We start from the raw sequence: 72,089 nt of genomic DNA on the forward strand, positions 1-72,089 counted from the left end.
AACAGAAAAGCACCACGTGCTTTTCTGTTTACAAACATCCAAACGGAGTGTCTTTGAGATGAGCGAACACGGCAAATAAATTTCCGGTACGCGACGTCAGGAGATAGTCACTGTCCAGGGTGCTGAAAGCGTTAAACTGGTTCAGCACCATGGACAGTGACTTCCGATCACAATATACATGAACGTGTAAAAAAAAAAGAAGTTCTGACTTACCGATAACTCCCGGCTTCTTCCTCCAGTCCGACCTCCCGGGATAACAATTCAGTCCAAGTGACAGCTCCAGCCAATCACAGGCCAAGCACAGGCTGCAGCCAATCACAGGCCAAGTACAGGCTGCAGCCAATCACAGGCCAACCACAGGCTGCAGCGGTCACATGGACTGCCGCGTCATCCAGGGAGGTGGGGCCGGATGTCAAGAGAGGGACGCATCACCAAGGCAACGGCCGGGAGGGAAGTTCTCGGTAAGTACGAACGTCTTTTTTTTTTTTTAACAGGTTTCTCGATATTGTGTTCGACATTCACTGTTGAGGGTGCTGAAAGAGTTACTGCTGATCAGTTAACTCTTTCAGCACCCTGGACAGTGACTATTTACTGACGTCGACTAGCCTCATCTCTATGATGGCGGTTGCGCGAAAATGACGCAGCCGCGCATCATACACGGATGACACACGGAGCTGTCAAATGGTTTTTGCGCGCGCAATACGCCGCGTTTTTGCGTCCGCAAAAACGCCACGCTCGTGTGAATCCAGCCTTAGACTAATGGTGTAATTATTGACATATTGCATTCTAGGTGAATAAAATAAATTGAGGCATAAGGGGGGGGTAACACTATCGTTCACGTGTCCACATAAAAGCTGGGGGAGGTTTGGGAATTATCAGAGATTTCTACACCTGGAGATCTCCACTCCATGCCAGGGATTCTCTTCATTCCGGAAATGTCTCAGCAATGCCGTCTCCTACTTCTGGGGAGCTCTGAATAATATCTCATAACTAAACGTTGAATTCCCCTTTAAAGAAATTTTTCACTAGTTTACTGTTCACACAAATAATACATAACTGGACATATTCTTTAATCCTCCGTCTCTGAAACACTGTGACGACTGATAAACTCACAGTAATAATCCTCTCCTGCGCCACAAACTACAAGATGCTAATTAGAGTTTGCGGATTATGACAATCCCTCCTGTTTAGCTCCCTGAGAAAACCCAAGGAGAAGCACATGAGGACTTCAATCTCATATTCACTTAGGGCACATTCACACGTGGCGGAATTGCTGTTGAATTGCGCTGTGGACAGTCCGCAGTAGAATTCTGCAGCGGACGTTTTTTACATTTCTTTCTATACATTTTTAGGAAAGTTAGCTCAGACGTTGCAGAAAATAACTGTGCGGAAATCAGGCTGCGGTGCGGAATTTTCCCTCCGCAGCAGCTCTTGACGTTGCGGAGAAGAAGCGCAATTTCACTGCGGATTTCAGCCTTTGCAATTCAAAAACTGAAATCTGTGGCAAGTCCGCTGTGATATCTGCAACGTCTGAATTACCTGTCAAATATGCAAATGTTGCTGCAGATTCGTTACGTAATTGCCCCAAATCTGCACCAACATTTGCAGCGGAAACATTCCGCCGCGTCTGAACGTGCCCTTATAGGGGAAAAAAAAAATCTTGAAGTTTTGAAAAATGTTAATTCGAAGTGAGTGCCCCGCTACTGGAAGTGATCATTATGCAGGTAAACAGTATGAAATTGTTACAGGTATAGGTGGGTTACCAATAAGGTCTCATTCACATGGCAATATTTTGGTCAGTATTTTACATTAGTATTTAAAAGCTAAAAACAGGAACGGAACCTACACAGAGAAAGGGTATGTTCACACGGCTTATTTACGGGCGTAATTTGGGCGTTTTACGCCTTGAACTACGTCCGAAAATGCGCCTCGATAGCGTTGGCAAATATCCGCCCATTGAAAGTAATGGGCTGACGTTTGTCTGTTCACACGAGGCGTCTATTTACGCGTCGCTGTCAAAAGACGGCGCGTAAATAGACGCCCGCGCCAAAGAAGTGTCATGTCACTTCTTCAGACGTAAATGGAGCCGTTTTCCATGGACTCCATGGAAAACCAGCTCCAGTTACGTCCGTAAGGGACGCGGCGTTCAAGCGCCTGCACATGCCGTTACGGCTGAAATGACGGGGCTGTTTTCTCCTGGAAACAGCCCCGTAATTTCGGCCGTTACGGACGCTGCCGTGTGAACATACCCAAAATGTCTAATGGAAAGATTTGCAACTTCCATGGTATGAACCTACTCCCGGTTCTGATACGAAATACTGACCTAAATGTGAAAGAGGACTAAGGCCACATGCACACGGCCGTAAAAAGGCCCGTAATTACGGGCCCATAGACTTCTATTGGCCACGGGTACCTTCCCATTTGCATACGGGTACGGGAAGGTGCCCGGGCCAATGAAAAATATAGAACATGTCCTATTTCAGGCTGTAATTACGGCACGGCCAGGCCCATAGAAGTATATGGGGCTCCCGTAATTACAGGTGGCTACATGTGTGCACCCGTAATTACGGGAGCGTTTCTAGGCGACGTCAGGAGATTAAAATTTTTGAATAAAGAGAAGCAGAGAAAATGGCGTCTGAGCGATTATGTGACCCTTTTAAAGGATTTGGACATGATTGTGACATCATTTCCAGCCCCCCTTTTTTTACAGGAGGGGAAAAAATCCGGTCGTGTGCATGGGGCCTAACCCTGTATATTTTGGAGAAAAAGGTCCAACCCTTTTGATGAAAGTGTGAAATTTTGTAATTACAATTTAAAAAATTTGCTTTGTGTACATGACAACAAACATGGTCTCCAAGGAATCGAATTCTCCAAGGAGCCAGTCATAAGTATTGCAGAAACATGCAAAGAAGCAGGAAACCTCTGACCTTCACTGTAGTGGAGTGATAAGGTTCTCAAGTCTTGAGTTGAATGTTGAGCTCCTACGACAATCATGATTGATCTCATGTCTGAAGTAGACAAGACTCATCTGTCATGTGCTCAAGAAAAGTCATTGCTTTGGGGGGGGGGGGGTTTCATCATATGTCCCGACCTTCCCTTCTTCTTTCATCTTATCCTGTTTCCTTTGCCCCTTCAAGATCTATTCTTCCATCATCACTTCCACAATATCAACCTTAGAACTTTGTGCCAAACTCTTAACATTTTTCCTGAAGAGACAGAACAAGCAGCATGGCTGCTTCTCAGTGGAGTTGTGCACTTAGCCCTGGTGGCCCAGTGGTTATATGCAATGAGTGATTATTGTTGGTGCCATGTATCATGTAGAAACATGTCGTGACCCTTCTTAAGTTGGCCACCACATTGGTGAAAGTCAGACGTATTGAATTGTAGGAGCAGCTTTTGTCAACTATCAGGTTCAAGTTTTACCCAAATGGGTCCAATGACCAACTTGTTGAGTATGGATGGGTCAGATTTATTTTCCAAAAGTACAAAATATTGATGTGTAGGAACTCCCCACTTATTGAAGCAATGCAGTGTAAGAACATAGAGGAGAGATCTACAGTCGTCCATGGTGTCGTACGGAGACATTAGACGATAAATAAAGATGTACTCCCATAAGGTCAGTGGTCAAAGGCTTGTCAAAATATACAGGTATCCTATGGAAGATGATCTAAATCAAGCTGCCAATGGGGTAGTGCCCTACTATTTGTCACCCATCGATCAAGAATGAGGGACATTAAGTGGCCACATAAGTCAATACTTTTGGGACTATTCCTATAGAGTCATCACTCAACTTGAGTTTAATGGCCAATAACCGTGTAGAATATCAGTAGGAGAAGGGCTTAGCTATAGGGGATGCCGAGGTAGCCCTGGTGGCCCCTCTACCATAGAAGAGGACACCGGTATTTTCAACGGCACATAGTAGGTGGGGGTTGTGTTCGAGTTTTTGTATTATGGCCCATGAGCTTCATGTTACACCCCTCAGTGGCGTAGCTATAGGGGTCGCAGCGGTCACAGTTGCGACCGGGCCTCTAAGCCTGGTGGTTTCACCCGGGTTTCATTGCAATAGGAAACACTTTTTCCCCTTGTGTCATCCTAGTTCTTACCTGATTGAAGATGAGCAGTTTTGCATAGATGACTGTATGTGGTGCTTAAAGGGCTTGAATAACTGTGAAAACTTTTTTTTGATTGTCCTATTAGAGACTTCTTAGTTAACAAAGGGGGGGATCTCACATTCAGGACCCTCATCTATCAGCAAGAGGAAAGAGTGGCTACAAAGGACATCTCTTGTTCTGGAGGACTCGGCACTTCCACACATTACATGAACAGCCTGTTGATTTCAATAAGAATTGTGTAATACTTAATTTCCCCTGCGGTGGTGCTGTAGAAATGTTAAAGCACATGCTGCTAGCTTCTCCCACAGATTATAGCTGCTCACTGGGGGCTACCCTATGATTCATTTTTGTCAGTCTCTTAAAAAAGGGATTGTCCAAAGGGGAGAATCCCTTTAATAAAGCTGTAAGATATAATTGAACGTTCCAAATATAAAGTTAGGTATTCAAACATAATCCATTCAGTGTGGGGTCTCATGAGGAAACTTCATTCTTAAACAGGAAAACGCAATACATGCTTAAATAGTTGGCGGAATATTTGACATCTCAGTCATTATACCCTTTCAGTCTGACCTGACATCCAACCGTGTGGATATTCATAGCTATAAAGTTATAAGAAGAAAAAAATTGTCGTATGGAATATAATTAGATGCGTGTCGTGGCGTACACGGAGCCTAAAAAAAATCCTGTAATTGTCCTTAGTGATGGTTTTATCACGCTTGTTAAGTGGGTCATTTAAAATAGTAAAGGGCCATTGAGTATAATGATAGACCATGCTAATAAAACCCCTTAATTACATACACAGGAACCTGGATATTAAAGAGTCTCGTTCAGTGCGGAGTATAGCCTGGAACAAAATTCAGCGGAACGCAACGTGGATCCAATTTACCCGGCACATGTAATGTGATTAAACCAATTAATTTTTTCACTGATTGGCATGAAAATTAATGTAGCAGGAATGACTCATGCTACAGAGATTTCCCCGTCATCTTTTCCTTAAACGTTCACATCAATCAGGGGTAAAGCAGAATTGAAAAGGAAGAATTAAGAATCGCGATTGTAAAATGAACATTTCTTCAGCTCCTACGGCCAGAGGAGGAATAAAATGTGGAGAAGGAGGGTAATGGACTTCACACATGGTCAAGGTGGCAAGTCAAGTCTATTCAAGAACACAAGAGGAGGGCAGCTGTCATATCATTATTATTCATTATTAAATATTGGGACTGAGTCCATAATTGTGTCTCCAGAAAGTTCTGTTTTCTCTTTGGCTCTTCAGGTTACTTGAAGGGGCTGTCCACTTAAAATAATCCTTACTTGTTAGAAGAGTATCGTGACATAAAGTTTTCCCATCCTAGGCTCACCAGCCATCAGTTGTGATCTCTGGGTAAACCTGGCAGTAAGTGTTCAATCTCCCTGCAGCGCCTCCACAGGGGAAATTAGGCATTGCACAGTCTACATTCAAATAAATGGATGTCTGTGTAATGCAGGACAGGACAGGTCCTCCACAAAGAGAGATACTTTTTATAATCAATCTTCACTCTGGCCAAGGGATAAAGAACCTAAGCAAAAGACCGTCCACTATTTTTTGTGATTCCTGTAGTGGTCTCCATCCATCTTCTTTCTAGTCGTCTTCATCTTCTTCTCCCTCCCATATCTCTTCCTATTATAAATATATTTTTCAGTGATCAGAGTCTTTTCATCTAACATTCAAATTCAGATAAAACTTTAGTCTGGTCCTCGATAATACACGTGAAATGTTCAGCTTGAATTGGTCAATAATACACTCTCATGTCTTCACCAAGTCCAATGTTCAAGGACATCAATGCTTTTCCTCTGCTTCTTCATTGCTGATTAGCTGAGCTATTCTAATTTTATTTTTCTAGGGTCCCTGGAGGTTCCAAAAATAATTGGTCTGTTTAAAACAATTTAACATACTCCTCTAGGGTATAATGACATAATAAAAGACATAGTTGATGGCCATCATCTCTAATCTATGTACACTGGCTAAAAATAGAAACTTCCTTAGGCAGAACTAGTAAAGTAGTTACATTTTTGTACATAGGGGCATTATTATAGTAGTTATATTCTTGTATATAGAGGGCAGTATTATATTTATATTCTTGTATATAGGGGGCAGTATTATAGTAGTTATATTCTTGTATATAGCAGCAGTATTATAGTAGTTATATTCTTGTATATAGGGAGCAGTATTATAGTAGTTATATTCTTGTATGTAGGAGCAGTATTATAGTAGTTATATTCTTGTATATAGGAGCAGTATTATAGTAGTTATATTCTTGTATATAGGGGCAGTATTATAGTAGTTATATTCTTGTATATAGCAGCAGTATTATAGTAGTTATATTCTTGTATATAGGGGCAGTATTATAGTAGTTATATTCTTGTATGTAGGAGCAGTATTATAGTAGTTATATTCTTGTATATAGGGGGCATTTTTATAGTAGTTATATTCTTGTATATAGGGGCAGTATTAGGCTGGGTTCACACGTGGCGGAATTTCACTTAAATTCCGCTGCGGACACTCCGCAGCGTTAATCCGCAGCGGAGCCGTTTCTGCATTGACTTCCACTTCTATTTAGAAGTGTTCGTTTAGACGATGCGTAACATTCCGCTGCGGAGCATAGGCTGCGGAGCGGAATTTGGTGTCCGCAGCATGCTCTGTCTGTTGCGGAGCAGTGGCGGACTCATGGCGGAATTTCTCCATTGACTTCAATGGAGATTCTAAGTTCCGCAATGAAGTCCGCAGCAGTCATGCACATGTCATGTGTGCTGCGGATGCGTCTTGCTTTTTTGCCATGACATTTCTTCATTCTGGCTGGACCTATGTATTTCTAGGTCTACAGCCAGACTGAGGAAGTCCATGGGGCTCCCGTAATGACGGGAGCGTTGCTAGGAGACGTCTGTAAATAGTCACTGTCCAGGGTGCTGAAAGAGTTAAGCGATCGGCAGTAACTGTTTCTGCACCCTGGACAGTGACTACCGATCACAATATACAGCAACCTGTAAAAAAATATAAGTTCATACTTACCGAGAACTCCCTGCTTCTGTCTCCAGTCCGGCCTCCCAGGATGACGTTTCAGTCTAAGTGACGGCTGCAGCCAATCACAGGCCAAGCACAGGCTGCAGCGGTCACATGGACTGGCGCGTCATCCAGGGAGGTCGGGCTGGATGCCGAAAGAGGGACGCGTCACCAAGACAACGGCCGGTAAGTATGAAATTCTTTTACTTTCACTAGGGAAAGTGCTGTCCCTTCTCTCTATCCTGCACTGATAGGGAGAAGGGAAGCACTTTTCCCGCAGTCCGCAGCAGCTAGTCCGCATCAATTTACTGCACATTTTGTGCAGATCCGCAGCAGAATCTGCAACGCAGATTCTGTGCGGCATTGATGCGGACAGTTGCGGAGGAAATCCGCCACGTGTGGTCATGCCCTTATAGTAGTTATATTCTTGTATATAGGGGGCAGTATTATAGTAGTTATATCCTTGTATGTAGGAGCAGTATTATAGTAGTTATATTCTTGTATATAGGTAGCAGTATTATAGTAGTTATATTCTTGTATACAGGGGGCAGTATTATAGTAGTTATATTCTTGTATATAGGGGGCAGTATTATAGTAGTTATATTCTTGTATATAGGAGCAGTATTATAGTAGTTATATTCTTGTATATAGGAGCAGTATTATAGTAGTTATATTCTTGTATATAGGAGCAGTATTATAGTAGTTATATTCTTGTATATAGGAGCAGTATTATAGTAGTTATATTCTTGTATATAGGGGCAGTATTATAGTAGTTATATTCTTGTATATAGGGGCAGTATTATAGTAGTTATATTCTTGTATATAGGAGCAGTATTATAGTAGATATATTCTTGTATATAGGGGCAGTGTTATAGTAGTTATATTCCTGTATATAGGGGCAGTATTATTGTAATGACAGGAAGGAGGTGAAGGGAACAAGTGAGCCCTAATCTACCCACCGTCCTGTCCCTGCCTACTTGCAACGACCCGCCCTAGGCGACGGGGTACAACTTGGCGGCGGTCCCTACGCTGTCTAAGTGCAAGGGAGTACAAACAGGGAAAACGCAAGGGAATACAGTAGCCCACGGAAAGCCGCGAGGAAACGGAGCGGTGAATGAGCCAGTCAGGATCAGGAAGTAGTGGAGTATACAAACGGGAGCACAGAGCAGAAGCAAGCCAGGGGCAGAGCAACGCAGGATAAATGGAACTGAAGCAAGGCAGAAGCACGGCAGAAGCAGGCTGGAGCAAGGCAGCAGTGGGGCCAGGAATCCAAGAAGAATAACAAGCAAGGAAGAAGAGAAAACGGCAGGTATAAATGGACAGGGGGCGGAGCTAACTCTGACTGACCAGGCCGCGATAGGCTCTCCCACTCCTGAGCCTGCCACCCTGATTGGTGGGAGCAGGTGTCAGTCTCAGAGGTCTGGCCTCAAGTGTCGACTGATTAATCCTGGGAGTATACCCAGACGTAGTGCCTGGCAGATCCTTTACAATTATAGTAGTTATATTCTTGTATATAGGGGCAGTATTATAGTAGTTATATTCTTGTATATAGGAGGCAGTATTATAGTAGTTATATTCTTGTATATAGGGGCAGTATTATAGTAGTTATATTCTTGTATATAGGTGGCAGTATTATAGTAGTTATATTCTTGTATATAGGGGCAGTATTATAGTAGTTATATTCTTGTATATAGGGGCAGTATTATAGTAGTTATATTCTTGTATATAGGGGCAGTATTATAGTAGTTATATTCTTGTATATAGGAGCAGTATTATAGTAGTTATATTCTTGTATATAGGAGCAGTACTATAGTAGTTATATTCTTGTATATAGGGGGCAGTTTTATAGTAGTTATATTCTTATATATAGGGGCAGTATTATAGTAGTTATATTCTTATATATAGGGGCAGTATTATAGTAGTTATATTCTTGTATATAGGAGGCAGTATTATAGTAGTTATATTCTTGTATATAGGGGCAGTATTATAGTAGTTATATTCTTGTATATGGGTGGCAGTATTATAGTAGTTATATTCTTGTATATAGGGGCAGTATTATAGTAGTTATATTCTTGTATATAGGGGCAGTATTATAGTAGTTATATTCTTGTATATAGGGGCAGTATTATAGTAGTTATATTCTTGTATATAGGAGCAGTATTATAGTAGTTATATTCTTGTATATAGGAGCAGTACTATAGTAGTTATATTCTTGTATATAGGGGGCAGTTTTATAGTAGTTATATTCTTGTATATAGGAGCAGTATTATAGCAGTTATATTCTTGTATATAGGGGCAGTATTATAGTAGTTATATTCTTGTATATAGGGGGCAGTATTATAGTAGTTATATTCTTGTATATAGGGGACAGTAGTATAGTAGTTATATTCTTGTATATAGGGGCAGTAGTATAGTAGTTATATTCCTGTATATAGGGGCAGTATTATAGTAGTTATATTCTTGTATAATGGGGCAGTATTATAGTAGTTATATTCTTGTATATAGGAGCAGTATTATAGTAGTTATATTCTTGTATATAGGAGGCACTATTATAGTAGTTATATTCTTGTATATAGGGAGCAGTATTATAGTAGTTACATTCTTGTATATAGGGAGCAGTATTATAGTAGTTATATTCTTGTATATAGGGGGCAGTATTATAGTAGTTATATTCTTGTATATAGGGTCAGTATTATAGTAGTTATATTCTTGTATATAGGAGGCAGTATTATAGTAGTTATATTCTTGTATATAGGGGCAGTATTATAGTAGTTATATTTCTGCTCTCCCTAATGAATCAGCAGGTTCAGTGGTCTGGACAGATCGCTGTTTTGTCCAGATATTTACATGTTCATTCCCACAAAGCAAATTCACTGTTCATTTATCTTATTCTTAAACCTATTCTAGGGTGAAGCCATCCGGCTGCCACAGAGGGGCGGTGCCCAGTGCCAACGAGGTGGTCACTGCTGCCGATGAACACCCTGCCACGCTCAGTTCTTTACCTCTATTTCATCATTTCGTTTCATTCCCTCTTGTTAGAGCATTAAAGGACTCACAGTGAGTTCTGTTCAGGGTCTTTTGGTTTTGATTTTACACCATGGGCTGCAGTAAAGAGGAGGCCACAGGAGAGAAATCAGGAAAGTAATAATATCAGGCAACGCGAAATTCACAGCACAATCATTTTACAGAAAAAGAACATTCACAATAAGAAGTTATATGAGGTACCGACAGCAAAAATAAGACCGACAGGGAAAACTATTCATCAATCACACACTGCAGAGACTCTCCGGTGAGAAAATAACACAATTATCAAAGAGTAGACAATATTCAAAATCCCCAGAAAAAACACAACACAGTTATCACACAACAAACACTATATAACATCACCAGATAAAACACAACACACTTATCACACAGTGAACACTATACAACATCACCAGATACCACACAACACAGTTATCACACAATAATCACTATACAACATCACCAGATACAATACAACACAGTTATTACACAATAATCACAAGACAACATCACCAGATACAATACTACACAGTTATAACACAACAATCACTATACAACATCACCAGATACAACACTACACAGGTATTACACAATAATCACTACACAACATCACCAGATACAATACAACACAGTTATCACACAGTGAACACTATACAACATCACCAGATACAACACAACACAGTTATCACACAACAATCACTATACAACATCACCAGAAAAAAAAAACACAGTTATTACACAATAATCACTATACAACATCACCAGATACAACACTACACAGTTATCACACAATAATCACTACACAACATCACCAGATACAACACAACACAGTTATCACACAATAATCACTATACAACATCACCAGATACAACACAACGCAGTTTTCACACAATAATCACTATACAACATCACCAGATACAACACAACACAGTTATTACACAATAATCACTATACAACATCACCAGATACAACACAGCACAGTTATCACACAATAATCACTACACAACATCACCAGATACAACACAACACAGTTATCACACAATAATCACTATACAACATCACCAGATACAACACTACACACTTATCAAACAGTAAACATTATACAACATCACCAGATACAACACAACACAGTTATCACACAACAAACACTATACAACATCACCAGATACAACACAACACAGTTATCACACAACAAACACTATACAACATCACCAGATACAACACAACACAGTTATCACACAATAATCACTACACATCACCAGATACAATACAACACAGTTATCACACAACAAACACTATATAACATCACCACATAAAACACAACACACTTATCACACAGTGAACACTATACAACATCACCAGATACCACACAACACAGTTATCACACAATAATCACTATACAACATCACCAGATACAATACAACACAGTTATTACACAATAATCACAAGACAACATCACCAGATACAATACTACACAGTTATAACACAACAATCACTATACAACATCACCAGATACAACACTACACAGGTATTACACAATAATCACTACACAACATCACCAGATACAATACAACACAGTTATCACACAGTGAACACTATACAACATCACCAGATACAACACAACACAGTTATCACACAACAATCACTATACAACATCACCAGAAAAAAACAACACATTTATTACACAAAAATCACTACACAACATCACCAGATACAACACTACACAGTTATCACACAATAATCACTATACAACATCACCAGAAAAAAAAACCACAGTTATTACACAATAATCACTATACAACATCACCAGATACAACACAACACAGTTATCACACAATAATCACTATACAACATCACCAAATACAACACTACACAGTTATCACACAACAAACACTATACAACATCACCAGATACAGCACAACACAGTTATCACACAATAATAACTATACATCACCAGATACAACACAGTTATCACATAATATTCACTATACAACATCACCAGATACAATACAACACACTTATCACACAATAATCACTATACAACATCACCAGATACAACACTACACAGTTATCACACAATAATTACTATACAACATCACCAGATACAACAATACACAGTAATCACACCACAATCACTATACAACATCACCAGATACAACACTACACAGTTATCACACAATAATCACTATACAACATCACCAGAAACAACACAACACACTTATCACAAAATAATCACTATACAACATCATCAGATACAACACAACACATCTATCCCACAATAATTACTACACAACATCACCAGATACAACAATACACAAGCGCACAATAATCACTATACAACATCACCAGATACAACACAACACAGTTATCACACCACAATCACTATACAACATCACCAGATACCACACAACACAGTTATCACACAATAATCACTATACAACATCACCAGATACACCACAACACAGTTATCTCACAATAATCACTATACAACATCCCCAGATACAACACAACACAGTTATCACACAATAATCACTATACAACATCACCAGATACAACACAACACAGTTATCACACCACAATCACTATACAACATCACCAGATACACCACAACACAGTTATCTCACAATAATCACTATACAACATCCCCAGATACAACACAACACAGTTATCACACAATAATCACTATACAACATCACCAGATACAACAAAACACACTTATCACACAATAGTTACTATAGAACATCACCAGATACAACACAACACACTCATCACACAACAATCACTATACAACATCACCAGATACAACACTACACAGGTATTACACAATAATCACTATACAACATCACCAGATACAACACACTTATCACACAATAATCACTACACAACATCACCAGATACAACACTACACAGTTATAACACAACAATCACTATACAACATCACCAGATACAACAAAACACACTTATCACACAATAATCACTACACATCACCCGATACAACACAACACACTTATCACAAATAATTATTATAGAACATCACCAGATACAACACAACACACTTATCACACAACAATCTCTATACAACATCACCAGATACAATACAACACACTTATCACACAATAATCACTATACAACATCACCAGATACAACACAACACAATTATCACACAATAATCACTATACAACATCACCAGATACAACACAACACAGTTATCACACAGTGAACACTATACAACATCACCAGATACAACACAACACAATTATCACACAATAATCACTATACAACATCATCAGATACAATACAACACAGTTATCACACAATAATCACTATACAACATCACCAGATACAACACAGCACAGTTATAACACAACAATCACTATACAACATCACCAGATACAACACTACACATGTATTACACAATAATCACTACACAACATCACCAGATACAATACAACACAGTTATCACACAGCGAACACTATACAACATCACCAGATACAACACAACACAGTTATCACACAATAATCACTATACAACATCACCAGATACAACACAACACACTTATCACACAATAATCACTATACAACATCACCCGATACAACACTACACAGGTATTACACAATAATCACTATACAACATCACCAGATACAACACACTTATCACACAATAATCACTATACAACATCACCAGATACACTACACAGTTATAACACAATAATCACTATACAACATCACCAGATACAACAAAACACACTTATCACACAATAATCACTACACATCACCCGATACAACACAACACACTTATCACACAATAATCACTATACAACATCACCAGATACAACACTACACAGGTATTACACAATAATCACTACACAACATCACCAGATACAATACAACACAGTTATCACACAGCGAACACTATACAACATCACCAGATACAACACAACACAGTTATCACACAATAATCACTATACAACATCACCAGATACAACAAAACACACTTATCACACAATAGTTACTATAGAACATCACCAGATACAACACAACACACTCATCACACAACAATCACTATACAACATCACCAGATACAACACTACACAGGTATTACACAATAATCACTATACAACATCACCAGATACAACACACTTATCACACAATAATCACTATACAACATCACCAGATACACTACACAGTTATAACACAATAATCACTATACAACATCACCAGATACAACAAAACACACTTATCACACAATAATCACTACACATCACCCGATACAACACAACACACTTATCACACAATAATTATTATAGAACATCACCAGATACAACACAACACACTTATCACACAACAATCACTATACAACATCACCAGATACACACTACACAGTTATCACACAATAATCACTATACAACATCACCAGATACAACACAACACAATTATCACACAATAATCACTATACAACATCACCAGATACAACACAACACAGTTATCACACAGTGAACACTATACAACATCACCAGATACAACACAACACAGTTATCACACAATAATCACTGTACACCATCACCAGATACAACACAACACAGTTATCACACAATAATCACTATACAACATCATCAGATACAATACAACACAGTTATCACACAATAATCACTATACAACATCACCAGATACAACACAGCACAGTTATAACACAAAAATCACTATACAACATCCTCAGATACAACACTACACAGGTATTACACAATAATCACTACACAACATCACCAGATACAATACAACACAGTTATCACACAGCGAACACTATACAACTTCACCAGATACAACACTACACAGTTATCACACAATAATCACTATACAACATCACCAGAAAAAAAAAACACAGTTATTACACAATAATCACTATACAACATCACCAGATACAACACAACACAGTTATCACACAATAATCACTATACAACATCACCAAATACAACATTACACAGTTATCACACAACAAACACTATACAACATCACCAGATACAACACAACACACTTATCACACAATAATCACTATACATCACCAGATACAACACAGTTATCACATAATATTCACTATACAACATCACCAGATACAATACAACACAGTTATCACACAATAATTACTATACAACATCACCAGATACAACAATACACAGTAATCACACCACAATCACTATACAGCATCACCAGATACAACACTACACAGTTATCACACAATAATCACTATACAACATCACCAGAAACAACACAACACATCTATCCCACAATAATTACTACACAACATCACTAGATACAACAATACACAAGCGCACAATAATCACTATACAACATCACCAGATACAACACAACACAGTTATCACACCACAATCACTATACAACATCACCAGATACAACACAACACAGTTATCACACAATAATCACTATACAACATCACCAGATACAACACAAAACAGTTATCACACAATAATCACTATACAACATCATCAGATACAATACAACACAGTTATCACACAATAATCACTATACAACATCACCAGATACAACACTACACAGTTATCACACAATAATCACTACACAACATCACCAGATACAACACAACACAGTTATCACACAATAATCACTATACAACATCACCAGATACGACACAACACAGTTATCACACAATAATCACTATACAACATCATCAGATACAATACAACACAGTTATCACACAACAATCACTATACAACATCACCAGAAAAAAACAACACATTTATTACACAAAAATCACTACACAACATCACCAGATACAACACAACACAGTTATCACACAATAATCACTATACAACATCACCAAATACAACATTACACAGTTATCACACAACAAACACTATACAACATCACCAGATACAACACAACACAGTTATCACATAATAATCACTATACAACATCACCAGATACAACAAAACACACTTATCACACAATAATCACTATACAACATCACCAGATACAACACAACACATCTGTCCCACAATAATTACTACACAACATCACCAGATACAACAATACACAAGCGCACAATAATCACTATACAACATCACCAGATACAACATTACACAGTTATCACACCACAATCACTATACAACATCACCAGATACACCACAACACAGTTATCTCACAATAATCACTATACAACATCCCCAGATACAACACAACACACTTATCACACAATAGTTACTATAGAACATCACCAGATACAACACAACACAACACACTCATCACACAACAATCACTATACAACATCACCAGATACAACACTACACAGGTATTACACAATAATCACTATACAACATCACCAGATACAACACACTTATCACAGAATAATCACTACACATCACCCGATACAACACAACACACTTATCACACAATAATTATTATAGAACATCACCAGATACAACACAACACGCTTATCACACAACAATCACTATACAACATCACCAGATACAACACAACACAGTTATCTCACAATAATCACTATACAACATCACCAGAAAAAAAAACCACAGTTATTACACAATAATCACTATACAACATCACCAGATACAACACAACACAGTTATCACACAATAATCACTATACAACATCACCAAATACAACATTACACAGTTATCACACAACAAACAGTATACAACATCACCAGATACACACTACACAGTTATCACACAATAATCACTATACAACATCACCAGATACACACTACACAGTTATCACACAATAATCACTATACAACATCACCAGATACAACACAACACAATTATCACACAATAATCACTATACAACATCACCAGATACAACACAACACACTTATCACACAATAATCACTATACAACATCACCAGATACAACACAACACAGTTATCACACAGTGAACACTATACAACATCACCAGATACAATACAACACAGTTATCACACAATAATCACTATACAACATCACAAGATACAACACAACGCAGTTATCACACAATAATCACTATACAACATCACCAGATACAATACAACACAGTTATCACACAATAATCACTATACAACATCACCAGATACACACTACACAGTTATCACACAATAATCACTATACAACATCACCAGATACAACACAACACAATTATCACACAATAATCACTATACAACATCACCAGATACAACACAACACACTTATCACACAATAATCACTATACAACATCACCAGATACAATACAACACAGTTATCACACAATAATCACTATACAACATCACAAGATACAACACAACGCAGTTATCACACAATAATCACTATACAACATCACCAGATACGACACAACACAGTTATCACACAATAATCACTACACATCACCAGATACAATACAACACAGTTATCACACAATAATCACTATACAACATCACCCGATACAACACAACACACTTATCACACAATAATCACTACACATCACCAGATACAATACAACACAGTTATCACACAATAATCACTATACAACATCACCAGATACAATACAACACAGTTATCACACAATAATCACTATACAACATCACCAGATACAACACAACACACTTATCACACAATAATCACTATACAACATCACCAGATACAATACAACACAGTTATCACACAATAATCACTATACAACATCACAAGATACAACACAACGCAGTTATCACACAATAATCACTATACAACATCACCAGATACGACACAACACAGTTATCACACAATAATCACTACACATCACCAGATACAATACAACACAGTTATCACACAATAATCACTATACAACATCACCCGATACAACACAACACACTTATCACACAATAATCACTACACATCACAAGATACAATACAACACAGTTATCACACAATAATCACTATACAACATCACCAGATACAATACAACACAGTTATCACACAATAATCACTATACAACATCACCAGATACAATCTCCTTTGTTTTTGCGCCTGGTAGACAATTTTATACTGTAATAAAAATAAGTTCCGGATTCATGAATGACCTTTAATGACTTTGTCCTCCAAAAGGAACGTTAAAAAGTCTTTTTGAAGAGAATTCTCATCTGTATCTTTTTCTCATGAAGATCATTTTCATCTACAGATGATGGAAATGTAATTACTGCCCAATGGGAGTCATTGTTTTGCATTTCATGTCTTTACAGCAGGTTCTGACATAGATTCGCTGAGCAGGTATCATGGAGGGCATGGGATGCCCGCGGTTATTATTATCACACAGATCTTATACATTAACTTCACCCACATGTCACTCACCGAGAGCGAATCTACAGAGCGTGAGTGACATCCAGAGACCGCTCATCACGACGTCCCGGCCGGCCCTACAAGTCTGACCTGCAGCGGGGGCAGGCATTAAAGGGGGAGACGTAGGTGGGATTGTCAGAGTGAATTTCAATCTTCATATGTTTCCTAGAATAAAAGAAGAACAAAATACTTATACATTTTAGACGTATCTCGTGGTCAATGTGGAAAAGCTAAATGCACCCTGAATGAGAAATCTGCCTGGTAGTTATACATCATCTGCCACTATATAGCTGTTTAATTAGACAGATTTGCCTTTCAGTGTCCTGGGAAAGTTGGGGTCTTCCCCTGAGGAAGAGAGTTGTACGCTCTGATTTATTAATAATATAATAACATGAATTCATATGGTTGACATAACAGGTTACTCTAAATTAGCACTATAGCTAGGCATTAAAGGGGTTGACCCATTAGAACACCCCCTGTCCATGTGCATATGGACATCATAGAGGGGGTCCCCTGATAAGACCCCCCTCCTGTATTAGCCAGAGCTGCTGTCAAGAGCATCTTCCATTCCGGAGGATTCATTTGAATGGGCGGCATGTAATACCTAATCTCTCCTGCAGTGGCCGCTGCAGGAAAAATTTGCAGCTGCCCACAGCTTGACCCAGCATTAACTGCAATCACCAGTGGTTTCAGCTGCCAGACGCATGGCGATCAGTTGATCGTCATTGGGTTCTGACTCAGAAAAGGGGTTGACCAAATTAGACTCCCTAAATGTCCCCTTTAAAAAATCCTTGCGTCATTGTTTTCATTCAACTTGTTGCAAATTCTATCATCCGTTCTGTAGTTGTATCTGTTTTAGCCTTCATGCACTCGACCATATCCGTAATTACGACCCATGATTAGGGGCACGGCCGGCCGCAGACAGCCAGACGTTTTTACGGGCCGTGCTACAAGAATAAAGTATAGGAGCACGGTCCATAAAATAAAAAAAATAGGACATGTCCTATTTTTTTCGGCAGGTTTCTACAGCATAGACAGCCTCCCGCAGACATATGGGAAGGTGTCCGTCAGCCATAGAAATGAATGGTCCGTAATTACAGGCGATTTTACGGTCGTGTGCATGGGGCCTTAATAAAGTTGAGTGACAGCCCATTGAAGTTGGCAAAATATGGAAAAGCTGGGTGACACCCGATCCGAACTCCTGAATATCTATATGTCTAGGTATAAAAAGATATCTCTAGCTGATACATTGTTTCATAAATAAACAAATCTGCCATTCAGGTCTCTGGGCGAGCTGAATGACCACTGTTTGAGGAGCTGCTTTACTACTTGCCACCCAACATTCCCGGGAAAGGATAGAACAAAGAAACTTTTCTCCAGCAGGAGCGGATGACTCAGAGACTCTTTTATTTTAAGTGTCTTTTTAGGTCAATATGTAACAGAAATAGTCGGTGCAGATTTTTCCCTGTGAATTTTTTACGGTACATCATGAAATCCTTGTATCCACTTTACTGACTCGCAGAAGATTGAAGCCGCACTTGCTGCCGGCCGGCATTTTATTGTGTGCGGTTAGTGAGGATCCAAGTGTTTATATAATTCTGCTCTTGAATATATCGGAGTGTCACAAAGCAAAATCTTGCAGCAAAGCAAAGCTCCCGGCGTCACTTGTTTTATCGATCCCTCAAGGTCGACTTGTAGTTGTGTTCGGTTCTTTCTCTGGATCATTTATTGTAGATTCAGCGCTGACAGAGGAGGAAAATTGTTACTGGACGACCCGAGTATTTGTCTGTCCACCCTAGAATTCTATCTGCTCGGTGATATATGGACCTTGTGCCGTCTCATCGTGTCCTGAATTCCATTACCCGATATAGGAAGAATCTATAGTCACTGTATGAGATGAGATACAAGCAAGAGGGTATATAAAAGCTGCTAATGTGGTGCTGATACCCAGAGGACGGCCGGCAATGGGTCAGCAAAGTAAATGCCCCCTGGTCAACAAGCACTGAGAGGGTGGTCAGCCATGGCAAGGAGCTTGTCATAACCATGGCTGCCCAAGGTTCAAACCCATGTTTTCTACAATTGGGTCAGGACCTTGCTATGCCAACCATTTGTGACCACATTGGTTCCATTGACTTCTAGGCACACAGAAATCATAGAGCCCCATAACTAAACTCAGAATTGACTCCACTCTCTACTGAGAGCTCCACCTTTATTAAAGATACTTCCCACCATTCCAGTCTAAGCTCAATATTCTGCACTTTTTATTTCCGTGATATATCTGTATAGGGGAGCTCTATTTTTATAGATAAATTAGAATTCTTGATTCCTGCGGCCGCCACTAGGGGGAGCTCACTACACATGAATGTATACAGCTAGTGATAAACTCAACGAAAGCTATATAAGTCTGTATGCAGTGAGCTCCTCCTAGTGGCGGTACTCAGTAGCTACATAGACAGTGACACAACAAGCAATGAAAGCCGCTCATTGCCAGAGCCCCCCACATTGGGCCCCATAGCACCCACGTGCTCTGCCTTTATGGTAGATATGCCCTGATTCTAGGGAAAATGTAGGCAAAAACTTATGATGTGAAGGTTGCTCGACAGCACCTTCCCCCATGGACGTACTCTAACCTGTCATGCAATTTGCTGTAATAGTCACCGCAGGCTTAGCTTTGCATTAGGTTTGATGGTGCCATGTGCAGTGCCTTTTATTGGAGGCCCCTCTTATGATGTACCATAAAGTGCCCAAATAATAATAATAATACAGTGCACAAATAACATTGCCCAATCATTAAACTAGGGAATGTATCCGTATTCTGCGCAGCTGCATTTTCTTAGGACTGGGCACCACGTGTCGGATCAGGAGTGCAAACTCTGGGTGCCCATGCCATCAGGGCCAGTTTTACCCTTTAAAGTAATGCACAATGTGTGACCCTCCATATTGCACACCTCTAAGGCCCACCCTGGCTTGAAGCTACTGGGCCCCAATGTAAAATCTGTAGCCAGATCCACAACTGCCCTGTGTCATTTATAATACTGGTATCTTCTTAGGTGGCAGAGGGGCGTTTGGGTCTCCTCGTCTACTAGCGCCTGGGAACCCCTGCACCTTCTATTGCTACGCTCTTAGGACACGACCATATTTTTGAGGATAAATTGTGGACCCATTCCTTTCTATGGCCCCATGCGGACCTCAAAAACTCAGAACAAGTCATTTTACGGCCTGCAATTGTGGATTCATCAATACTGGAGAATTGTTGTGGATCCGTGAGTCATCCGGACGCACCACAAGGGTTTTTTGTGGTCCTATGGACTACTACGAGCCCGTGGATTTGCAGCCTGCAAATGCAATACAGTCTTGTGCGTGAGGCCTTATAGTCACCTTTAATGACCCCTTTATATTACGGTAATTATAATGAACAATATAAAATCTCTGCTCGGCGTGGAGTTTACCCTCCCTCAAAATCGATAATATTACAGGTCAATTTTTTGCAACAACACAAGGTTTCTGAACATGACGTATCACCGTCCTTCTCCGCCTTTGGGGTCAGATATGGTCGGCCTCTTCTATACTTCACTTCCACCAGGGGATATCTGTATTCGCAAGCTTCGATGTTATGTTTGTTTACAACCATTTACGGCCTTTTTCCAGCAGAGTTAACAAGTCAAATGTTCCCGAGTCTTGTGCTGTAATTAGTGACATTGCAGCAGCGCCGCTCCCTCCCCCCATCTCATTCCTGCATTCTGATATCTAATGGATCCACAGACCAGTGTTTGTGCTGAAGATAAAAGCCAGGGTCACCTGTCCCGGGAACCAGAGGCCACAACTGGAAGTTCTCTCAAACAGAAAACTTTCTATATCGCACTGTTTAATAGACTTTGTGCAGGCAGAAGAGAAGAACGGACTGCCCTCTGCGCCTAACACTTCCAAAGAGTAGCTGCACGGGCCGCACGCAATGACATAGAGAAGTAAAGCTCCATCTAGACCGGAGAGACGGGTTTATTATCAGACCAATGTGGGGACTGAAATACAAAGGATTGGAATGATGAAGAAGAAAACCAAAACAGTTCACATTCTGAATACTTAAAAAAGGACTCCGGCTATTCCCCCATTTAGATAGTCCGGTGTATTGGTTTCACGGGTAGCTGCTCCCTTCAGGGCCACCTGTGGGTAACGTGTTCTCCATTCTGAATCCTACAGCGTCTGCTATAGGGACCGGAAGTCAGTCTCAAGTGCAAGTCTATATGGCCTTATTCAGACGGCCGTGCATGGTATGGGACAAAAGAGGCAGGAAAAACAAATGAAAATTGGAGGAGCATAAACCAGTATGGCAGGTGCAAAGCTTCAAAAGAAGTGACCTCTCCTTGTGTGACAGAATATCAAAAAATGATCAAAGAAGAAGCAGCACTCAAAAATAAAGTGAATTCATTCACCAAACATCCACTGCAACGTTTCACCTTCTCCAGGAAGGAATTCTCAAGCAAATTGTGATAGGAACAATCAGATATATATAGCATGGAGCGTGGCTCAATCAGTGTTACAAGTATATTATCAATGATACAAAAAGATACAGAAAAATGCAAAGTGTACAATGATGTGTATAAATACTCCGCAATCGTGCTGAAGGTCTAATCAAGACTTATCATATTATAAAGATTATAAATTCCATAAGACAAAGTGATCTTTAAAGGGTAACTAAACGTTCAACAAACTTCCGACATGTCATAGAAGTTTTGATTGGTGGGGTCCGAGCACTGAGACCCCCACTAATCGCTAAAACGAATCGTCGATAGCGCTCGGGTGAGCACTGAGCCGCTTAGTTTCTATTCGTTAGGTAGCTACCGTCTTAGCATTGGGTAGTTTCTTGAGGGGCACAAAGTGGCACATCTTACTGAAGCGGTCTACTACAACCCACACCACCGACTTGCCTTGAGATGGAGGCAGATCGGTGATAAAATCCATGGAGATATGGGTCCAAGGTCTCTGGGGAATGGGCAAAGAACATAGTAAGCCCGCTGGTCGGGACCTGGGAGTCTTGGACCTAGCACAAATTTCACAAGCGGCGACGTAGGCCTTAACGTCTTTAAGCAACCCAGGACACCAATAGTTTCTGGCAATGAGATGCTTGGTACCCAGGATGCCTGGATGGCCAGATAGTGCAGAGTCATGACTTTCCCTAAGTACCCTTAGCCGGAGTTGCAGGGGTACAAACAGCTTGTTCTCAGGAAGGTTCCCGGGAGCTGAACCTTGATCAGCAGCAATTTCGGAGACTAAGTCAGAATCAACAGAGGAAATGATTATACCTGGAGGAAAAACACATACAGGATCTTCCTCCAAAGGAGGACTGGCCATGAAGCTACGCGACAGTGCATCAGCCTTAATATTTTTAGACCCAGCCCTAGAGGTGACCAAAAAGTTGAATCTAGTAAAAAATAACGCCCATCGAGCTTGTCTCGGGTTTAGCCTCCGGGCAGATTCTAAGAAAACCAGATTCTTGTGGTCGGTAAGGACCGTTACCTGGTGCCTAGCCCCCTCCAGGAAGTGGCGCCACTCTTCAAATGCCCATTTAATGGCTAAGAGTTCGCGGTTGCCAATATCATAGTTACTCTCAGTGGGCGAGAACTTCCTGGAGAAGTAGGCACAGGGACGGAGATGGGTGAGGGACCTGGTACCCTGGGACAAGACAGCACCCACTCCCACCTCGGAGGCGTCAATGGCTCCATTTGGTTAGGCTGAACCAGCACAGGGGCCGAGATAAAGCACTTCTTAAGGACCTCAAAAGCCTGGACCGCCTCTGGAGGCCAGTGGAGGAGGTCAGCACCTTTGCGAGTGAGGTCCGTAAGAGGCTTAGCGATGACCGAGAAGTTAGCAATAAATCTCCTGTAATAATTAGCAAACCGCAGGAAGCACTGTAACGCCTTCAGGGAGGCAGGTTGGACCCATTCCGCCACAGCCTGGACCTTGGCAGGGTCCATGCGGATTCCTGAGGAGTGAGGATTTGACCCAAAAATGGTATCTCCTGCACCCCAAACACACATTTTTCGGTTTTAGCAAACAGTTTGTTTTCCCGAAGGGCCTGGAGCACCTTCCTTACATGCTCAATGTGGGAGGACAAGTCATTGGAAAACACAAGTATGTCATCAAGGTACACTACAAGAAATACCCCCAGGTAGTCTCTTAAAACCTCATTTATGAAATTCTGGAAGACCGCAGGAGCATTACACAACCCAAAGGGCATGACGAGGTATTCGAAATGACCTTCGGGCGTGTTAAACGCAGTCTTCCACTCATCCCCCTCTTTGATGCGGATAAGGTTATGAGCCCCCCAAAGATCAAACTTAGAGAACCATTGGGGCCCCTGAACCTGATTGAAGAGATCAAGAATCAAAGGAAGGGGGATACTGGTTCCTTACAGTGACCTTATTCAAGTTTCGGTAGTCAATGCACGGCCTAAGACCACCATCCTTCTTCTCTACGAAGAAGAAGCCAGCACCTACCGGAGAAGTAGAGAGGCGAATGTAACCCTTGGGCAGACTTTCCTGGATATATTCTCTCATGGCTTCACGTTCGGGACAAGAGAGATTAAATATCCTACCCTTAGGGAGCTTAGCTCCTGGTACCAATTCAATAGCGCAATCGTATTCTCTATGAGGAGGTAACACTTCGGAGGCCTTTTTAGAATAAACATCAGCGAAGTCCTGAACAAACTCAGGTAGCGTGTTCACCTCCTCAGGGAGAGAGATAAAATTAACAGAAATACATGACGTCATGCATTCATTACCCCATTTGGTAAGATCCCCAGAATTCCAGTTAAACGTGGGATTATGCATCTGCAACCAGGGAAGGCCTAAAACCAAATCAGACGATAATCCCTGCATCACCAGTACAGAGCACTGCTCCAAATGGATGGAGCCAACAAGGAGTTCAAAAACAGGGGTATGCTGTGTAAAATAACCATTAGCAAGAGGAGTGGAGTCGATACCCACTACCGGGACAGGTTTAGGCAAGTCAATCAATGGCATAGCTAGAGACATAGCAAATTCCACAGACATAATATTAGCAGAAGACCCTGAATTCACGAAGGCACTGCCGGTAGCAGACCTACCACCAAAAGAGACCTGAAAGGGAAGCAAGATCTTATTATGTTTCATATATACGGGAAATATCTGTGCGCCCAAATGACCTCCCCGATGGTCACTTAGGCGCGGAAGTTCTTCCGGCTGCTTATTCTTATGCCAGTTGTTCACTTGATGCTTGTCATCCCCACAGTAGAAGCAGAGACCATTCTTCCTGCGGAACTCTCTACGTTGTTGGGGAGAGACGGAGGCCCCGAGTTGCATAGGTTCATCCGAGTTTTCCATGGAAGAACGAAGCAACGGAACCTCGGGAGGCATCATGGGGGAGTCAGAGGGGAAAACACAAAAATGTTCCAGTCGTCGTTCCCTGAGACGTCGGTCAAGACGTACTGCTAAAGCCATAACCTGATCTAGGGAGTCAGAAGAGGGATAGCTAACTAACAGGTCTTTCAGGGCGTTCGACAGACCGAATCTAAACTGGCACCTCAAGGCAGGGTCATTCCACCGAGAAGCTACACACCACTTCCTAAAGTCAGAACAGTACTCCTCAACGGGTCTCTTACCCTGACGTAAGGTTACCAGCTGACTCTCGGCAAAGGCAGTCTTGTCAGTCTCGTCAAAGAGCGGAAAAAATAAGATCAACAGAGGAAAGTTCAGGGGCGTCAGGAGCCAAGGAGAAGGCCCATTCTTGGGGCCCGTCCTGGAGCCGGGACATAATTATACCCACTCGCTGGCTCTCAGAACCTGAGGAATGGGGCTTTAAACGGAAATAGAGCCTACAGCTCTCCCGAAAGGAGAAAAAAGTCTTCCGGTCCCCTGAGAACCGGTCAGGCAACTTGAGGTGGGGTTCAAGAGGTGAGGTGGGGGGCACTACCAGGGTAGCATCATGCTGGTTGCCCTTCTGAGCCAGGGCTTGGACCTGTAGGGAGAGGCCCTGCATTTGCTGAGCCAGGGTCTCAAGGGGGTCCATAGTTGTGTCAGGGACCAGGGTAGAATAGGTATATGGGCCTGTGATTATGTAATGAAGGGGTAGGGAGACAGACAGGTGAGCCCTAATCTACCCGCCACTCAGTCCCTGCCTACTTGCAACGGCCCGTCCTAGGCGACGGCGTACAACTGGGCGACGGTCCCTGCGCTCAATAAATGCACGACAGACAAACAGACAAGGGTACACAGAAGCTAAGGGAAATGGGGCAGTTGCCCACGGCAACACAGTGAGCAACAAGAGTAGTGAATGAGCCGAGTCAAACCAGGAGTGTATGAGGTATAAATCGCAGAGCAGGAGCGTAGTCAGTAAAGCCAGGGTAAAAAATGAAGCAAGGTCAATAATCATAGCAGGAGCAGCAGAGCCAGGAAACAGGAAAGAATCACAGGCAAAGGAGGAGCAGGAAATGCAGGTATAAATAGACAGAGGGCGGAAGCTAGCTCCGTCTGGCCAGGCTGTGATAGGCTCTCCCACTCCTCAGCCTCCCAGCCTGACTGGTAGAAGATCGTGTCACTCTCTCAGACTTAGGAGCAGGTGCAGACTGATTACGCACGGGCGTCGACACAGAAGCTGTGTCTGGCAGATCCTTTACAGGATCAGTACAGGATAAGTAATGTTATGTATGTACACAGTGACTCCACCAGCAGAATAGTGAGTACAGCTCTGGAGTATAATACAGGATCAGTACAGGATAAGTAATGTATGTACACAGTGATTCTACCAGCAGAATAGTGAGTGCAGCTCTGGAGTATAGTGCAGAATATAACTCAGGATCAGTACAGGATAAGTAATGTAATGTATGTACATAGTGACTCCACCAGCAGAATAGTGAGTGCAGCTCTGGAGTATAATACAGGCTGTAATTCAGGATCAGTACAGGATAAGTAATGTAATGTATGGACACAGTGACTCCACCAGCAGAATAGTGAGTGCAGCTCTGGAGTATAATACAGGATGTAACTCAGGATCAGTACAGGATAAGTGATGTAATGTATGTACACAGTGTCTCCACCAGCAGAATAGTGAGTGCAGCTCTGGAGTATAATACAGGATGTAACTCAGGATCAGTACAGGATAAGTAATGTATGTACACAGTGACTCCACCAGCAGAATAGTGAGTACAGCTCTGGAGTATAATACAGGATGTAACTCAGGATCCGTACAGGATAAGTAATGTAATGTATGTACACAGTGACTCCACCAGCAGAATAGTGAGTGCAGCTCTGGAGTATAATACAGGATGTAACTCAGGATCAGTACGGGATAAGTAATGTAATGTATATACACAGTGACTGCTCCAGCAGAATAGTGAGTGCAGCTCTGGAGTATAATACAAGCAGTATTGTGTCATTGTTAGTTTATAACATATTTATGATTTTGTCCCTGGCTATCAGGACAGTACGGGGAGTAGAGTGAACCCACAATGCATTGCAGCACAGCATGCTCTTCACAAACATTGAAACAGCAGGGGACAGTAGCGAAATATAAAGCTCTGGATGTGACTGGAGTATTTCAGATCATACAACGTAAGATCTGTGCAAGATAAATAAGGCAAAATATTGCTAGAATTTCTCTTTAAGATTTCAGAATCTGATATATCAATAAATTAATTTACTGAACGCTATGAAAGCAAAAGACGTCTTTAATGGTAACGGACTGGGGAATGAGCAGCCTGGCGACAGAACTGATAAGAATTATGAAGACTTGTGGTCAGCCCCGTCTGCTCCGTATTTCAGACCTCGCTGCTTGTGTTGTGTTCTTCGCAGCCTGTTCTTGCTCTGTTAACTGTTCTCTGATTTGATTCCCTGGATGACAAATTAAATGAACCATTTAATTAACGAGTCAGCACGCTTGATGAGTTTGAGAAAACTTTCTTTTATTAGTGATGAGAGTGCAATTAAGGACATGTTGCACCGGCTAACGACTTCAATACAAACAAATTGCATGTAATTAACTCGATTTATTTTCCCACTCGCAGGGGAACCCGCAGCACATTGAACACTCACTTCGTTTTTGGACCCCTGGCACCTGCCGGAAAACTGATAAAGTTGCACCTTCTCCATGATGTAGAAGCAGTCGCCATGACTTTCTGTGAACTGTCCCTGTGGAAGTCATGAGAGCAATGGAAGCACTTCAAGGGGAACATAATGTTCACATTCCCTGACAGCAAGCAGGGATCTTAAAAAAATTTGCAGATTTGCAGCAAAATTCATGGTAGAAAGATTCCTATCCTATCCAGATACAGTGTTATATATGCAAGGGAAGAGCTACGCTGGACAGGTATTACAGCTTCAAGAAAAAGAGGTTATTCATTGTATAATAAAAAGATGTACAATTTATTATTATATCTCTCTATCAATTCCTCATGGTTTTCAAGATCTCTGCTTGTTGTCATTTAATAGGAATCAAGGGAAAGAATCCCACAAAACCACAGTGATTCCTCTATTAGTGCCATACGCCACAGTGCCCCCCTATTAGTGACATAATAATACTCAGTGGCGGATTAAGAAGACCATGGGCCCTGGGCTGTTACCCAAACTTGGGCCCCCCTTCTCCACCACCACCCTGCCGCGCCGTAACTATTGCTAACACTACCTAAACACTAGTACACAAAGTAGGCACATTATGCACAAAGTACACACAGTACGCACATTATGCACAAAGTACGCACATTATGCACAAAGTACGCACATTATGCACAAAGTACACACAGTACACAAAGTAGGCACATTATGCACAAAGTACGCACATTATGCACAAAGTACGCACAGTACACAAAGTACCACATTATGCACAAAGTACACAAAGTAGGCACATTATGCACAAAGTACGCACAGTACACAAAGTACCACATTATGCACAAAGTACGCAAATTATGCACAAAGTACGCACATTATGCACAAAGTACACAAAGTACGCACATTATGCACAAAGTACGCACATTATGCACAAAGTACGCACAAAGTAGGCACATTATGCACAAAGTACGCCCAGTACACAAAGTACACACATTATGCACAAAGTACACAAAGTAGGCACATTATACACAAAGTATGCATAGTACACAAAGTACACACGAGTATGCACATTATACACTAAGTAGGCACATTATACACGAGTATGCACATTATACACAAAGTACACCTTGTAAACACATGAATATGGACATTAAACATACATGAATATGGACATTAAACATACATGAATATGGACATTAAACATACATGAATATGGACATTAAACATACATGAATATGGACATTAAACATACATTAATATGGATATTAAACACACATGCACTTACCTTTTATGTCTTCACTGCAGCTCTTCTCCTGCTCACAGCACGACACAGAGCCCGCCGACAGTCTCCCCTCCCCCATGTCCCGACAGCTAGCAGCAGAGATGTTTAGAGCAGGGAAGGGGGGCTGGAGGGGGAGCTTCTAAAGCAGCACAGACCACGGCTGCTAAGTAGAAGCAAAGCTCCCCTCGCCTGACAGGTGCGGTCCTGGCACCGGGGCTCCCTCCGGTGCTAGCGACGCCACTGGGCATGAGGGGGTTCGGGCGGTCATAGGCTCCTTGGGCCCCCTGGCAGTCTTGGGCCCCGGGCGACCGCCCGAAACGCCCTAATGATAATCCGCCACTGATAATACTCACCGCTCCCTGTTTCCGTACTGTTCTTCTGACTAAAGTGGGGGCGCTGGAAGATGTACATGAGTGCAGCGTCGTGGCGGCTTATATGCATCGTCCATGCCCTGCACTTATCAGTATAGGGAAGGGAGAACGGAGCTGCCGTCAAATTACAGCAGTCTGTCCTCTGCACTACAAAGATGTAACTCTTTGTCTGTATATAGGTACTCGGATAATCGTGTCTCCATCACAATGGTTGCGAGACGCACTGACCGCAACATGCAGAGGTCTAGGCGTCATTTTTACCATCATCCCCAGGCGGGGAGCACTGTGCGAGTATATCACTCCTTTCTGAAGGATTTATTCACACGGTGCATTTTGCTCCGGAAAACCTCACTGCAAAAACGAAGAGTATTTGTACAGCGATTTGCCGTGGTTTCGCAATTAACACCAAAACCGCGATTTTCAGATGCACGGCAAAAAAAGGCACCGTGTGAATACACAGCCCAAAACCGGGATTGTCCTAAAGACGGAGGGGAACTTTTCTCTTACAATCTCTAGTGAAATCTCTTCTTAATATCTTACTATGTGACCAAATTCTTCATCTTAGCAGATCCACTGCTACAATATGTTCAGTTTGTATGTCAGGGGTTGTGCTGTTTTAAGCATGGCACCCCGAAGCTATAAGGGCAAGTTAGGGGTTACATTGTGATGGGGAAGAAGAAACCTGATAGGGCATTGCTGTCAGGAGTGTAGTTTACCCTGTAATAAATACATACAACCTTGAACCCCTACATCTTCTTGTATATAGTGATATGGAGCATGCTGGTATAACCTGGGTATCCTCTGTATATAATTATATATGTAGAGCTGGTATAAGTTATACATCTTCTTGTATATAGTGATATGGAGCATGCTGGTATACCCTGGGTATCTTCTGTATATAATTATATATGTACAGCTGGTATAAGTTATACATCTTGTATATAGTGATATGGAGCATGCTGGTATAACCTGGGTATCTTCTGTATATAATTATATATGTACAGCTGGTATAAGTTATACATCTTCTTGTATATAGTAATATGGAGCATGCTGGTATAACCTGGGTATCTTCTGTATATAATTATATATGTACAGCTGGTATAAGTTATACATATTCTTGTATATAGTGATATGGAGCATGCTGGTATAACCTGGGTATCTTCTGTATATAATTATATATGTACAGCTGGTATAAGTTATACATCTTCTTGTATATAGTGACATGGAGCATGCTGGTATAACCTGGGTATCTTCTGTATATAATTATATATGTACAGCTGGTATAAGTTATACATCCTCTTGTATATAGTGATATGGAGCATGCTGGTATAGCCTGGGCATCTCCTGTATATAATTATATATGTACAGCTGGTATAAGTTATACATCTTCTTGTATATAGTGATATGGACCATGCTGGTATAACCTGGGTATATCATGTATATAATTATATATATACAGCTGGTATAAGTTATACATCTTCTTGTATATAGTGATATGGAGCATGCTGGTATAACCTGGGTATCTTCTGTATATAATTATATATGTACAGCTGGTATAAGTTATACATCTTCTTGTATATAGTGATATGGAGCATGCTGGTATAACCTGGGTATCTTCTGTATATAATTATATATGTACAGCTGGTATAAGTTATACATCTTCCTGTATATAGTGATATGGAGCATGCTGGTATAACCTGGGCATCTTCTGTATATAATTATATATGTACAGCTGGTATAAGTTATACATCTTGTATATAGTGATATGGAGCATGCTGGTATAACCTGGGTATCTTCTGTATATAATTATATATGTACAGCTGGTATAAGTTATACATCTTCTTGTATATAGTAATATGGAGCATGCTGGTATAACCTGGGTATCTTCTGTATATAATTATATATGTACAGCTGGTATAAGTTATACATATTCTTGTATATAGTGATATGGAGCATGCTGGTATAACCTGGGTATCTTCTGTATATAATTATATATGTACAGCTGGTATAAGTTATACATCTTCTTGTATATAGTGACATGGAGCATGCTGGTATAACCTGGGTATCTTCTGTATATAATTATATATGTACAGCTGGTATAAGTTATACATCCTCTTGTATATAGTGATATGGAGCATGCTGGTATAGCCTGGGCATCTCCTGTATATAATTATATATGTACAGCTGGTATAAGTTATACATCTTCTTGTATATAGTGATATGGACCATGCTGGTATAACCTGGGTATATTCTGTATATAATTATATATGTACAGCTGGTATAAGTTATACATCTTCTTGTATATAGTGATATGGACCATGCTGGTATAACCTGGGTATCTTCTGTATACAATTATATATATACAGCTGGTATAAGTTATACATCTTCTTGTATATAGTGATATGGAGCGTGCTGGTATAACCTGGGTATCATCTGTATATAATTATATATGTACAGCTGGTATAAGTTATACATCTTCTTGTATATAGTGATATGGAGCATGCTGGTATAACCTGGGTATCTCCTGTATATAATTATATATGTACAACTGGTATAAGTTATACATCTTCTTGTATATAGTGATATGGAGCATGCTGGTATAACCTGGGTATCTTCTGTATATAATTATATATGTACAGCTGGTATAAGTTATACATCTTCTTGTATATAGTGATATGGAGCATGCTGGTATAATCTGGGTATCTTCTCTATATAATTATATATGTACAGCTGGTATAAGTTATACATCTTCTTGTATATAGTAATATGGAGCATGCTGGTATAACCTGGGTATCTCCTGTATATAATTATATATGTACAGCTGGTATAAGTTATACATCTTCCTGTATATAGTGATATGGAGCATGCTGGTATAACCTGGGTATCTTCTGTATATAATTATATATGTACAGCTGGTATAAGTTATACATCTTCTTGTATATAGTGATATGGAGCATGCTGGTATAACCTGGGTTTCTCCTGTGTATAATTATATATGTACAGCTGGTATAAGTTATACATCTTCTTGTATATAGTGATATGGAGCATGCTGGTATAACCTGGGTATCTTCTGTATATAATTATATATGTACAGCTGGTATAAGTTACACATCTTCTTGTATATAGTGATATGGAGCATGCTGGTATAACCTGGGTATCTTCTGTATATAATTATATATGTACAGCTGGTATAAGTTATACATCTTCTTGTATATAGTGATATGGAGCATGCTGGTATAACCTGGGTATCTTCTCTATATAATTATATATGTACAGCTGGTATAAGTTATACATCTTCTTGTATATAGTAATATGGAGCATGCTGGTATAACCTGGGTATCTCCTGTATATAATTATATATGTACAGCTGGTATAAGTTATACATCTTCTTGTATATAGTGATATGGAGCATGCTGGTATAACCTGGGTTTCTTCTGTATATAATTATATATGTACAGCTGGTATAAGTTATACATCTTCTTGTATACAGTGATATGGAGCATGCTGGTATAACCTGGGCATCTTCTGTATATAATTATATATGTGCAGCTGGTATAAGTTATACATCTTGTATATAGTGATATGGAGCATGCTGGTATAACCTGGGTATCTTCTGTATATAATTATATATGTACAGCTGGTATAAGATATACATCTTCTTGTATATAGTGATATGGAGCATGCTGGTATAACCTGGGTATCTTCTGTATATAATTATATATGTATAGCTGGTATAAGTTACACATCTTCCTGTATACAGTGATATGGAGCATGCTGGTATAACCTGGGTATCTTCTGTATATAATTATATATGTACAGCTGGTATAAGTTATACATCTTCTTGTATATAGTGATATGGAGCATGCTGGTATAACCTGGGTATCTTCTGTATATAATTATATATGTACAGCTGGTATAAGTTATACATCTTCTTGTATATAGTGATATGGAGCATGCTGGTATAACCGGGGTATCTTCTGTATATAATTATATATGTACAGCTGGTATTAGTTATTTATCTGCTTGTATATAGTGATATGGAGCATGCTGGTATAAGTTATACATCTTCCTGTATATAGTAATATGGAGCATGCTGGTATAACCTTGGTATATTCTGCATATAATTATATATGTACAGCTGATATAAGTTACACATCTTCTTGTATATAGTGATATGGAGCATGCTCGTATAACCTGGGTATCTTCTGTATATAATTATATATGTACAGCTGGTATAAGTTATACATCTTCTTGTATATAGTGATATGGAGCATGCTGGTATAACCTGGGTATCTCCTGTATGTAATTATATATGAACAGCTGGTATAAGTTATACATCTTCCTGTATATAGTGATATGGAGCATGCTGGTATAACCTGGGTATCTCCTGTATATAATTATATATGTACAGCTGGTATAAGTTATACATCTTCCTGTATATAGTGATATGGAGCATGCTGGTATAACCTGGGTATCTTCTGTATATAATTATATATGTACAGCTGGTATAAGTTATACATCTTCCTGTATATAGTGATATGGAGCATGCTGGTATAACCTGGGTATCTTATGTATATAATTATATATGTACAGCTGGTATAAGTTATACATCTTCTTGTATATAGTGATATGGAGCATGCTGGTATAACCTGGGTATCTTCTGTATATAATTATATATGTACAGCTGGTATAAGTTATACATCTTCTTGTATATAGTGATATGGAGCATGCTGGTATAACCTGGGTATCTTCTGTATAGAATTATATATGTACAGCTGGTAAAAGTTATACATCTTCTTGTATATAGTGATATGGAGCATGCTGGTATAACCTGGGTATCTTCTGTATATAATTATATATGTACAGCTGGTATAAGTTATACATCTTCCTGTATATAGTGATATGGAGCATGCTGGTATAACCTGGGTATCTTTTATTATTTTATTGTTTTACTATTTTATTATTTTCTTTTTCACAATGAAAAATGGGGATCAAGTGACATGTGTGACCTATGGGGATATTTTGATAAGTTGTTTGGCTGCTCATCTCTATGTCAGAAGTCAGGAGGTGACATACAATGGATCATTTCTGTGTGGTAAATGGCTCATATTACTCAATCGATGCAATTCTGAATTCTAGAGGGTCTTGTGTCAAACTTAATTAGAGTAATTGACTTCGTTCTTAGATAAGATGTTGGTTTTCTCCATATTGATTTGCCTTTAGAACTGCAAGTCTCAGCTCCCATCTCCGAGCTGCACAGCTGCTAACTTGGTAATGAAGCCCTGAGCCGGGGTGATGTTCTGCCGAGAACTGGCTGTACCGGACTTCATGTAGCCTTAAAAGCAATAATCCGGCTGCAGCCATTAACACCTTCCCTTCCTTCCATCGTGGAGCTGTGTCCTTCACCGTAGACCTAATATAATGATCTCCTTAAAGGACTTCAATTCTGGGATTGATAACAATACTACAGGATTCTGTCATTGACGAAAACTTCCCCTATTAAGAAATGCAGTTCTGTATATACATATATTTGACCTGACTGTGGATATGTACTGGGTGCGTTATCAAAGGCCAAACCATGGCTGTGTCCTGGACAGAAAAGGTCTACGTGTTAGTGATGCCGATTACAATATCCCCCTAGTAAGACTCAGAAGAAACGCCATAAAGGAGAGTGGAACTTTTGATATGGAGGAGCTTAAAGGGATTGTCCAGTTTAGAAAACGTATTCTCTGGATGACTACCGTTCTAGGCTACATGCACTGAAGTTGACACAGAAAGTTCTATCTGCAATATAGTAGACTGCCTCGCCATACTACACTGACTTGTTTTAGGACCTTTCTCACTATAGATGGAAGCATTCTAAATGTAACCTCCCTTGGCAATCAGCTGATTACCGCGGATCTGGCTGCTGAAACCCAAAGGGATCAACTGTTCCCACCAGAGCAACTATAAAATAATTCAAACCAATGGGCAACCATTGTGCCGCGTCCACCAGAGCAAGTGCAGCACTTCCAGTTGGCTCTCTACTCTGGCTAATAGGAGGAATCCTGAGTGGGGCATCCCCGTCTATGGTGTCTATATGCCCTAATAAAAAACATGGACCAGGGTTGTTCTGAATAAATAACCCCTTTGAAGCTGAGTTCACATTTCATCCCAGGAGACTGCTATAGTCTGTGATTGGCTGCAGCGGCGGTCACATGGGATGAAGCATCATCCCAAGAGGCCAGCCCTCTGATGTCATCTAGGCCGGCCTCCTAGGATGATGTGACCGCTGCTATAGCCTGTGATTGGCTGCAGCGGTGGTCACATGGGATGAAGCGTCATCCCAGGAGGCCAGCCCTCTGATGTCATCTAGGCGGGCCTCCTAGGATGATGTGACCGCTGCTATAGCCTGTGATTGGCTGCAGCGGTGGTCACATGGGATGAAGCGTCATCCCAGGAGGCCAGCCCTCTGATGTCATCTAGGCCGGCCTCCTAGGATGATGTGACCGCTGCTATAGCCTGTGATTGGCTGCAGCGGCGGTCACATGGGATGAAGCGTCATATCAGGAGGCCAGCCCTCTGATGTCATCTAGGCCGGCCTCCTAGGATGATGTGACCGACCGCTGCTATAGCCTGTGATTGGCTGCAGCGGTCACATGGGATGAAACTTCATCCCAGGAGGCCGCCCTGGAGGGAGAACACAGACTTCTGGGTAAGTATGAGATAACTTTTTTTCTGAGTTGCATTTTTTGCGGCGGAGTCGCTGCAAACCCACAGCAAAAAACGCAACAACTGCTATTTGTTGCAGGATTTACCTCCCCATACAATTCAATGGGGAAAACCCGCAACAAATAAGTAGCCTTTACAAAAAACAAATCACATGCTATGGAATAAAATTCAGCACCGCAGGTCAATTTCTGAGCGTTTTTTCTGCTCAGTATTTACGAAGCGTGTGGATGAGATTTGTTTTATCTCATCCACTTTGCTGCTACTATATTTGCTGCGGATTTTCCGCAACGAATTCCGTTGCGGAAAAAATGCAGTATTTACGCAACATGTGAATTGACCCTAAGGGCACGTTCAGAAGTGGCAGAATTTTTCAGCTGCAAATGTTGGTGCAGATTTGGGGCAATTACGCAACGAATCTGCAGCAACATTTGCATATTTGACAGGTAATTCAGACGTTGCAGATATCACAGCGGACTTGCCACAGATTTCAGTTTTTGCATTGCAAAGGCTGAAATCCGCAGTGAAGTTCCGCTTCTTCTCCGCAACAGACAGTGCATGCTGGGAGGCAAAATTCTGCACTGCAGCCTGTGGTCCGATCTGAACTAACTTGCCTAAAAAATTTTTGAAACAACTGTAAAAAACGTCCGCTGGAGAATTCCACTGCAATTCCACCACCTCTGAATGTGCCCTGAGGGTGCAAAAAGTCATCCTGTTTCCGTTGCTCTTCAGTATTCACATTATAAGGCACTGGTCACGAAGGGTATAGGGGCTCTTTAAATTTTAGATTTTATTACCTGCATTCATTCAGACACAATGCAGAAGCAAAAGATGTAAGTTCCACACTGACAAATTATCCCTGACACATCCTTCTGATGGCGCGGGGATCCGAGAGCGGCTAAGTGCCTTAAAATATATGAGATATATGAAAATATGAGAAATGGAACATTCGCTGCTGTACCAAGGAGCCATAAAATGAGCATATTTTTATAAGAAAGACAAGAAGGATTTCTCAGACTCCTCGTAGCCATAGATTCAAATTAATCATCGGAATTGTATTCATCCAAGAGGTAAATTGTATCAATAGAGAGGTAAACGCTTCACAAGAGGAATCTGTTACAGGTCGTGACGAGCGATCAGGAGCTGATTGACTTAGACTTATCTACATTGTAATGAATACGATTTCCACATTGATTACATGTATCAACTCATAAACACAAGAGTATTCTCCGTATTGCAATATTCGGGTAGAGTGTCCCCCGTGACTAGACTGAGGCCCCATGCACACGAACGTCGGCCGCAATTCCCCCTACAATCCACGGGTCAATTGCGGACCCATTCATTCCTATGGGGCCATGCACACGACCGTGGTTTTCATTTTCTCCTCCCCGCCTTCCAAAGGCCATAACTTTTTTATTTCTTCATCGACATAGCCATAAGAGGGATTGTTTTTTGCAGGACAAGTTGTCGTTTTTCATGGCACCATTTATTGTACCTCATAATATACTGGGAAGCTAAAACAAAATTATTTGAGGGCTGAAATGGGCAAAAGCAATTACGTCATTTTTTGGGGGGTTTTGTTTTTACGGCGTCCATCCGGCGGTAAAAATTACATGTGCACCTTATTCTACAGGTTGATACGATTACGGCGATACCAAATTTATATGTTTTGTTTTATGTTTTACTACTTTTAAAAAAATAAAACTATTTGCTAAAAAAAAAAATGTTTTGTGGCGCCATATTCTGAGAGACAAAACTGTTTTCGTTTTTTTAATCAATTTAGCGGTGTTCGGGCTTAAATTTTGCGGGGTGAACTGTAGTTATCACCGATACCATTTTGGGGTAAATGTGACTTCTTGTTAACTTTTTATTCCATTTTATTGGAGAGCTAAGTTGACCAAAAAAAATGTTATATATATATATGAATTTTTTTTGTGGCGTTCACCGAGCGGGTTAAACAACGCTATATTGTGATAGCTCGGACTTTTACGGACGCGGTGATACCAGTTATGTTAACTTTTATTTTTTTTAACATTACTTTAGGGGAAAAATGGGAAAAGTTTTTTTTTTACTTTTTATACTTTTTTCACTGGCTGATCGCATTGTGAGGGGTGCTGCAGCGTTTGAGGGGGCGCCCCTCTAAATCGAATAATTTTAATGCCGCGGTCGCTATTGACCGCAGCATTTAAGGTGTTAAACTTGCGGAATCAAAGTGATCTTTGATTCCGCCCGTTACAGCGAGGTGTCGGCTGTACAACACAGCCGTCACCCACTGAGTATGGAGCGAGCCCAGCCTGTGAGCCTGCTCCATACTTCCCCTTAACAGCTACCACGTACTAGGACGTGACATGTCATTAAGAGGTTAAACTATGATCAAAAAATCCAATCCTCCAGCACCCAAATTCCCAAATCCACCATGTGCGCCATTTTCATCAATTTGAAGCATTTTGCACCAAGTTTATTGAATCCTAAATGTAAGCAAAAGTCTTTTAAAGGGTTTTCGATAACAAAATATTAGTTTCTATGTTACAAAAATGTGATAAAAAAGAGTTACCTTATATCTCCCATTGCAATTCTGCCTCCACTGCTGTGAAATCACTATCGACAATCAAGGCGTCATCTTTGTGATGTCACATCCTTATGAATGATGGGGCTGTAGCACTGGTTTAAACGCCGGGGTCCACTCACTGTTTTTACCTGCACAGCGGCACTGCCGCACACTGGCTGTGCGGAGAACTGCAACACTACCCCATCTAAGTGTATGAGGAGCGCGACTGTGCAGGGAGTAACAGTGAAGGGGCCCCTTATTTCTAAGAATCATGTGGGTCTCAGAGTTTGGAGCCCCACCGATCAGAAAGTGAAATGCCGTTACTTCATGAGATGGGAATTAGCTGAAAATTTCAAATCTTTAACCACAGTTGTCCAACAAGTCTGGGAACATGATGAAGGTTTTTAGGAGAGCAACCAGGGGGTAAAAGGGACTTTTATTACATGTACTCACTGTGCCCAATCTCTTCCTGCCATATTAAGCAGCAGGGAGAGGAGAAGTCTTCAAACCAAGAGTTAAGATACTGAAAAGTTTTTTTTAATGTTCAAAGACAGTGCTGATTGTTAATTACAAAGATGTAAATCCAGCGACAGCCAAGCCAGACGTCCACCTTCCCCTCCTAAAACAATCAATAGACTTGGCATCGAGTATTTACAATTTAATGTTGTCCATAAGCAGCCGGCCAGGCGGGCAACGGCAGTCGGGCCGAGATAAACTCATCAATCTTTCTGGTTGATCAACGAGTCTTGAATACCAAACATGTAGCAAAGTACAACTGGATTGCACAGCAGACTGATAGAAAATAGATGTCCTTCATACGTTATTTGGCAGAAACCCAGATAATTGGTAACCAGGATTCATGTAGGCAGGACATGGTAATTTCACAGATATTGCCAAGAGCCGGCATCATCCAGAATACGCTTAGAAATAATAGGACAAAATCATTTCTCAATGACACGTTCCCGTTGACAAAAAATGCAAAACTGAAATTCTGCCCCCTATAGACAAGAATAAAACTACTATAAGGGCATGGCCCCACGTGGCGGTTTTCTTCCGCAACTGTCCGCATCAATGCCGCACAGAATCTGCGTTGCAGATTCTGTGGCGGATCTGCCCAAAATGTGCAGTAAATTGATGTGGACTAGCTGCTGCGGACTGTGGTAAAAGTGCTTCCCTTCTCTGTATCAGTGCAGGATAGAGAGAAGGGACAGCACTTTCCCTAGTGAAAGTAAAAGAAATTCATACTTACCCGGCCGTTGTCTTGGTGACGCGTCCCTCTTTCGGCATCCAGCCCGACTTCCCTGGATGACACGGCAGTCCATGTGACCGCTGCAGCCTGCGATTGGCCTGTGATTGGCTGCAGCCTGTGATTGGCTGCAGCCTGTGATTGGCTGCAGCCTGTGATTGGCCTGTGATTGGCTGCAGCCGTCACTTAGACTGAAACATCATCCTGGGAAGCTGGACTGGAGACAGAAGCAGGGAGTTCTCGGTAAGTATAACTTCTATTTTTTTACAGGTTGCTGTATATTGGGATCGGTAGTCACTGTCCCGGGTGCAGAAACAGTTACTGCCGATCGCTTAACTCTTTCAGCACCCTGGACAGTGACTATTTACTGACGTCTCCTAGCAACGCTCCCGTAATTACGGGAGCACCATTGACTTCCTCAGTCTGGCTGTAGACCTAGAAATACACATAGGTCCAGCCAGAATTAAGAAATGTCATGTTAAAAAATCAATACGCATCCGCAGCACACATAACATGTGCATGACATCTGCGGACTTCATTGCGGAAGGTAGAATTTCCATTGAAGTCAATGGAGAACTTCCGCAATGAGTCCGCAACCAGTCCGCCACTGCTCCGCAACATCCATTGTATGCTGCGGACACCAAATTCCGCACCGCAGCCTATGCTCCGCAGCTGAATTTTCCGCCTCGTCTAAACGAAGCCTACTAAAAAGAAGTGGAAGGCAATGGAGAAACGGGTCCGCTGCGGATTAACGCTGCGGAGCGTCCGCAGCGGAATTCCAGAGCAATTCCGCCACGTGGGGCTTTGCCCTAACACTGAAGGCAAGAAGGTTCCAGCATCAATATCTTGAACAAAATGCGGACTTATTGAGCTTCCATAAAATCAGGGACAACACATGTGTTGTCCCTGATTTTATGGAAGCTCAATAAAAGCCCCATTTTGTTCAAGATATTGATGATCATACCTTCTTGCCTTTTTTGCTACAATTTGGTGCAGTCCCGCACGCTCCGCGCATCTACTTGGTTGGTCAGCTGGATAAAAATGAACTGTTTCTGTACTATAACACTGCTCCTATATACAAGAAAATAACTACTATAATACTGCTCCTATATACAAGAATATAACTACTATAATACTGCCCCCTATATACAAGAATATAACTACTATAATACTGCCTCCTATATACAAGAATATAACTACTATAATACTGCTCCTATATACAAGAATATAACTACTATAATACTGCCTCCTATATACAAGAATATAACTACTATAATACTGCCCCCTATATACAAGAATATAACTACTATAATACTGCCTCCTATATACAAGAATATAACTACTATAATACTGCTCCTATATACAAGAATATAACTACTATAATACTGCTCCTATATACAAGAATATAACTACTATAATACTGCCTCCTATATACAAGAATATAACTACTATAATACTGCTCCTATATACAAGAATATAACTACTATAATACTGCCCCTATATACAAGAATATAACTACTATAATACTGCTCCTATATACAAGAATATAACTACTATAATACTGCTCCGTATATACAAGAATATAACTGCTATAATACTGCCCCCTATATATAATAATATAACTACTATGATACTACCCCCTATATAAAGGAATATAACTACTATAATACTGCTGTAAAGGATCCGCCAGGCACTTCTGTGTATACGCCCATGGGTAATCAGTCTGCACCTGGCTCTATGTCTCGGAGACTGACTCCATCTTCCACCACTCAGGATGGCAGGCTTAGGAGTGGGAGAGCCTATCGCAGCCTGGCCAGACGGAGCTAGCTCCCGCCCTCTGTCTATTTATACCTGCCTTTCCTGTTCCTCCTTTGCTTGTGATTCTTCTCGTGTGGTTTCCTGGCCTTGCTGCAGCTCCTAGCTATTTGACCTTGCTTTATACTGACCCCGGCTTTCTGACTACTCTCCTGCTCTGCGTTTGGTACCTCATACATTCCTGCTTTGACTCTGCTCGTTCACCTCTCTTGTTGCTCACGGTGTTGTTGTGGGCAACTGCCCCATTTCCCTTTGCTTGTGTCCCCTTGTCCGTTTGTCTGTCGTGCACCTACTGAGCGCAGGGACCGTTGCCCAGTTGTACCCCGTCGCCTAGGGCGGGTCGTTGCAAGTAGGCAGGGACTGAGTGGTGGGTAGATTAGGGCTCACTGTCTGTTTCCCTACCCCCCTGTCATTACTACTGCTCCCTATATACAAGAATATAACGGCTATAATACTGCCCCCTATATATAATAATATAACTACTATAATACTGCTCCCTATATACAAGAATATAACTACTATAATACTGCCCCTATATACAAGAATATAACTACTATAATACTGCCCCTATATACAAGAATATAACTACTATAATACTGCCACTATATACAAGAATATAACTACTATAATACTGCCCCTATATACAAGAATATAACTACTATAATACTGCTCCCTATATACAAGAATATAACTGCTATAATACTGCCCCCTATATATAATAATATAACTACTATAATACTGCCCACTATATACAAGAATATAACTACTATAATACTGCTCCTATATACAAGAATATAACTACTATAATACTGCTCCTATATAAAAGAATATAACTACTATAATACTGCTCCTATATACAAGAATATAACTACTATAATACTGCCTCTATATACAAGAATATAACTACTATAATACTGCCCCCTATATACAAGAATATAACTACTATAGTACTGCTCCTATATACAAGAATATAACTACTATAATACTGCTCCCTATATACAAGAATATAACTACTATAATACTGCTCCTATATACAAAAATATAACTACTATAATACTTCACCTATATACAAGAATATAACTACTATAATACTGCCCCCTATATACAAGAATATAACTACTATAATACTGCTCCTATATACAACAATATAACTACTATAATACTGCTCCTATATACAAGAATATAACTCCTATAATACTGCCCCTATATACAAGAATATAACTACTATAATACTGCCCCTATATACAAGAATATAACTACTATAATACTGCCTACTATATACAAGAATATAACTACTATAATACTGCCCCCTATATACAAGAATATAACTACTATAATACTGCTCCTATATACATGAATATAACTACTATTATACTGCTTCTATTTACAAGAATATAACTACTATATAACTGCCCCTATATACAAGAATATAACTACTATAATACTGCCCCTATATACAAAAATATAACTACTATAATACTGCCCCTAAATACAAGAATATAACTACTATAATACTGCACCTATATACAAGACTATAACTACTATAATACTGCCTCTTTATACAGGAATATAACTACTATAATACTGCCACCATATACAAGAATATAACTATTATAATACTGCCCCTATATACAAGAATATAACTACTATAATACTGCTCCCTATATACAAGAATATAACTACTATAATACTGCTTCTATATACAAGAATATAACTACTATAATACTGCACCTATATACAAGAATATAACTACTATAATACTGCTACCTATATACAAGAATATAACTACTATAATACTGCTCCTATATACAAGAATATAACTACTATAATACTGCTCCTATATACAAGAATATAACTACTATAATACTGTCCCTATATACAAGAATATAACTGCTATAATACTGCCCCTATATACAAGAATATAACTACTATAATACTGCTCCTACATACAAGAATATAACTACTATAATACTGCTCCTACATACAAGAATATAACTGCTATAATACTGCCCCCTATATGCAAGAATATAACTACTATAATACTGCTCCTATATACAAGAATATAACTACTATAATACTGCTCCTATATACAAGAATATAACTACTATGTTACTGTCCCTGTATACAAGAATATAACTACTATAATACTGCCCCTATATAGTAGAATATAACTACTATAATACTGCTCCTATATACAAGAATATAACTACTATAATACTACCCCTATATACAAGAATATAACTACTATAATACTGCCTCCTATATACAAGAATATAAGTACTATAAAACATTTCAGATCTCACTAGAATTGCTTTTTAGTTTTAGAAATATTTGATGACTCCAAAAAAAAAACATACTAATTTGATAATAGTAACAATATTTGTGAAGAGTAATAAGTAAACCAGTGCATTGTGGGTATGGAGCTATCTATAACTTCAAGATATTGTCTCAGTTCAGCAGCAGGAGCTGCACACGGTTGAATGCAAGAGTCACATTAATTCGATGCTGCTTTAAAGCTCAGCGGGGCAAAGTTATCTCCGTCTCATCCACTCTGGAATATTTGCCAGCATATTAGCACAGGTTTCAGTACACAAAAGTGAGTCAACTGAGCTGACATTCATTCTAAGCAGTTGATCTACCGAGGCGGTTATTTCCTGAAGAACCAGGTGGTCGGAAGAAGAGAGCGGCCACCAGACGCTGAGGTCTGAGTTTAAAACTTCATTACTTATTTCTGAGATAAACCGTCATGGCATTTTGGGTTCACATGTAGATAATGAGGTAGCGAACATCAATATTCAATTACCACACGGTGGCCCTGAAGTCCATTAACAGAACCCTTCTCTTACAATCGCCGCTGATGTGAGTGTGACAGCAAGAAAAAGTGTTCGCCAGTCGCCCAAACCGAAAGCAATTACCGCCTCTTTATTGTCGCATTATCCAACTTGTATTTAAAGGGTTCAAAGTTTAATTACAATTTGCTTTGTTGCGGTGGATTTGATGGACTTTATAGACTTGCGGGGAAAATAATAAAAACTATGAAGTTTTAAAATGCGCCGTCTTTTCTGCGAGCTCAGAGTCGTTCCCAGTGTTTAACTATTTTTTCGAAATTAAAGTAGAAATTTCACATCCCGAAGTTAAAAACAAATACATTGTTAAGTCTGAGGTGTTGGTGGGATTACAATTCCTCTGTGTTGTATAGCGGTGTATATAGGACAGTGAGGGGAAAAATTAAAATAGGATATTCTGCATGGGCTGGATAATGCCTCCCTACCCTACCATTCCATAAAAATTGGTGCCCATCTGAATCCTTGCAGGAGAAGTGGGTGGCCTGACCCTCCGGTTGTTACCCTCTTGTTTGTTAATTTTGTAATGACTATGGAAAGAGAAGGGGTCTGATCAACCCATATCAAAAATAATAATTGGGTCCCCAGTTGGTGCTGGTTTATGCCACTAAACCCCTCCATTCCATTGCGAAAACTCATCACCTGTTGCCAATCCCAGTACCTTCCAATTTCTTGTAGGAGAAGAGGGTGGCCAATTGATTGCTGAGAATAGGAAAAGGGGAGCCCTGATCAGGTTCACGGAACCCAAAGCAAAAATTTTAATGGGGTCTTTAGCTATGGCTTGTTCATTCCGTCATGCCCTTAATCATTCCTCAAGGGACCCTAGTGCTTGATACCCTTCTCATCGCTTTCCAATTTCCTGTAGGAGAAGACGGTGGCCAATCGATTGTTACCCTTGATACCCTTCACATCACTTTCCTATTTCCTGAAGGAGAAGAGGGTGGCCAACCGATTGTTGAGATGATGTGAAGGGGGAGCCCTGATGAGGTTCACATAACTCAAAGCAAAAATCTAAATGGGGTCTCTCCTTGTGCTGGTTTATGTTACTACGCTCCTAAATATTCCCCCAGGTCCATCAATGCTTGATACCCTCCTCAGCACTTTCCAATTCCGTGTAGGAGAAGAGGGTGGCCTGACCTTCAAGCTGTTGACTGTTCACTTTTTTAATAATTTTGTAGAGACATTAGTAATAAGGGGGTTCTGATAAGTCCATATGAAAACTGGGTCCTCAACTGGTGCTGGTTCTTGCCACTAAACCCCTCTATTCCATCACGAAGACTTAACACCTATTTCCTTTCCCAGCACCTTCCGATTCCTTGTAGGAGAAGAGGATGGCATGACCATCCAGCAACCTCACTTGTTTGATAACTTTGCACTGATTGTAGAAAGAGGAGGCCATGATCAGGTACACACAGCCCATAGCAAAAATGGGGTATTCAACTGGTGGTGGTACATGACATTATAATTCTCCATTACTCTAGGGAAACCCAATACTTGTGGCCCTTCCCAGTGTCCCTTTGACATTTGCCCCTTCATGTGTATGTTAATGGGAAGTCCTGATCGGGTTCACATAGCCCATAGTAAACATCAAAATTGGGTCCGAACTGGTGCTGGTTCATGGCATCATGACCTACCATTCCCCCAGACCTGTACAGCTTCACACAGACTATACCAAAAGGGCATAGGACCATCATGACCTGGGCCCCCTCTTCTTATGGACTCCATGACATCTCCATGGTACGTATTCTCCTAGGGTAAGAATGCCCCTACTGATGTGTTAAAGGCGTCGAACAGTATTGGGCAGTTGGGGTTCTGAGAGCTGTATGGTGAACTTTACCTTGGTGAATATCCGAAGCCCCATCTACTAATTACTGAAGATAAGAAAAAAATTATTAAAATGATGTATAAAAAAAATGTCAAATCAAATATGAAAACACGTGAGACGGAAGCGCGATCGCTACTTGTTATGCGGTGAGACAAGCGGTGCAATCACATTTATATCACAAACATAGAGAATGAGCCCAGGACATAAATAGACGTCAGAACCAAAGAAGAGAAGCCGAAGAATCAGCCAAGAACGGGTCTCATTTGTTTCTTCTTAGGAAAATGTAATCAGTTTTTTCCATCTTGCAATCATCTGACTTTCACCGAAAGAGGGAAGAACGTTCCTGCAATTGTGTTTCTCTCTATTACAATCTTAATCCGATCAGAATGGAACATTGAAATAGCTGCTTTTTATTATTTTATTTTTTGGTGCCGGATAGAGACTATTGTGCTCTGCTCGAAAGTGTTTAGGAAAAAAAGGGGAAAGAGGAACTTTGTAATTGCTCATCTCCTGATTCTGGATTCAGATAAAAATAAGTCGATCTGAAAGTTTCCCAATGAGAAAAAAAGATGTTTTGCTAAATAAATTCAGTAATTTAAGGTCTTTTAATGAATTTTGCAACCAGGCAAACCCACCATAAATGGACTTTAGAATTTGCCATTGCTATTTGGACTGGGAGCTGGTGGAGTCCAGTGCTATACTGTAGCGCCAAAGCTAAACTCTGCTCCCCCTACAAAATTAGCCCAAAATTAAAAAAAACATGGCTGCTTTTTCCAAAAACAGTGCCTCATCTATCTACAGGTTGTGTGTGGTACTGCAGCTCAGCCCCATTAACTTCAATGGAGCGAAGCTACAGCCCCAGACACAACCTATGGACAGGTGTGAGCCTATTTTTGAAAGACAGAAGCCATGTTTTTCTTATTCTGGACAACCCCTTTAAATGTGTATTGTTGGTTTACTGGGGCACATACCTGTATGAGTAACCTGCAAAATATACAATAGAAGGAAGCGGGTGGCATTGGGAAAGAAGTATAGACAGGCATTTTTAAGTCTATATTCTGGTGTTCCCGTCTTTTTCCGACCAGGGGACCCGTGGATTGCTATTGGCCGACTCTTATTTGGTTTGTGATACATTGTCACTATTAGGAAATTGTTGTCTGTAACCATGATGCAACTCAGGGCTGGGCTAAAACATGGACACAATTGTTCTGGGAATTCACAACCTGAAGGTTTCTACTTGACATATGTCTTTAGAAGTATTATTTGGATGCTTTCTGGTGGTACTCTGTGGGCAATTAATGGCGTCATTATTTGAGCACTGTATGTAATATGTGAGCACTGTATGTATTATGTGAGCACTGTATGTATTATGTGGGCACTGTATGTATTATGTGAGCACTGTATGTATTATGTGGGCACTGTATGTATTATGTGGGCACTGTATGTATTATGTGAGCACTGTATGTATTATGTGGGCACTGTATGTATTATGTGAGCACTGTATGTATTATGTGGGCACTGTATGTATTATGTGGGCACTGTATGTATTATGTGAGCACTGTATGTATTATGTGGGCACTGTATGTATTATGTGAGCACTGTATGTATTATGTGGGCACTGTATGTATTATGTGGGCACTGTATGTATTATGTGAGCACTGTATGTATTATGTGGGCACTGTATGTATTATGTGGGCACTGTATGTATTATGTGGGCACTGTATGTATTATTTGAGCACTGTATGTATTATGTGGGCACTGTATGTATTATTTGAGCACTGTATGTATTATTAGGGCACTTTATGTAGTATTTGAGCACTGTATGTATTAATTGAGCACTGTATGTATTATGTGGCCACTGTATGTATTATTTAAGCACTGTATGTATTATGTAGGCACTGTATGTATTATTTAAGCACTGTATGTATTATGTAGGCACTGTATGTATTATTTAAGCACTGTATGTATTATGTAGGCACTGTATGTATTATTTGAGCACTGTATGTATTATGTGAGCACTGTATGTATTATGTGGGCACTGTATGTATTATGTGAGCACTGTATGTATTATGTGGGCACTGTATGTATTATGTGGGCACTGTATGTATTATTTGAGCACTGTATGTATTATGAGGGCACTGTATGTATTATGTGGGCACTGTACGTATTATTTGAGTACTGTATGTATTATGTGTGCACTATATGTATTATGTGAGCACTCTATGTATTATGTGGGCATTGTACGTATTATTTGAGTACTGTATGTATTATGTGGGCACTGTATGTATTATTTGAGCACTGTATGTATTATGTGGGCACTATATGTATTATGTGGGCACTGTATGTATTATTTGAGCACTGTATGTATTATGAGGGCACTTTATGTATTATTTGAGCACTGTATATATTATGTGAGCACTGTATGTATTATGTGGGCACTGTATATATTATGTGGGCACTGTATGTATTATTTGAGCACTGTATGTATTATGTGGGCACTGTATGTATTATGTGGGCACTGTATGTATTATGTGAGCATCGTATGTATTATGTGGGCACTGTATGTATTATGTGGGCACTGTATGTATTATGTGAGCACTGTATGTATTATGTGGGCACTGTATGTATTATGTGGGCACTGTATGTATTATGTGGGCACTGTATGTATTATGTGGGCACTGTATGTATTATGTGGGCACTGTATGTATTATGTGGGCACTGTATGCTTCTATTATTTGGGAAGTTCATGGTGAAAATGAGCAGTGTGCATCTCTTAAGATTTGCCTAGAAGCCTCAATCCATCTCTGACTACAATAATATTTTATAGCTACTTGTGAAATCACAGTAAGGCTACATGCACACGTGTATTTTGATGCGGAAAATACGTGGCAAAAACGTTTTTTTTATGCGGCTTTTACGTTTTGCTGCGTAAATCGCTGCATTTTCATGCTGTGGGTTTTACAGCATATTTCTCCAGAACTAGGGAGATAGAATTCGCAAGCGGAATCGCTAGATAAATTAACATGCTGCGGTTCTAAAAACCGCGGGTCAATTTACGTGCGGGAAAATACCGCAGAATGTCCATGAGATTCCCTGGAATCTCATTGCCTATACTGGTTTTGTATTACACTGCTGTTTTGCCACACGCAACTACGCGCAGCAAAACCGCATGTAATACGCTTCGTGTGCATTGACCCTAAACCTCTCTAGCGCATGCATTAGGGTTGAATGAATTTATAAACTCTTTTATTCTTGCTCAGATGTTTATAAATGTATTTAATATATAATCATAAAAGATTATTGTTTTCCGCTACAGATAAACTCATTACCAAAGAAGTTATTTATGTGTTTAATTAGAAAAATGATGAAAAATTGTGAAAAATTAAGCAAAAAAAATTCCAATCATATTTTGATGTAAAAATGAAACGCACTTGAATGCCATTGATCCACATAGATCCCCAAGGCTCGATTCATTTTAGGTTAAGGTTGAGTGTTTATTCACGCTCGGCTATGGCTGTCATCTTATTAATGAAAGTGTTAATCCCGTGCCTATAGAGCTCTCAGATGTATATCAGGGACTGTTTGGCAATATTATTTGGATACGTTATAGTGACACTATGTAGGTATTAAATGGCAACATTCTTTGAGAACTGGATTCCCTATTATGTGGCCACTACATGATTGGATTATATGGGGGCTGTATGGTAGCATTATTTGGCACTGTATGGTGTTATTATTTAAGTATTAGATTCCGTTAATATATGGACACTGTATAGTGGCATTTTATAGGCAGTATATGGCAGTATTACGTGGCCATTGCATGTTGGGATTACTTGGGGCTGCATGGTGTCAATATGTGGCCAGTACTGTATAGGATGAAGTTATTTGAGCACTGCATGTAAGATATATGTGCTGTATGGTGTTGTTATTATTAGGACGATATATGGAGGAAATAAACAGGGCGCACAAAGTTTGGCCCAGGGGTCTCAATCTATCGCTGGTTGGGATTACCATTAATCTGCCCATATACTTTACATAAATGTTCGGCCGATAGCTGTTCCTTCCAAGTCCCCCATCTACATACTTGCACACCTTACCGAGCATTCGTGTGTTTTCAGTAGGGAGTGGGAATAAGACACCTCTGGCAGCGGCTTATCTCCTGCCGAAGCAAAATATAGGGCATGTTAAAATCCGACGTGCCCGATCCTTCTTTCCCCTGACATCTCCTACCGGGGGAGAGACTCAGGAGACTCCCATACACATTAGATAGTCGGCTGATCTCGTTTCATGTAGGTGTATGGGCACCTTTAGGCGAAGTAGCCCTTCAAAGCTTCCATGTAGCTCTAATCTTTGCAGTGAACAGATTATAAACCCCAGAACTATAAAATATTATCATAAATGTTACACTACAAATATTGTGATTAATTAGGAATATTTAAAATAAAATAAAAAACTAAAAACTAATTTGTCTTCTACCTGTATTTGATTTTGCAGCCTCTCCAGCCATCAGGCGGTTAAAGAGCCGGGAGATTTCTTACCCAGACACCGAGCTTAACATTTCTGATCATTTTTTCCACTTTGAAGCTCCGTGAGCAGGATCTGTGTGACAAGCTGCAAAAGAATTTAGCTGTCATCGTATGTGTAAGGAATGGATTAATAGACCAAAGACGGGCTACTCGCTTTGTCCTAATTATCTTGGCATTATTGTCTCTTCTGGCTGGAAGCAGCTCTGCCATGGACACGCTCCTGGAAAGGACATTGAGGCAGCCATCAAGTCATTTAATCCAAATTCATTCCACCTGGAGAGGTTTGCTGGAATGGAAACATTTGTAGTCCTGAGAATGACATTTGTGAATGTTGATATGCGCGGCATAGACCCCAAATCTGGAGCTTATTTGTTGGTCTGATTTGTCCCTTACAATATCTTATAAAGCCTCGTAGATCACCGCCAACTTGTTCATGCGTCCTTGCTACAATTCCCCGGGCATGCAGCGCTTTCTTTTGTGGACAAGACCTGTTGCTCCGCTTCTTGGTTCATGGATACAATATCAGAACTGGATAAATGTAAGCTTATACCAAGAAAACAAAAATTCTACAAATACGTATTGAATAAAACACTGAGCAAAATTGGCACTAAAAGGCATGAGGATATTGTGGGTAGTAAACTTACCTTTAGCAACCAGTGCCAGGCAGCTGCTGCCAAGGCAAATAAAATCATAGGATGTATCAAAAGAGGCTTAGATGTTCATGACAAGAACATGGTTTTGCCTCTATACAAATCACCAGTGAGACCCCACATGGAATATTGTGTATAATTTTGGGCACCTGTGTATAAGAAGGACATGGCTGAACTAGAACGGGTGCAAAGAAGGGCGACCGAGGTAATTATGGGAATGGGCGGATTGCCGAACCAAGAAAGGTTATCAGTTTCCAAAAAAGACGGCTTAGGGGCGATCTAATTACAATGTACAAATATATGAGTGGACAGTACAGAAATTTTTACCCCCAAGAGCCAAATGGCATCCACTTCTTGGGGGCTTTGCCTTCCTCTGGATCAACATGATAGGATTATAGTTTGGAATTGATGGGCCTGTGTGTTTTTTTTAACCTTATTAACTATGTAACCATGTAGTGAAGACAAACACAGGTCTGAATTAAGGGATGTGGAACCCCCTGGCAAAACACTTGGTTGGGAAACCCACCTCTTTCTGGAAGAAATGAAGATCATGCACTAATAATACCGGCATACAGAGGACAAAAGCAATGCTACACAGTGTCCATCAGTAACAGTGGGATCTTTAGGTGTCAGGACCCATTGGTTGGCATGTACTACTAAATCTGGATGCCCCTCTGGCCAAGGTATGGTGATGACCGAGTGGTGGAATCCTATAGATGGTGGACGTCCTGGGGCAAATGCTTATAGTCTCCTTCCAACAAACCAGTACTGCCTTCCAGGGGTAGCAGCGAGGACTATTACTGTGGATGACACTGCAGAGTTTCATAAAACCTTGGGAACGGCTCAATAAATGTTATGAGCACTGTAAGGGGAGTCATTATTGGTTGTCACCCAGCATCCAATGGTGTATGGACCATAGAGGAAGACCATGCAGATGCTATGAGGCTCTTGGAGAGAGAGGGCCTAGTCCTGATTTGGTCCTATCCCCATTGCTTCTAGGTGGAGGGCTCCTGTGCAGGACTCCCCTATACAGAGGAGCTTCAATGTTAGCAAATACAAGAATGAGGAATTGGCCCCAGGGTCAGGCATAAGGGTGGAGGGGAAAGATACGCCAGGTCCTTCTATCCGAGGTGGCATAAATAGACACCATAATGGGGGGACCCAGTTAAATCTTTACTATGGGGTCTCCTCTGTGAACCCCACTTCTAGTATCTGTTCCCCACATAGTTGACCTGTTTACTCAGACAAAGAAAGTTATAGGAGGATGACCCAGTAACTTACATTTCCAGGTATTTTTTTTATTTTTTTTGTAGGGTGATATGCTCTTCCACTTAATTTCCCATTTGCAAACACCATAAAGATGTATTTTAGTTAATATCCTGTATTATACTCCAGAGCTGCACTCGCTATTCTGCTGGTGGAGTCACTGTGTACATACATTATATTACTTATCCTGTACTGATCCTGAGTTACATCCTGTATTATACTCCAGAGCTGCACTCACTATTCTCCTGGTGGAGTCACTGTGTACATACATCACTTATCCTGTACTGATCCTGAGTTATATCCTGTATTATACTCCAGAGCTGCACTCACTATTCTGCTGGTGGAGTCATTGTGTACATACATTACATTACTTATCCTGTACTGATCCTGAGTTACATCCTGTATTATACTCCAGAGCTGCACTCACTATTCTGCTGGTGGAGTCACTGTGTACATACATCACTTATCCTGTACTGATCCTGAGTTACATCCTGTATTATACTCCAGAGCTGCACTCACTATTCTGCTGGTGGAGTCACTGTGTACATACATTACATTACTTATCCTGTACTGATCCTGAGTTACATCCTGTATTGTACTCCAGAGCTGCACTCACTATTCTGCTGGTGGAGTCACGGTGTACATACATTACAATACTTATTTAGCACTGAACTTGAATTACAGCCTACATCATAGTCCAGAACTATGTTCCCATTTCTTTAGGAAACATTCAGTAAGCTTGTGTCTCATTAACTTTTTAACAACTTAGTTGATCTCTTATAATGCAGGGGGAGGGCAGTTAGTTTTTCCTATGTGAGATAACTGTACTTTGCCTGGTGTAAAGATGACACTTTCAATGCAATTTACCAGAGCAAGCTCTGTGCAGACACTGAACAAGCAGGGTAGGCTGGGGGATTTTAAGGCTGGATTCACACGAGCATGTTACGTCCGTAATGGACGGAACGTATTTCGGCCACAAGTCCCGGACCAAACACAGTGCAGGGAGCCGGGCTCCTAGTTATGTATGACGCTAGAAGTCGCTGCCTCGCTGCGGGACAACTGTCCCGTACTGTAATCATGTTTTCAGTACGGGACAGTAGATCCACGGAGAGGCAGGGACTCCTAGCGTCGTACATAACTATGATGCTAGGAGCCCGGCTCCCTGCACTGTGTTCGGTCCGGGACTTGCGGACAAAATACGTTACGTCCATTACGGACGTAACATGGTCGTGTGAACCCAGCCTAAGGCCTCATGCACACGAACGTATTTTTTCCCTCCCGTAAATACTGGCGTAAATACGGGTCCGGTGTCACACGTATTCGACCCGTATTCCACCCGTATTTACGGGCACGTTTTCGATGCAAAATTGCACTGCACTAATCGGCAGCCCCTTCTCTCTATCAGTGCAGGATAGAGAGAAGGGGCAGCCCTTTCCGAGGTAAAAGTAAAAGAAATTCATACTTACCGGCCCTTGCCTTAGTGACGCGTCCCATTCTTGATATCCTGCCCGACCTCCCTGGATGACGCGGCAGTCCATGTGACCGCTGCAGCATGTGATTGGCCTGTGATTGGCTGCAGCGGTCACATGGGCTGAAACATCATCCAGGGATGTCGGGCCGGATGTCGAGAGGGACGCGTCACCAAGGCAACGGCCGGGAGAACGGACTGGAGAAAGAAGCAGGGAGTTCTCGGTAAGTATGAACTTCTATTTTTTTTACAGGTTGCTGTATATTGGGATCGGTAGTCACTGTCCAGGGTGCAGAAACAGTTACTGCCGATCACTTAACTCTTTCAGCACCCTGGACAGTGACTATTTACTGACGTCGCCTAGCAATGCTGCCGTAATGACGGGTGCACACACGTAGTCACCCGTCATTACGAGAGCTCCATAGACTTCTATGGGCTGCCCGTGCCGTTATTACGGCCTGAAATAGGACATGTTCTATCTTTTTCAACGGCACGGGCACCTTCCCGTAAGAAAACGGGAAGGTACCCGTGGCCAATAGAAGTCTATGAGCCCGTTATTACGGGTCGTAATTACGACCCGTAATAACGGGAGTTTTTACGGTCGTGTGCATGAGGCCTTACTCTGAAACCTGCAGGTCCAGGGGATGTTCAGGTGCTTTAAAGTTTATTTATGAATCCAAAATACATTTTAGTACTTACAGTCACACGCAGTAGGTCAATTCCTCTACAGTTTGTATTGACTGGTGCTGACATGATGTAACCCCAGGGCAATCTTAAAGGATACTATTCATTTACACAACCTGCTGAAGATCTGACAGACATGTTAGAAGACAACAATTCCCAAGATTTAGGGGAAAACACCTTGGTTCGTTTCACAGTGAACACTGGGATGAAGATATCTAGTGACGGAAATCTATGAGACGTATCCAAGGTCTTTGAATGCTCTACAGAACAATGCTGCCACCTCGTTGTGACAATTGTTGAGGGTCCCACTTCACAGACCTTTACCAATGTGATCTTCTGGTATGTCTCTATGACATGCAAGATAATTAGTTTAGGTGGAATTCCCCTTTAAGCAATTATTGTAAGTGTAACATGACCCAGAGACCAAAGGCAAAATCTGTAACAAGACCCCCAGCTATGACGTGTCAGCGACCATGCTGATGTCATCTTATGGGGCAGACGGGCAATTTGGCCCAGTGAAGCAAAAGAGCCCAAATGCGACCGCAACCTCTGCACGTCCCTATAGTTATGTCCCTGGAGGCCTATAGATATTCCTCATCCAACCAGTATATATATATATATTTTATGTATGGGACCACATGGCTCAAATTGCTGACTAGATCCCAGTATTGGTTGATAATATTTTCATCTTAAACAAGTTATTTAGAAACTACAGCATGGTAAATATTTTAGACATTTTGTGCCTGTGTCCGTGACCAAAAAAAAACTAAAAAGAGCCCAATAGTTCATATTCCAAATAGAAATGTTCCAAACATATGGGATTTATGGATAAATTGAAGTACAGTGCTGCTTTCTTCTACAAGCAGTGCCACCCCTGTCTATAGGTTGTGTCTGGTATTGCAACTCTACACCATTGAAGAGAATGAAGCTGAGCTGCAATACCACATTTAACCTGTGGACAGGTGTGGCGCTGTTCACATAATGTTGTAATCATGAAAAACCCTTTTTAAGACTTATTATTCAATTTCCTCCTTTATTGAAGCCAATTTCACAATGTCAAGTTGTTTTTGTTGCTTCAAAATAGCAAAATGTCATAAGACTCCAATACCTAGAACAAAACAAGCCATTTGTAAAGCTAAATAATGTATTTTTCAAACAAGTTCTTTTCCTCCACTTACGTTGATTCGAGTGTCTGCTTTGTATTCACCGTCTCCAGCTCCGGGACTGATTGAGTTTAGACGGAGTGTAGATGTTTTTCATCTAACTTTCATTACATGGAATAAGACAACAAGTCAACCTGAACTAAAAGTAATTAAGGATTTGGAAAGAGATAAAAAATAAATAAAAAATCACAGCATTCTCGGGGCTAACGTGAAAATGAGAAAACAAATTACAGAAAAGCTAAAACTCCCAGAGATTCCTCTCATTAACGCTAAACCGAGACCTTAATTACCGTAATGGTCCAGAGGCTCCAGGCAGAACTACCAGGGACATATTAATATAGAGCAATATTTCATTCGGTTTCACTTTTGATATATCATGTTATAACTGGCGACAACAAAATGAAATGAGATCTACAAAAATAAACACAGCCGAGAGTGATCGCATTCCTGTGAATGGCCGGCTTCAATAATGGTATAAAATTATATGAGGGGACTCAGATTGTGCAGGGTAAAGGGGAAAGGGGAATTTGTGCCATCCTATCCATGCCCCTGGACACATTGGTAAACTTCAAAAACTACCACACAAAGAGTTTGTTCAAATCAAATAATAAAGTATACAGTACCCAAATAATACAGCTATAAAGCGACTAAATAATACTGCCCAAATAATACTGCCACACACTATGCAAATAATATTGCCCTACTGTGCCAAACTATAGTGCAATACAATTTCCAAATAATGCTCCTATATAGTGCTCAAATAATACGGCAATAAAATGGCCAAATAATGACCCTGCACACTGTCCAAATATGAATGCAATACTATGCCAAATAAAATGACAATAACATGTCCAAATAATGCGGCTATATAGAGCTCAAGTATGACAGCTATAAAGTGGCCAAATAATGCTGCAATACAGAGCTCAAGTATGACAGCTATACAGTGCCCAAATAATGCTGCCATATAGAGCTCAAATATAACAGCTATACAGTGCCCAAATAATGCTGCCATGCAGAGCTCAAGTATGACAGCTATAAAGTGCCCAAATAATGCTGCCATGCAGAGCTCAATTATAACAGCTATAAAGTGCCCAAATAATGCTGCCATACAGAGCTCAAGTATGACAGCTATACAGTGACCAAATAATGCTGCCATGCAGAGCTCAATTATAACAGCTATCAAGTGCCCAAATAATGCTGCCATACACAGCTCAAATATAACAGCTATACAGTGCCCAAATAATGCTGCCATGCAGAGCTCAAGTATGACAGCTATACAGTGCCCAAATAATGCTGCCATGCAGAGCTCAAGTATGACAGCTATAAAGTGCCCAAATAATGCTGCCATGCAGAGCTCAAGTATGACAGCTATAAAGTGCCCAAATAATGCTGCCATACAGAGCTCAATTATAACAGCTATAAAGTGCCCAAATAATGCTGCCATACACAGCTCAAATATAACAGCTATACAGTGCCCAAATAATGCTGCCATACAGAGCTCCAATATAACAGCTATACAGTGCCCAAATAATGCTGCCATACAGAGCTCCAATATAACAGCTATACAGTGCCCAAATAATGCTGCCATGCACAGCTCAAATATAACAGCTATACAGTGCCCAAATAATGCTGCCATACAGAGCTCAATTATAACAGCTATAAAGTGCCCAAATAATGCTGCCATACACAGCTCAAATATAACAGCTATACAGTGCCCAAATAATGCTGCCATACAGAGCTCCAATATAACAGCTATACAGTGCCCAAATAATGCTGCCATACAGAGCTCCAATATAACAGCTATACAGTGCCCAAATAATGCTGCCATGCACAGCTCAAATATAACAGCTATACAGTGCCCGAATAATGCTGCCATACAGTTCCCAAATATTACTGATATATTTAAGTGCCGTACAGAGCCTGAATAATGCTTCCATATTATCTCTAAATATTACGGTTATACAATCTCCATATAATTCTACTCTGTCCAAACATTACTGCCATACTTTCCCAAATAATAGTGCAATAATACGTTCAAATAATGCTGCCATACCGTGCTCAAATATTGTTTATATTAAGTGCCTATAAAATTTAGTTATACTGTTGTACCCAAATAAAAGAGCAATTCAGTTTCTAAACAATATTATACAGTACCTAAATATTACTGCCATGCATTGTCCAAATGTTAGCCATATAGTGCCCAAATATTACTGCCATAAAGTGATCATTTAATAGCTATACTGTTTCCATATATTACTACTATGGAGTGCCCAAATAATAGTGCAATACAATGTCCATATAAAGCTGCCATACTGTCAAATATTGCTTCCATGAAGTGCCTAAATATCTGTCATAATGTACCCAAATACAGCACCTAAATATTACTGCCATTCAGTGCCCAAATAATAGTACCGTAAATTCCCTCTATATTAGTGATGTGTTTGACCTTGTTCAGACTGACATTAGAGGAATTTATTTACCTTTCTATTTCAATTCACCAAAAATCGGCAAAACTCCAGCACTTTACTGATCTCCCCAATAGTAGTTTGGACACAGCCTGATACTGATATGTGAATTACTAATAGTACTGCCACACAGTGCCCTAATATTCCTATCACCCAATATGTCATCTCCCCTTTAGGCCTCATTCACACGAGCGTGGCGTTTTTGTGCACGCAAAAACGCGGCATTTTGTGTGTGCAAAAGCCACTTAACAGCTCCGTGGGACTGCAGCATATGATGCGCGGCTGCGTGCTTTTCGCGCAGCCGCCATCATTATGACACTCCATTTGGATGTTTGTAAACAGAAAAGCACGTGGTGCTTTTCTGTTTTCATTCATCCTTTTGACAGCTGTTGCGCGAATCACGCTGTTCGCACGGAAGTGCTTCCGTGCGACATGTCTGGTTTTCACGCACCCATTGACTTCAATGGGTGCGTGATTCGCGCAAAACGCCCAAAGAACGGACATGTCGTGACTTTTTTTCAGCGGACTCACGCTGCGTAAAAATCACGGACATGTCTGCACGGCCTCATAGACTAATATAGGTCCGTGCAACGCGCGTGCAAATCACGCACGTTGCACGGACGTAATTCCCGTTCGTCTGAATAAAGCCTAACTCATTGAAACATACTTTCCATCAGATAAAGATAAAGTTCCAGGGGCAATGCTGAATTTTTGGAGGGGTATACCTACAATGGAGACAGCAAAATGCCCCCGATCATACAGACTTTACCAACTTTCTACATAATGACATCATACACTTTTACATGGGTTGGTTTTCGATGTCCGTGATAATCCTCCTGGTGGTCTAGAGTGGTTTAGCTGTTAATATCTAAGGTGAAGAAGGGGTTAATATTGTTACACATTATACGTTATGATTATAGGTTAATCTCTAATATCCCTGAAGGTTTATGGAGCTTTAGTGGTCAACCGTTTATTGTAATTATATTATTATATGATTTTATTATGTTGTTTGGGATAGTACAGGGGTTAGTGGGGGTCTCGAGCAGGAAAGTTTACCTATAATTACATTTTATTTAATAAATAGGTCTAAAATTCTTATAAAGGTCCGGGCTCTGCTTTTTTTTATATATATATATAGAGCTCCCCTGGTTTCCTTCATAGGTAAATAAAGTAACATGATACAATTCTGCAGCTGCCACTAGAGGGCGCTCACTGCAGAAGGATTGTTACATTGAACTCAATAATAAATTAATATGCAGTGAGCGCCCCTAGTGGTGGCAGAAAAAATTGCAGTTCATTTTTTTATCTACTCAGAGGCAGGTTTCCAGGCGCTATACCCTCTTTCCCCCCTAAATGTAACCCCTGAGTTCCTTGCCAGCGTTCTTTTAATATGTAATGCCCACAAGATATTCTGTCCCCCAGTAGGGTAATACAATTCTTAGGATCATTTACTCCTCCTCACAGACCAATTTTCCTCTCCTGGTTCCAGACAAGCAGATTTTATGTTCCTGGGCAGATTTTTTTATATTTTGTGCCAATTTCAGCTATTTCCAGCCTCAATTCTCCAAGGTGCAGCTGGCATGAATCTGCAGCTCCTCGAGCCTCATACACTGGACCCGTTCTGTTTTTTCAGGCTGGTTAGCCATGCGAAGGCCTGTCCCTGTATGACTATAGATGAACCCCGACCTCCTCCGGAGCAGCAGATATTACAGAACAGACTCTTGTTTTTCCGTCAGATATGCTAATTCTGCCACAATGCCGCCGAGATCGGAACACACAGATACGGAACTTGCCAGGCTGACTTTAATTAGAAGCCGATGACAAATGTGATTCTTTTAAATAGCAAGTCAACCAATTATTGCTAATTTCTGCAGTCACTGCGCCGGCATTATTCCTGGCGTTAGACGCCGAGTTTGGCTTTTGTTCTTCAATTCTCTGTAATCCTGTTTTTTTATTTTACATTTTTGGCCTGTTAAATCCTCTGCAAGATGTTCCCTTTAACTCCTTCAGGGTCTTGTTCCGCTTCCCAGGTACATTGCGTTTTCAATATCCTTTCTATTTTTGGAACCCTGAGCTTCTTGGAACAATTCATAGGGGGCCTCTAACAAGCCTGCCTAAAAAAATAGAGAGGCAGCAGATTTTATTGTGAGTCAGCGTGCCCACTAGACATTTACACAGGGGAGTGTATCTTTATTTATCGTTCTTATGTTTATTGATGCCGACTCTTTGCTCAGCAATATAAGAGTTTTCTATGTATTAGAAGAATACACTTGATAAAATTCTGTCTTCCTGCAGCTGCCACTAGGGGGAGCTCACAGTAGAGGGATTGTTACAGCTCTCATTGAACTCAATAATAAATTTACATTTAGTGAGCTCCTCCTAGTGGTGACACAATGAATTTCAGCCTATAACTGGATTTTTTTTCCCTGAACTGCTCAGAGAGGGGTTTTCGGGTATTAGGAACCCCCACTAAGTACACCCCTTCACTGCCCTCCCCCACTATATTTAAACCCTGTCGAACACATGATAACTCCACCCCTTTTTTTTAAATATATATATATATATATATAAATGATGGCAATAAATGGTGCCCAAGTATAAGATAAATAAAATATGCTATTTAATAATTTCCAGTGTAAAGTTTTCAAAAGCAACATAGGGGGTTGGGGGTGGAGAAGTCATCAGTGTAACATTATGGGAAGACTTGAGTCTTTAGTCTTCATTTCCTCTAGGCTTCCCATGTGTATATCCCTTAAAAAATCTGCACACACAGTTTATAATGAAGCTTTTCTATCAGGTTATCCCATATTCATGTAAACATAGCCCAAAGGCCGGAGTGGCAGGGACAAGACCTCAGGCTGCAAAATCTCAACTGAATACCTGCATATGTGGAAGTAACAAAATCCGACATTTATAACAAGGACTGAGAGCTGCGGAGGAGATATACTAAGCAAGAGGTACCAAAATTGGAGTAACATACAGCTACCACTAGGGGGAGCTCACTGCATACAGGTTTATACTGCTCCAATAGAGCTCAATAATACATTTGTATACAGTAAGCTCCCCCTAGTAATGGCTGCAGGCAGCAGAATCTTATCATGTAACTCTATGGGAGCTGTATATATCTGTATGCAGTGAGCACCCCCTAGTGGTGGCTGCAGGCAGAAGAATCTTATAATGTAACTCTATGGGAGCTGTATATATCTGTATGTAGTGAGCTCCCCCTAGTGGTGACTGCAGGCAGACTGAATCTTATCATGTAAGTCTATCATTATGTAGTGAGCTCCCCTTAGTGGTGGCTGCAGAAGAATCTTATCATGTAACTCTATTGGAGCTGTATATATCTGTATGTAGTGAGCTCCCTCTAGTAGTGGCTGCAGGTAGCAAAATGTTATCATGTAAGTTTATGGGAGCTATATATATATGTATGTGGTGAGCTCCCCCTAGTGGTGACTGCAGAATGTTATCATGTTACTCTATGGGAGCTGTATATATCGGTATGTAGTGAGCTCCCCCTAGTGGTGACTGTAGTCAGCAGAATGTTATCATGTAACTCTATGGGAGCTGTATATATATGTATGTAGTGAGCTCCCTCTAGTGGTGGCTGCAGGCAGTAGAATCTTATCATGTAACTATGGGAGCTGTATATATCTGTATGTAGTGAGCTCCCCTAGTAGTGACTGCAGGCAGCAGAATATTATAATGTAACTCTATGGGAGCTGTATATATCTGTATGTAGTGAGCTCCTCCTAGTGGTGACTGCAGGTAGATTGAATCTTATCATGTAACTCTATCATTATGTAGTGAGCTCCCCTTAGGGGTGACTGCAGGCAGTAGAATGTTATCCTGTACAGAATTAGCCATCTTTATCTGGACTCTTAATGCATTAAATACAATGTGGTAAGAAACTTTAAACTTGACTTTTTCAATGACGTTTCAATGGCTTTTGTTGTGTGATATCACGCTGCAGCCAGTTATCACAGTCAAGATAAACTTGGCTGCATCTGTAACTCTATGGGAGGTGTATATATGTGTATGTAGTGGGCTCCCCCTAGTGATGGCTGCAGGCAGCAGAATCTTATCATGTAACTCTATGGGAGCTGTATATATCTGTATGCAGTGAGCTCCCCCCAGTGTTGGCTGCAGGCAGGAGAATCTTACCATGTAACGCTTTGGGAGCTGTATATATCTGTATGTAGGGAGCTGCCTCTAGTGATGGCTGCAGGCAGCAGAAAGTCATCATATAACTGTTAGGAAAACACCTGTTCCCTTAAGGTCGCTATGACAACAAGCTTCTGGGCGGTTTTTCTTTTACCTCCAACCTATCTCTCTTCTCTGTCCTTCTGCCAATCAGCTGTGGGGCTGTATTTATATCTGTCTTTTCCCACCTGTTTTTGCTTGTGAATTTTCCTATCTCCTGGTTTCTGATCAAGCTCCAGACTGCTCCTGCACTTCTGATTTCTGTACCTCGTGTACACTGTCCTTGGCTTGTCTCTAGTTAACCCTCTGCCTACGGATTCTGATTATCCGCTCCCAACTGGTTTTGACCGTGGCTTGTCTCATTACCTCTACTCCGTTTCTGGACTTTCAGTTAACCTACCGGCTGTCTGGTTACCAGCTCAGGTTTGCCTGCATTGCACCTCTTATCCAAAACTACACTCTGTTAAGACAACCTGGGTTCTAAGCAGCAAAGTCCATCCCACCTTGCGGTCGGCTCTGGTGAACACCTTAGAGTCGCCTTAGATACTGTCGATCGGAGTGGTTACGGATTTGAGGTTTCAGGTTTTCGTGCACGCTCTCTCCCAGCAGAAACCAGCAGCCTTGAGGTATCGCTCCACTTTCATTTCCATAACAGTAACTCTATAGGAGCTGGATGTATCTGTATATACTGAAATCCCACTAGTGGTGGCAGCAGGCAGCAGAATGTTATCATGTAACTCTATGGGAGCTGTATATATCTGTATGTAATGAGCTCCCCCTAGAGGTGACTGCAGGCTGTAGAATGTTACCATGTAACTTTACGGCTATGCAGGAGATTTGGAGCTCTGTATCAGAAAAACAGAGCTCTAACCCCTATACAGATATATTAAGAAAGTAAATTTAAACCAATAAATATTTGCAAAACACGCAAATGTTTTATGTCAACCATTTCTCTGTAAATCTAAAGTTACCAGGACTGTTTTTTTCCCTTTGTCGTTCTTCAGTGAGATTCTCTATGAAAGGGGAGAACCAAGAATATTCACCATGAACAGGTCCTATACGTTTAGGGCATTTCTGGAGGACCTTTTTATTAGTTGGGGGAGGGGAGTTGTGAAAGTTAATAGTCCAGTATGAGGTCCAGATTATTTTTGGTGCTGTGGATTCTCAAATCAGTACAGGAAAAGATGAGGCCAATCATTATATAGCGTTATAAGACAAGAGCTGCGGGGTCCAGGCAGGTGCATTGCTATTGGAGTTTTTAGCAGCTCTGCCAATGGAAGAGTCAGTGGTAGTGAAGCCGTGTATGTGAACTGGTAATTGCTGCCAAATTTCCCTTAGATGCAGGTATACTCCCCTGTATCATCTCAGACCATTGAAGTGGATAAGATGAGCCAATAATAGGGCTGCTCCATACCGGCCCTTGTCCTCCAGTCCTGCTCCTGTATAACACTTCATAGACCAAGCTGTTTTGTACACAGATAATTGCACCAAGTCCCGTGATGCAAATGAGTTTTATTTTTTCCTAAAGGCGACTGTCTACGGCTTTAATTAAACAAAACAAAAATAATACGAGCTCGCACAAAGCCCAACTCTCCGCAGAATAATAAAAGAACGCATCCAACTGTATGTTGACATTTGCTTGCAGCATTTAATAGGTTTTTATTTGGTTACTAAACAAAACAATGAAACTTAAGCCAGATAGAAAGAGCTGCACCTTTCCTCCGCTCCCAGAGCAGCCGTTTTATCGGAGCTGGCAGGAACGAGAGCAACGCAAAAAAATAACATCAAATAGAAACAGAGAGAAAGCCAGTGCAGTGCGACGCTGCCGTGCAGAATAATGACTGGCTCGCAGTGCGGGAGCAGAACTGCAGAAATAAGTGCAGGTCTGTCGGCTTTGATAACAAAGAAAATCATCAATTTTCACAACCTTGAATTGAAAATATTAGAGAGACTTGAGTTTTTATTTTTATTTTTTTAGGTCTTTTTTGAGAGTACTTCATTCTTACAATGGTTCCTACACGGCTTAGTAACTCCAGGTGACCCCCATAAGAAAAAGGCAGATGTAGCGGAGCACTGGTTATTTCCAGACCCTGCTCTGTTCTCTGTGCCGGGTGATGGGACTGCTCTCTGAGGGTAAATTGTTTTCAATTTGATAAAATGCTAAAAAACATAACGGCGCGGTTACAATTACATTGCACCCCCAGTTATAAAAGACGTCCCATATGTGTCAGCATCAATAAAGTCCTCTGCCATTTATACTAGATATACAAGATCAAACACAGGATCTTTAAAGGGGAGTTTCAAGCCTATCCCCCCCCCCCCCACCCCCATCCCCAGTTTAACAGAATTTAAGTACAACCCATATCCCTGGATGGGATGATGCAGGGGTGAATGTGAGTGGTCTGGGACAGGAAAAAAGTACCTATAATTGAATTGTATTTCATCTAAATAGGTCCAGCATTCTTTATAATAGTCAGAGCCTTGTTGTTCTTATATAGCGCTTCAGATCCTCATACCCCCACATAGTCAGATCTGTCCGCCTGTAGCCACCACTAGGGGGAGCTCATGCATAGAGATTTATACTGCTAGCATTGACCTCTATAATAAATTCCTATGCGGTGAGCTCCCCCTAGTGGTAGCGGAAATAATTTTATCATTTAACTCCATTTTTCATGAACGGCTCAAAGGGGGTTTCTGGGTTCTAGAAAGAGCTGTCAATTACTCAGCAATCCGACCCACGTCCAACTGTTCAGTAATATAAACACTAGGGACCGTACAGAATGTGACTTTTGTCCTTTTACTATAATATGCTATATAGCACTTTGTCATAGGTGAAACTTCTGGAGAACCCCTTTAGTTTTATTTGTCTTTGGCCATGAAGAGGTTGACTTGGTTTTGCATCAAGGATCATTGTCTTATAGATGAAGGACCATTTCCTGTGGCCACCGGGGACATTAAGAAAGGGGGTGAATACTTTTGCACTGTACACTTTCGGCTTATTTTGAGCATAGGGTATAAGCAGAGCGTGCTGGCGCATCAACGGGAATATATTCTTTTCTTTTGCAATTACCATTTCACATCGGTACAAATCCCTGGAAGACCTTCCATCTCCTCACAACTGACGCGTTCCTTAATCAGAACAGACGTTCACAATCAGACTGAAAACTTTCTTTACCTCACAAGCAAAACAATCTTCTCTTAATAAATATTGATTTCAATACCCCCGATACATTTATAATAGGAAGATTTCATTCCAAGACCAAGCAAATAAAAGAAACTATAGAGGCATAAATCATAAGGATCAGTCTGAAGAGCTGCAGGGGCGGCGAAAAGAAGAAACCTGTGTATGTGTATATATATATATCAGTCCCATCCCCTCCCCCCCCCAACGGGTCGTTGTAAAGCGAGCACTTACCTCCAGCGCGGTCCTGTAATAGGACGTGACCGTTGTAAAGTCAGATCTGGAAATGTCTTTCCTCCTGCATATTCCACCGTCACCTGTGACTGATATTATTGTAAAGTGGAAGGAACCGCCGCAACTCAGCCACGAAGTGCAGACCACGTAAAGTTACAGAGCGGGGGGGCGGGTGCTGAGGAGCAAGTGCAGAAAAGTCGCCAAGGCTCCGCTGAATCCATAACTGCAGAGTACAGACGTCCTCTGGTATTAACATCCGCACAAATACTGTACCCGGGAGCTTCATCGCATGGGTTTTCTTTGGACCCCGCCGATCAGCGGACTTAGGCTGGGTTCCAATGCGTAAAAATTACACAGTGTATCCAGCCAGAAACCTGCAGGACATTCCATCCGAAAAATCGCACCACATTGTGGTGAAAAATGTGCTTACGCCCTCCCTCTTCTCTGCGCGTAGTCAGGCCTCCTGGACTGACGTTGCGGGCAATGTGACGCTGCAGACTGTGATTGGCTGCAGTAGTCACATGGGATGCGTCATACCAGGCGGCAGGACTGCAGAAAGAAGGAGGGCGTTCTCAGTAAGTATGATTTTTTTTCCGTAGTTGCGATTTTTCGCAGCAAAAGCTGCAACACTTGGCTTTCTGTTGCAGGTTTTGCATCCTCATTGAATTCAATGAGGAAAACCCGCAATGAAAAATCACCAAAAACGCAGCATAAATTGACATGGATTTAAATTCTGCACCGCAGGTCAATTTATTAACGTTCACGCTGCAGATTTTTTCCGCAGAGTGGGCATGGGATTTTCTACATCTCATCCACTTTGCTGCTACTGTAAACACTGCGAAATTTCCACACAGAATTCCATTGCGGAAGATCTGTAGCGTTTACGCTACGTGGGAACCCGGCCTTAAGGGTGAATTTTGATTTTGCAGCTCAGTCTCATTTACATGAATGGACCTGAGCTGCAGTAACAGGCACAGCCACTAGAAAATATACAGCGCTATGCCTGCTAAACTATAGGATAGGTCATCAATATCAAAGTCCCAAAACATTTTTATTTTATTGTATAATAACGATGATTGATATTATGTCACAAAATAATTATTTGTATGATAATAAGCCTGCAGGCACCTCTAGGGGCAGCTCACTGCATGCAGCTTCATTATTCAATAAGAGCTGTATAAATCTGGATACGGCTCCCCCTAGTGGTGACGGCAGGCTGCCATATTTTTAATGTCTAACTCTTTGTATTTTATTGTGTAACAGTCTTTAGTACATACTTGTATTCCTTATAAGATAACAATTCTAAAGTATCTCTACTAAGAAATTTGTGTTGTGCCGTTCCTCTGTTATTCCTCCTAGAAATAAATGAATAAATTGACAACTGGTTGTTTGCACTTGGAGGTGTGTCCTTACACAGACTGACATTGTCCAATCAAAGCTACAATAATACTGCCCCCTATATACAATAATATAACTACTATAGTACTGCCCCTATATACAAGAATGTAACTACTATAATACTGCTCCCTATATACAAGAATATAGCTACTATAATACTGCCCCCAATATACAAGAATATAACTACTATAATACTGCCCCTATATACAAGAATATAACTGCTATAATACTGCTCCTATATACAGGAATATAACTACTATAATACTGCCCCTATATACAAGAATATAACTACTATAATACTGCCCCCTATGTATAAGAATATAACTACTATAATACTGCTCCCTATATACAAGAATATAACTACTATAATACTGCTCCTATATACAAGAATATAACTACTATAATACTGCCCCTATATACAAGAATATAACTACTATTAGGGCGGGTTCACACATAGCGGAATTTCACTAAAATTCCGCTGCGGACACTCCGCAGCGTTAATCCGCAGCGGAGCCGTTTCTCCATTGACTTTCACTTTAATTTAGCAGTGTTCGTTTACACGATGCGTACAATTCCGCTGCGGAGCATAGGCTGCGGAGCGGAATTTGGTGTCCGCAGCATGCTCTGTCTGTTGCGGAGCAGTGGCGGACTCATGGCGGAATTTCTCCATTGACTTCAATGGAGATTCAAAGTTCCGCAATGAAGTCCGCAGCTGTCATGCACATGTCATGTGTGCTGCGGATGCGTCTTGCTTTTTTAACTTGACATTTCTTCATTCTGGCTGGACCTATGTATTTCTAGGTCTACAGCCAGACTGAGGAAGTCAATGGGGCTCCCGTAATGACGGGAGCGTTGCTAGGAGACGTCAGTAAATAGTCACTGTCCAGGGTGCTGAAAGAGTTAAGCGATCGGCAGTAACTGTTTCTGCACCCGGGACAGTGACTACCGATCCCAATATACATCTATCTGTAAAAAAATATATAAGTTCATACTTACCGAGAACTCCCTGGGTCTGTCTCCAGTCCGGCCTCCCAGGATGACGATTCAGTGTAAGTGACGGCTGCAGCCAATCACAGGCCAAGCACAGGCTGCAGCGGTCACATGGACTGGCGCGTCATCCAGGGAGGTCGGGCTGGATGCCGAAAGAGGGACGCGTCACCAAGACAACGGCCGGTAAGTATGAAAGTCGTTTACTTTCACTAGGGAAAGTGCTGTCCCTTCTCTCTATCCTGCACTGATAGGGAGAAGGGAAGCACTTTTCCCGCAGTCCGCAGCAGCTAGTCCGCATCAATGTACTGCACATTTTGTGCAGATCCGCAGCAGAATCTGCAACGCAGATTCTGTGCGGCATGGATGCGGACAGTTGCGGAGGAATTCCGCCATGTGTGGTCATGCCCTAATACTGCCCCTATATTCAAGAATATAACTACTATAATACTGCCACCTATATACTAGAATATAACTACTATAATACTGCTCCTATATACAAGAATATAACTACTATAATACTGCTCCAATATACAAGAATATAACTACTATAATACTGCCCCTATATACAGGAATATAACTACTATAATACTGCTCCCTATATACAAGAATATAACTACTATAATACTGCTCCTATATACAAGAATATAACTACTATAATATTGCTCCTATACACAAGAATATAACTACTATAATACTGCCCCTATATACAAGAATATAACTACTATAATACTGCCCCTATATACAAGAATATTACTATAATACTGCCCCTATATACAAGAATATAACTACTATAATACTGCTCCTATATACAAGAATATAACTACTATAATACTGCTCCCTATATACAAGAATATAACTACTATAATACTACTCCTATATACAAGAATATAACTACTATAATACTGCTCCCTATATACAAGAATATAACTACTATAATACTGCCCCTATATACAAGAATATAACTACTATAATACTGCCCCTATATACAAGAATATAACTACTATAATACTGCTCCTATATACAAGAATATAACTACTATAATACTGCCCCTATGTACAGGAATATAACTACTATAATACTGCTCCCTAAATACAAGAATATAACTACTATAATACTGCTCCTATATACAAGAATATAACTACTATAATACTGCCTCCTATATACAAGAATAAAACTACTATAATACTGCTTTATATATACAAGAATATAACTACTATAATACTTCCTCCTATATACAAGAATATAACTACTATAATACTGCTCCCTATATACAAGAATATAACTACTATAATACTTCCTCCTATATACAAGAATATAACTACTATAATACTGCTCCCTATATACAAGAATATAACTACTATAATACTGCCCCTATATACAAGAATATAACTACTATAATACTGCCCCTATATACAAGAATATAACTACTATAATACTGCTCCTATATACAAGAATATAACTACTATAATACTGCCCCTATGTACAGGAATATAACTACTATAATACTGCTCCCTAAATACAAGAATATAACTACTATAATACTGCTCCTATATACAAGAATATAACTACTATAATACTGCCCCTATATACAAGAATAAAACTACTATAATACTGCTTTATATATACAAGAATATAACTACTATAATACTTCCTCCTATATACAAGAATATAACTACTATAATACTGCTCCCTATATACAAGAATATGACTACTATAAGGGCGGGTTCACACATGGCGGATTTTCACTTAAATTCCGCTGCGGACACTCCGCAGCGTTAATCCGCAGCGGAGCCGTTTCTCCATTGACTTTCACTTTAATTTCGCAGTGTTCGTTTACACGATGCGTACAATTCCGCTGCGGAGCATAGGCTGCGGAGCGGAATGTGGTGTCCGCAGCATGCTCTGTCTGTTGCGGAGCAGTGGCGGACTGGTTGCGGACTCATGGCGGAATTTCTCCATTGACTTCAATGGAGATTCTAAGTTCCGCAATGAAGTCCGCAGCTGTCATGCACATGTTATGTGTGGTGCGGAGCGTATTGGTTTTTTAACATGACATTTCTTCATTCTGGCTGGACCTATGTATTTCTAGGTCTACAGCCAGACTGAGGAAGTCAATGGGGCTCCCGTAATGACGGGAGCGTTGCTAGGAGACGTCAGTAAATAGTCACTGTCCAGGGTGCTGAAAGAGTTAAGCGATCGGCAGTAACTGTTTCTGCACCCGGGACAGTGACTACCGATCCCAATATACATGTATCTGTAAAAAAACATATAAGTTCATACTTACCGAGAACTCCCTGTTTCTGTCTCCAGTCCGGCCTCCCAGGATGACGTTTCAGTGGAAGTGACGGCTGCAGCCAATCACAGGCCAAGCACAGGCTGCAGCAGTCACATGGACTGGCGCGTCATCCAGGGAGGTCGGGCTGGATGCCGAAGGAGGGACGCGTCATCAAGACAACGGGCGGTAAGTATGAATTTCTTTTACTTTCACTAGGGAAAGTGCTGTCCCTTCTCTCTATCCTGCACTGATAGGGAGAAGGGAAGCACTTTTCCTGCAGTCCGCAGCGGCCAGTCCGCATCAATTTTCTGCACATTTTGTGCAGATCCGCAGCCGTAATCCGCAACCCGGATTAGGTGCGGCATTGATGCGGACAGTTGCGGAGGA

Source organism: Rhinoderma darwinii, chromosome 6, assembly GCF_050947455.1.
Source record: "Rhinoderma darwinii isolate aRhiDar2 chromosome 6, aRhiDar2.hap1, whole genome shotgun sequence".
NCBI classification, from domain to species: Eukaryota; Metazoa; Chordata; class Amphibia; order Anura; family Rhinodermatidae; genus Rhinoderma; species Rhinoderma darwinii.